General features: G+C 42.3%; 2 protein-coding genes across 2 annotated transcripts in view; both read left to right on the forward strand.

Moving 5' to 3' along the window:
* The first annotated feature begins 1,274 nt into the window (after positions 1-1,274).
* On the forward strand, positions 1,275-44,878 carry hdac4 (histone deacetylase 4). The gene is made up of 24 exons (XM_072442008.1): positions 1,275-1,573; positions 12,775-12,925; positions 16,332-16,455; positions 17,597-17,715; positions 25,091-25,225; positions 25,466-25,575; positions 26,576-26,707; positions 26,791-26,977; positions 28,059-28,279; positions 31,606-31,797; positions 33,106-33,301; positions 34,558-34,691; positions 37,367-37,469; positions 37,621-37,667; positions 37,741-37,848; positions 38,621-38,676; positions 38,918-39,005; positions 39,680-39,799; positions 40,399-40,496; positions 40,894-41,012; positions 41,090-41,223; positions 41,328-41,412; positions 41,699-41,843; positions 41,929-44,878. Exons 1-24 carry the CDS (start codon positions 1,322-1,324, stop codon positions 41,966-41,968), a joined length of 3,096 nt encoding a protein of 1,031 aa, XP_072298109.1. The 5' UTR covers positions 1,275-1,321; the 3' UTR covers positions 41,969-44,878.
* A 4,273-nt stretch (positions 44,879-49,151) lies between these two features.
* LOC140357031 (ribose-phosphate pyrophosphokinase 2) overlaps positions 49,152-52,500 on the forward strand; it is a 13,680-nt gene continuing 10,331 nt past the window's right edge. The window contains exons 1-2 of the mRNA XM_072442005.1: positions 49,152-49,456; positions 52,369-52,500. The exon at positions 52,369-52,500 is cut by the window's right edge and continues 52 nt beyond it. Coding sequence (XP_072298106.1) covers positions 49,335-49,456; positions 52,369-52,500 — 254 coding nt within the window. The 5' untranslated portion in view covers positions 49,152-49,334. The remainder of the gene's footprint in view (positions 49,457-52,368) is intronic.

Genomic DNA, 52,500 nt, shown 5'->3' on the forward strand with positions numbered 1-52,500 from the left:
GCTCTGGCAAAGGTATTATTAATGGTATTATGCTTTGAATAGAGATTTATGAAAAAGGATTGAATTGCAGTTTATATTTGCAATTTGCAAATTTGGATTCTGTTTATGGCCAAAATGTTAACCACATCCAGGAGCTTTAACATTGGAGGAAAGACTGATTGATGAACTGCTAAACCAAGAATACATTTCAGAACATTGTTATGGTGGTAAAGTATAGCCATGGCAGATTTTGTTACTTGTTCAAATGAATATGTTGTTTCTGTATAGTTTTAATATCAAATTTTTGACACTATTCACAATCCTAGTAGGCATACTTCATTGTTTTTTGCCCCTATAGCTGTCAAACATTGTAGCGTCAAATTAGCATCTTGCACCTTTATCTTTGTGGATATGCATTAGTGGAGGGACAAAGAGATGAACGGACTCTCTTTTGACAGATAAACAATAAACTGTATTTGTTTTGAATGGGTTCTAGTTTTTGATGGAGTGTGGACTGGTGGTATTGCAGTGCAGATGTCCACTGACTCATCTCAAGGACCTGTTGCCTTCCTTGTTGTTGTGTTTCCCTGAGCTATTGACGGCATGAGCTCTGGGGGCGTGTTTGTTCATCCTGTGCACAGAGAGGAAGTAGATTATTTTATAATGACAAGATTGGCATTCAACATTGTGTAGGCACAAACCTGCTTTATTACTGAAGCGGTGTTTGCCTCTTTATTAACAGAGTTCTAAGCAAGTATCTGTGGCTCATGCCGTGCCCTTGGTAAGCTTGTAGGTAAATAATCAGCCAGTCCTCTCCTATTTATTCAGATTTAATGCGTGATTGGGCGGTTTCCTGTTCAGTCAGCAGGCTCAGGCTGCCCTGCACCGGGTCAAAGCCATCATTGTCAGTGTCGCTGTGTATTCAGCTGCTTTATGAAAGTTCAGAGTCAGATTATACAGATGATACAAGATTCATATAGAATGACTATCTATCACTTAATATTAAAATCATTTTGATCAGGATTTGTACATGATGCATTAGTGCTTGAATAGTGCCAGTAATGTTTGTATTTGGCCGCCCACGTCTCTTCATACACTCCATACGCTCCATACTCCCTGAACAGGGAGTGGTATTGAATTACATTTTCAAGAGATTTCATTTAATCTCATTCACCTGAGTCATTTGTAATACCCAACCTGAAAGATGGCTGTAATCCTTGAAGGATTACAGGAAAATAAAACTATTGTTTCAGGAAACGTTCAAACCAAATGTTTGTGTTGTGTGTTTGCAGTGGACATAAACTCTGCTTTGCCGCTGCGCCTGCCCCCAGCTGCCATCCCCATGGACCTGCGTGTGGACCACTCGCCACAGCAAGTGTCCACTCTGTCGCCACCAGGGCCCCAGGGCTCCATGCTGGGGCACCAGGGCGCCCCTGTGTTAGGGCCCTCGCTCAGAGAGCAGCAGCTGCAGCAGGAGCTGCTGACCCTGAAGCAGAAGCAGCAGATCCAGAGGCAGATCCTCATTTTAGAGTTCCAGAGGCAACATGAACAGCTGTCCCGCCAACACGAGGCCCAACTGCAGGAGCACATCAAGGTACTGTTCTCAGAGGGAGGGGGTGGAAGGACTGAGCTCAGAGGGAGCTGGGGCAGTACTAACCTCAGAGGGATTGGGGCAGTACTGACCTCAGAGGGAGGTGGGGCACTCAAAGAGAGGAGGCAATAATCTTAATTTGGTCAGCCAAAGGATGCTTCATTAACAGAGTTAAGCCAGCAACGGAGAGACACTGCATTTCCACCCAAGTTTTTATAAGAAAAGCAAATAACAAATGCAAGTTTGGTTCTGTTTCCATCAAAGCGTTTGAGAGCATATCTGGGTGTTGGTTGCCCTGGTTACGGCAGCCGCCGGTCTGTTCTGGTTCAAAATGCGATATATGGCGTTTCCACCTGTCGTTACTTATTCAATATTTCAAAATGCAAATTAAAAATAAGGGGGTGGAAGCGCAGGTAAGTGATTTCTTGTTACATTGGAGAAGAAAGAGCAGGAGGTACGTTAGCTTCATTCACTAGACCTGCAGAGGAGAGTCATGCTGTAGTTTTAGAGTGTGAAGTGCTGTAATGGTGCTCCATGTTGCATAAATAAAGCCATAAACTCCAGCCTGTGTCCAGTCACACTGACCTGGAAACACAAAGCGAATGTGTATCAGCCAGGCCCATTACAAAAGTCCTCCCCTGGGCCTCAAATGTTAGGAAACTTTAATGAATTATTCTACAGTTTTAAGCAGTTTCACTGTGATTTTATATAATCCTAAATATGATTTGTCTAAAAGTAGATAGTGGATTCTTGTTTGTTGCATTTCTTCTTCCATCTGTCTTTCACTCTTCCGCTCTCCCTTTATAGTTAATTTCCTCTTCCTATAGTTCCTCTTTTATTACTGAACTGAACACATTTCCTTCCGTTTTGTCATCTGTGTGTTTATGTTGCGTTTGTGTCATTGTTTTTGTGCAGCGTCATTGTTTTTTTTGCAGCCCGGGCTGTAGGACAACTCAAGTCTGTGACGCAGTGAAGAGTCAGGGAGGCCCAACCTTAATCAGCCCTGACTACACTCGCCATTAAAGTGCACATCTAGAGTGTCAGCAAACATGGGCAATTCCTTAGATTGCACAATAGGTGAACACATATTTACCTCCTGAAAAATCTTATAAAAGAAGACACGATTTAAACCCATGCAGCAGGAGTTCAGTTGCTGAAAACTATAGCCCCATTTCAGTACAATTACATTCCACAAAACATATATTGCCACAATTACAGATTTGTGGATTTGTGCAACATTGAAACACTGCTGCTGGACTTCCGGGATGATCGGTAGATGCGTATTGCGGACATGTCTGTCTGGCTGCAGTAATACCCATGGAAATAATCCATAATTAAAGCCGCGGTAGCGGCGATGATGACCGCCTTCCCGCGCGACCGTGTTTTGATTGCTGCATTCTCTTAAGACTTTATTCTTTAGACTTTATTCTTTAAGACTTTACACCGTATCCCCTCCTCCCTGTACCTCCGTCACCTAGCAACAGAGACCCGCCGCTAATGCTGATGCTAATGCTAAGACCACCGAGCGAGAGAAAATGTTACATCAAAATAAAAGAAGAAGAGGAAGTGAAGGCATTAATTGCGCCCCTGCTGGCCAATTGTGAAAAATACACAATATCTGCAATGCTCATTTTTTCATGGCGTCTTGAGGAGAATATAGCCCATGAGTTTCAAACAAATCAGACAATGTTGAGTTTTTCACACAATGGGTAGGGGGCGCTATAGAGTAAATTTGTTACATGGGTATTAATTATTTCCAATCAGTCCATAAAAACGTATTAGTGAGTGAAATATGAGCTCCGTAGATCAATTCCATTAGGCGTGACTTGTCCTTGAAAAAACTGGAAATTAAGCCTCCATTTTATTCAAGTTCGGGCCGAGCCGATCGCGTCTATGTCCCCATGTGTGACTTTCATCAATGTTCAGGGGGTCAAAAATGCCCGAGTTGTGGCAAAATTACCATGAATAATAATAATAATAATAAGAGGAAGAAACTAGGCAATAACAAAGACTCGTCAAATTCCATGGTCGTCGCATTCTATTCCATGAAACGGCTCGAGCCAATAATCTTTATCTTGAGGTCAGAAAGAAACCGGACAATTATTTCGGGAAAATGTTTAAGAAAAACAAGACTAAAAAAGCCACTGAGAACCAGGCTAGTAATGCTATATCCAAGCTCGTTAGCTCCCCACCGGTGCGAGCCCCTGCGCTTCCAGGCGTTACCGCATCTGCACCAACCACCGCACCCAGGCCCTGGCTCAAGCTCCGCCGCTGTTCCGGCTATACCACCCGAATCGCTCCAGCTCCAGTTCCAGATCAGATTAATCTGACAAGATTACAAAGACAGTGGACTCAAAGATAGACGCGTGATTTAAAATTTAAGAATGTCGAGCTGGACACCCGAGACAGCGGCAGAGGAGGAGGTCTCTGACCTGAATGACTCATAGTGTCTCTGCTTTGCAAACCAAGGTGGCTGAATTGACAAACCAGGTCTATGTTTTGTCTGGACAAACTGGAAGACCTGGAAAACCGAGGGTGCAGATGTAATATGCGGATTGTCGTCATTCCAGAGGACACTTACGGTAAAAATGGTAGATAGTCACATTTATATAGCGCTTTTCTACCTTCGGGTTAAGTTGCTAGGCTGCTATCGCAACGCCCAAGATAAATATTTTGTAAAAAGGTATATGGAGACCTGGATACCCAAGTATCTCAAACTTCTAGCAAAAGCTGGGAAAATTAAGATTGACCATGTGCATTGCTCTCTGGCTCAAAAACCGGCTCTGAACTAGCGTCTAAGACCAATTATACTGAAGTCCTACAACTTCAGTGATAAAGAGCGTGTCATGGCGGCATCCAGAGGTCTCGCCGCGGGCCATCCTGTATCAACCGAGGCCCAGGTCTCTTTCGTCAACAACTACTTAACGCCAGTGGTCAAGAAACTTAAAGATTTTCATTCGGTGAAATTCTGCCCAAGAGAGAAGGATGTGGAATATGCTCTGCTTTATCCTGCAATGCTGAGGATGAACGGGAATGGAAAAATAAAAAGATTGAATACAGCATTTGGCAATTGCGGATTTGGTCCCACATTCTCTTCCTTATAGTTTTCTTTATTTCAATAAAAGAGACTTGGACTTTACTGGAAACATGTATTTGCCCAATACGGGCCAGTGTGTTCCAATTTTAGTTTGTAAAAAGCCCATCTGACAAAGGTATAGTAACTGTACCAGAGGGCGTTTTTTCCTATAAAATGGTTTTCCCTCCACCCTCTAATCTTTTTTTGGATCAGTCTGTGAGGTCTTAGCTTTTTTTTTTTTTTTTTTCATTTTGTTTGTTCTGTTGTGTTTCGGTTGTTGTAGTTCCTATGTTTGTGAGTTTTGCTTGACCTGTGTAATAAAAGCAGATTTACATGAATAATTTCAACATGGTTAATACAATAGCATCTAAAAATTACGAATAGCATCTTTTGATTTTAGTGGGATATTGTGATCAAAGATAATGACAATTATGAGGAAATGTATATTATATACCTACAAGAAACCCATTTAAATGACTTTAGAACATCAACTAACATCAACTACACTTTACTATTCCTCATACAAGGGCAAACATAAGAGGTGTGGAGCAGAATAGTCTTTGAACAGAGGTTTGAACACAAAGATAAAGATGGCTGATTTGCGCTAGTCAAAGGAAGTATTGATGGAAGTGTGTTTAATTTGAGTGTGTAAGTGTATATGCTCCTCCAGGAAGTGACCTCACTTTCTATACTGAAGTTGTGGATCTGATTGCAAATCACTCTGAGGGAAACCTTGTCTGTGGACTGGAACTTGCATGTTCAGACATTGGATGTCTAAAACCCACAAAGTACTGGTAAATCTCTAAATAATACATTTAGTCAATTAATACATAATGTAGGGTTGATCTATATCTGGTCCAAAGTTACAGAAGCAAACACAGGTACAATAGACCTAAGTGATCATGCTCCTATTTACACCACTGTATATCGGGAACAGAAACAAAAACATAAACTCTTTGGAGATTTAATGCTAGTTTACACAATGACCCATAATTTGTAAAAATGATGATAAAGGACATTGAGATCTATGTAGAGAAAAACGACAAAATGAGAAGTTTCTCCACCTAGTCTCTGGGATGCAGCAAAGTGAGATAGGCAGGCACCAGAATATCAGGTAAAAGAGAAACACAAGCAAAAGATGAACAAAATGAACTATACACAAAACCATGTTCTAAATTTAAGATAGATGATGTAATAATAAAAAAAACATGGAGGCTCTTTACGATGGCCCAACATCAAGAATCAAAATGAACGGTCACTTGACAGATTCACTGACTTTGGAAAGGGGTTTGAGGCAGGGTTGTGCTTGGTCCCCCGTGTTGTTGGCTTTGTACTTGGAACCATTGGCCCAATATATTAGACAATCGGATACAATTTTTGGTGTCTCAATTTATAGGACAGAGCATAAAATTGCTTGCTATGCAGATGATGTCTTACTGTATTTAACCAAACCGAAAATTGTGATGCATTTCCTCCATGTTATGGGTCCAATGTCTTGATACAATTTTTTAAAAATTTTCTCTTATTGGCGACCCTCTCTGGCCTTTATTTACTCATTTAAATTGCAAATGAAATATCTTAAATATTTAGGTGTGGTTCTCCATAAAGAACTGTCTAAGGATTTAGTCTATATTTTGCCCAGGTTTCTTCCCCCTGGGTGTTTGCAGAGTGGAATAAAACAATCTCAAAGATTTGTATGACAAAGCAAGAAACCTCGAATATGATTTAAAACTCTATAATTATCAAAAGAAATCGGAGGTTTGGGTTTACCTTGTCTGAAAAATGACTCTTTCTGCTCAAATCAGAGCATTGGTGTGACCCAGAATATGAATACAGTATACGATTTTTCGGGCAATTTGAGAACTCAAGCGGAAGTGCGCATGCACACTCACTGTGTGCGGAAGCAGAGAAATGCCTCGCGGCTACATGTGCGTTTGTTTATTAGCGTGTAGGGTAACATACTAGTACAAGTACTGTAAGGTTATGAATGTCCACCCACTTGTGGAGAAGGGGGGGCATTCAAGGTTGATATTGATGAAAGAATTGTTCAAGAATTCAAACACGACACACTTCATAAGTGTGGGTAAGTTTGAATCATATTTTTAAGAGTATAATGGGGCACCAGCCGGATAATCAGCAATTTTAAAAACTATAATCAGATATCTAGATTATTTAATTAATTAGAAATGAATTTGCTCGTTGATCTAAAGGTTTGAGAACGTAACCCTGACATTGACCCCTTTTCTGGAAATGAAAGAACACTTTACTGAATGTGGGTTATGACGATTTAATGACCAAATAATTAAACAAATAAATATGAATTAGGAATATGCAAATGAGTCGAAAACAGATGGAAAACACTAGACATGATGGTTCTAGATCTATCTAGGTGTGTGCTAGTTAATTCTAAGATGGAACCAGAAGCTATGATCCTGAGGAGACGGGCCTGCGTGGGGTCCAAGGGCCTGTGTGGTGTCCAGGGGCCTGCGTGGGGTCCAAGGGCCTGCGTGGGGTCCAAGGGCCTGCGTGGGGTCCAAGAGCCTGCGTGGGGTCCAAGCCTGCGTGGGGTCCAAGGGCCTGTGTGTCGTTTGTGTCGCCTCCAGGCTTCACTCAGGGGTCACGCTGCAGCTCAGTCCACGCTGGCCAGAGAAGGCCTCCTCTGGAGCTCGGCTCTGACGTTGGCTGGCCAAAGAAGGACTGGATCAGGTTCTGCGATCTGCGTTCTCCTTGGCTCTGAGGCGTTCCCAAATGAAAAGGCCGTCGTGCTGCTCCACCGATGTGGCTGGTCTAAAAGGCTGTGGACTTGAAAAGTTGCAAAAGGTTCTTGCTTGATTTTGCGTGATGCAGCATCAATCACGTTTTTAAAAACGGGCACAGGTTTCTTAGTTCCGAGAGGGAACATTAGCTTCTCTTGGAAAAGTCGTTGTCCCGTAGCGTAGCATCGCTCACGCTAACTAGGCCCGAGGCCTGCTCCCAAGGCCCGGTGTCATGGACCTTTAAGGGAGAGACGAGCTTCGAAGGAAACTCGGATGGAACTCTCTCTGGAGCTCGGATGGAACTGATCTGGAATTAACTCTAACACACACCTAGATAGATCTAGAACCATCATGTCTCGTGTTTTCCATCTGTTTTCGACTCATTTGCATATTCCTAATTCATATTTATTTGTTCAATTATTTGGTCATTAAATCGTCATAACCCACATTCGGTAAAGTGTTCTTTCATTTCCAGAAAAGGGGTCAATGTCAGGGTTACGTTCTCAAACCTTTAGATCAACGAGCAAATTCATTTCTAATTAATTAATTAATCTAGATATCTGATTATAGAGTTGTTAAAATTGCCGATTATCCGGCTGGTGCCCCATTATACTCTTAAAAATATGATTCAAACTTACCCACACTTATGAAGTGTGTCATGTTTAAATTCTTGAACAATTCTTTAATCAATATCAACCTTGAATGCCCCCCCTCTTTCAAAAGTGGGTGGACATTCATAACCTTACAGTACTTGTACTAGTATGTTACCCTACATAAGTGGTGCAGCCCGTGTGGGACGATTCAAACTAAAATTGTAATTCCTAAAAATCTAAAAGTGAATCACCAAAACTAGACCCTAACTCCGCGTCTAGTGTGTGATGCTTGGTGACCACCAGCTCCTAAACACGAAGCTTGATCCCTGTTATGTGTGCGATACATGTGTTTAATAAGACCTTTGTAGACTATAGTTATTGCCGAACACTTATGGAAATTTACTGATCTGCAGTTAACTAACAGTCTGTGCACAGCCGCAGAACCCCCAGAGTGACTTTATCTGTTGTAAATTCAGTCTTGTCAACTGAAAGCAGAAAAACACGTAGAGAGTAGATGCTATTACCGCGAGTCTCCGGGATACACACCTCTACACAGTACATTATTAGTAGAACATTGCTGCGATGCTCCAGAATATTAGAAAATATGTACAACTTAAACAACAGCCTGCACTACTGTGAGGCCCAATCTGCTGATGACTGCTGCACAGAAGTGAGCTCACGCCGCTCAGCGACCCTAATAGGCCCTCGGCTGTGAAGCTTCACACTTAAGGCTTAACCGGAAGTCGATCTAAGTCACTTCCTAAAACACGTCTCGTACCTGCACAGGCAGCAGGCATGTTTGGAGTGGATCACAAAAGCTACCAAAGTTATTCATCACAAACTCATTTGGCCTCAATGAGGTTGAATGAACAATTTATTGTTGTTTTGAATAGATTCACATTATAAAGGCTAAATGGTTTAAAGGCGCAATGGACGATTTTTCGGCGATTTGAGAACGCAGGCGGAAGTGCACATGCGCACTCCCCCGTGCGGACCGATACAACACACACGTGCGTTTGTTTATTAGCGCAACGGAGCACATCGCATCGCTCGTCTCCCGTAGATTTCTGTCCACTTCTGCGTCAGCTCGAACTGTCTTTCTCCGTCTTCATTTTGCCCCGTACACTGAGGGAACTATATTATGATAGATCCATGCGCTTAGGCACGCGGAAACGTGGGGACGAACCGTACGCGGCTGCAGGTGAGCGATAGGTGCGTTTTATGATTGATACGAGGCAGAACAAATGATTTATCCACGCCACGAGGAAATATGATAAAAAAATTGCTGAAAAAAATCGTCCATACCACCTTTAATCAAACGTTTTCAAACTTTTAGCAATCAATCGCTAAATAAATTAATAATCTGAAGGCGGTGAGTTTGGATATTAAATCTGTCATTTATCATTTATATGTTTATCACATAATCATTTACTTTAGATATTGACCCATCTTCCAACAAACAAATAGAAGAGTCAACAATAATATAACTACGTTTTAAAACGCCTCTGACCAACCCGTGTTCAAAGCTTTTAAACTAGTTGCTTTTTTAGTGTATCTTTAACAAAAAGTACCTCTTACACTATTCCAAACGAGCCCTGGCACCTCTTCAAAATTGTCACTAATTCTATTTGTTTAGAAGAAATGATGTACCTGCAGACACTAATCTATATTTTTGTCGCTTAAGCACAACAAATTCGGACTTGTTGTCGATTTTCTTTTTGGTGGCGTAGTTCCAAAAAAATCTACCACCAATTAGTTTTATTTTGCCCAAATTTAGACATTTTTGTGCGCACATTTTTCAAGACAACCTCGGAATATCTTGTGTGGTTTATGATCTATTACCAAATGTAATAGCTAGGCTATGAACAAATACCTTTCCCACATGTTTAACTATTTTGAGATAGGATACGATTCTTATAAAATCCCTTTAACCCCAAGGTAAAATATTCCATTGAGTTAGTATATGCCACCTCTGTGCCACTGTCTTTTGGGTCCTGGGTATCTTCATTGACAAACCTTTCCTTTTTCAAGAAAACATCTGTCAAAAGAGAGGGATGTAGGGGACCCAAAAAGACCTTTGAAAGACAGTACCTTTTCACAGCTCAACACACTGTTGCAGAAATCAAAGCATAGTGTTGAGTGTAAAGGAACAACCCCCCACGGAGAGGACAGTGTCTTCACCGGAGCCCTTCCCCCTGAATCTGATAAGAGACATTCCTCAAGTTTCTTAATGACTATATTTCACATCTAAACCAACTTGCTGACTGTGTGATCTAAACTTGTGACTAAATCATGTTTTAGTTTAGTTTGCCACAAGAACTGGTTTGAAGTGTGTTCATGTCGTACTCAATGTACTTTCTCCATTACCTGCTATTGATGTGTGTTCGTTGACAATGTTGTGTATTGTATTATGGTCACATGTCATTTTTGCTGGTTTGAGTTAAATTTGCCCAAACTGAGAATAAGTTTGACCAAGAGTTAAACTTAAACTATATCATGATAGATCCATGCACTTAGACACAGGGAAACGTGCTGCTCTCCTGGGGACGAGCCAGAACGAGGCTGCAGGTGAGCAGTAGGTGCGTTTTATGATTGATACGTGGCAGGACTAATCGACAGTCCACGCCACAAGGAAATGAGACTCAGATTTGGTGCCAAAAAATCGTCCATTCCACCTTTAAATAAATCAGAGATTTCAAAAGGAATAATATATAATTTATATAAATGTATTGATGATTCAGGCAGCCTCTCTACTAATTACATTAAAATTAAATGGGAAAATCAGGGTAATTTTACTTTGACTGAAAAATATATGTACATCCCAGTGGAGAACCACAAGGTCACATGTTTGGAGGGAATTCTGCTGGAAAAGTGTGACATGATTTTTCAGAGGGAATTGCTGAGTTGCATAGGTTTTGGGACTGTTCTGTTGCCCAGAAATAATGGACTGAATTCAACAAAGAACTACAGACTGTATATGACGTTGCATTCCCATTCGATTTTAGAACTATGTATTTGGGCCTTAAAATGTCTGCCATAGACATAGTCAGTGGATATCTTTGGAACATACCGTTGGCAGCGGGGAAAAAGGCCATCACAAAGAAATGGATGACACAAACCTCACCTACAATCAAGGACTGGTCTGACATTGTAGTGGACATACGGAAAATGTTTAATGTGTCAAGATTTAATTTCTGTCCTTTTGGGTTATTTTGTTTATTTATTTGTTCATTTATTAATTTGTCTACAGCTCTCTGGTCTTGTTTTATGTTCTTTTTGTTATGTGTTATACTTTAAAACATTTTTCAAAAAGAAAAGAAAAAATACTGCTATGAACTGGTTTAACCTGAATCTAAGTTAGTTCACAAGGTAAAATAGCCAAATTTTTGTTCAAATTCTATAACATTTTGTTTGTAACTTTACATAAAAACAATTTGACATATCATTTGAAAACCATTTTATATGACAATTGACATACCTAATGTGTCTGCTGCTAGAAATAAATTAGCATGTTGAAAAGCTACTTTATATACTGGTTTGGGCAGTATTAACTAGTGGAAGCTACACTTAAGTGAGTGAACGTGCACCGTGTAACGCTTCTGGTGAAGGGTTTGCCACCTTTTCTCCATGTAGTTATTATTGCTTTGCCTGGAATGTTCCACAATATGGCATTAAACCTCTCTCACTATGAAGATAAGCAGGTGACACCACCAGACTATGTTAATGGTCATATCTGTGGAAAGGTGACCTGCTCACAGTAAGAATGCATGTTTGTCAACAATAAAAACATCAGCAAATAAATAAAAGCAAGATTGATTAGTTTAATGCTACTGTGGAACATTCCTGGAAAAGCAAAAACATTTCCATATTTTAAAATATTTTTTAAAAATCCTGCATTTGCATTGGATAATACTGGTACAATTTTATTTCGACTACTAAAGGCTACAAATCTGATCATAATTACAATATTTGTCAGATGACACGCAATCTCGAATCTTAGATATAGTAAAATATTAGTATTTAATATAAACCAAAAAATAAACAACATTTGCTCTTGATGTTGAATGGCTTTGGAGCATCTATTTTTTAAATTACAGACAGTTAGTCATAAACTCGTCAGATATTATTGTGAAGTGGTAGGGCAGCACTTGAGTTCTTGGCACGTCAAAGATGTCATTATGCAGAGACTCATTCAGACAGCTGCCCTCTTTATTGTATATTACGGAAACATTAAGGAGTAATTGCCTCCCTGGGTTCAACTGGAGAGAAAAGTGGATGGAACGTTTCAGTGTGGCGGCATGTTGTGCAGTGGCAGCGTTTAATTGACACTCTTATCCGTGGTGGGGGACACAGAGTTCTTGGCCTGGCTCAAGGACGCTCTAATGTGCTTACAGGGTCGCGTTTTGGCTTCAGACGACAGTTATTTTTGACCTCTGGGTGGCAGGACAAAGCCGGCCACACCGCGATTGCATAGTCAGGAGCACAAAACTGACATGTAAGCCATTCAGCCCGCGCTCCTGTGTGTCTTTTTCAGAGTAATGAGCAAGTTAGCAGATTGGATTATGTGCTTTGCTACAACAGTTAAATTCTTTATGTTTATTCAAAGCGTGTTGCCCAAGGTTTTCAATGAATTAAAGGTTTATTTTATGCCATCTAACAGCTGTCAGATTAATTATTTCAGATGCCGACTGGGTTTGAGGAGGAGCCAGAAGAGCGCTTTAAACGAAAATAAGCGATCTGAGGCTGATGTGCTTTTCCCTTTGCTGTGTGTTTCCCCAGCAACAACAAGAACTGCTTGCACTGAAGCATCAACAGGAACTGCTGGAGCACCAGAGGAAGATGGAGAACCACCGACTAGAGCAAGAGCTGGAGAAGCAGCAAAGAGAGCAAAAGCTACAGCTGCTCAAGAACAAGGAGAGAGGGCAAGAGAGTGAGTCAATCCCATTCAAAAATATTTGACTGTTTAATGGCTCTAACCTCAATGTTGCCGGTTCAATCCCTTCTCCTGCATACAGTAGCTGTGTCCTTAGGCAAGACACTTAACCTCCCTCCCAGTGTTTGCTGCGTACAGTGATGTATGATTATGTTTGTGACTTGGAGAATGGTCCCTTGTTGTAAAAGTGCTTCATTTGCCCAATTGCCTATTGTAGAATAGGTCATTTTTAAGATTGTATTATTTACCTTTTTTTAAAGAAGACACGTTATGCTTTTTTAAGCTATGAAGAATATAACCTAACCTACCAAGATCATTATGTTATGTTTTGTTTACAATATTGATCGAAAACAGCTTAACAATAGGTCCTTTGATGTTAGTATAAAACTACGTAAGCGGCAAATTAAAATGTTTGTGTTTTTAAAGAACAAATTTTCAGAGAAGGAATCAAACTCACAACACTGTGGCCGGCTGCACATGTGCTATCCACTCGGTCACTGAGCAGCACCTTTTTTGTGTCTGTAGTGTCAAAAGAAGCTTTTTTTAACCCATGCATATATGACCCTTACATTTTGCCTATTCAAAAGTAGGTACAGCACAATGGGCAGAGAGACAGGACTGCTGGACAATACAGAATTACTCAATCAATTTCTAATTTATAAAAGCTAATGATGAGTTATAACATGGTCAAAAAGTAGATTTGTGTGCCTATGCTACATTATATATCTACAGTGACTATAGTTATAACATTTTACCAGTGAGTGTTGAATGCCGGTACGTACACACCACAGACGCCTAAACGCGCCTGACGCAGAATTTGAGCGCGTGTACATTTGAAAGGTTTACGCAGTGGACGCGCGTTCTCGACGCCCCGGCCACTGTACACAGGCGCGCGTATGTTGCGCTCGAGCTGTCTACGCACATGCGCAGTAGAGGTGTTGGCGCATGAGCAGTGGAGTTGTTGTCGGTGTGGCCTTTCATTGTGTAAAATGGCGGATATCGAGAGCGTTGTTTTCACGTTTTTGGTTTTCAAAACCCTCACACGGAGGCGCCGGGCTTATTTCTGTTTCTGTATTCCACCGTGAATACATCATACAGCTCCTTTCTCCCACAAACAGACACAATCAGTCTTTCGTCTGCCATTGTTGACGAGCAAGGAAAAAGTGGCGCTTCTTGGGGAATTCCACGGGGAATACCGGAAATGCGAGGGGAAATACGTACCTACGTACGTCACTGGAGCGTCAGCTCTGATTGGCTGCTGCGGCGGCTGCTACGCTTCAGCTGCAGAGACCTCAACATATCTGAACGCGTCGCGTAAGCCGCTTTCGTCGCCTCGGCCGGCTCATACACGCGCTCAAAGCGTCGAGAGCGTAAAAAAACGCACCAATCGCGCCACAAAAACGAAGAAACCGCGCCGCGGATAACGCACTACGTGCTCGACGCGCGTTTACCATAGACTTAGAATGTAAACTGGACGCTTCGGCCGCGGCGGTGTGGAAGCCCCTTTAATGCAAATATATTGTACAGAGCCTATGGTGCTGTATTTATGGTGAGTTAACCTGTCGAGGTCTAAGCATAACTGGTTAGAGTGCTGGTGAGATGAGCTTGTGTGTCCCTGCTGGGAGTATGGGTTGCTTTCCATTTTCCTTGGAGAGGCTGAGTATTTTTTGCAGTAAAGGAGCTGTATTAGCCGGTGGCCTTGGCGGAGACTCAGCCCAGTTTTCCTGCTGCCTGCTGGGTGTCTCTCAACAGTTCATTGAAAGAGAGTGGACGGGTCCTTGAGAGCCGTGTACACACTTTATGGAAAGTGGTTAAAGGTTGAGGCTGTGTCCGTGCCAGCTTAGTGCACACCGTGTTTACTCACACTAGTCTGTACAAGGGAAAAGTCTAACGCTGTCACCACTCATTCATTTAGCTCTAATGACAGGTCTGTGCGCAAATGTCTGCTTCATATCACTGAACAGGTCACCTGAATTTTGAAGAACAAAAAAAGTTTGTCAACATTTATTTCCTTGGGGAAAAAGTAATAACCTCCTTTTCTTAGTTTAATTATTGACTTTAAGATAAGATAAGATATTCCTTTATTGTCCCACATGGGGAAATTTCATTGGTGCAACGCAGGTAGATACAGAGGTAGATACAGAAGAACAGATCACTTATAGGAAGTCTGAAAAACACTTTCAGTAGAAGATCTCCTATAAATAAATAAAAACTCCCATAGACAAATAAATACATAAATACCATTGCATGTGATCCCGACAGTAATTGCACATGAATATGTGTCACGACAGCACATAGATTGCACATGAATTTCACAGTAATTGCACATGAATTGCACATGAATTCCAACAGCAATTGCACATATGACAGAATTGCACATCAGTATTAGGTTAGGTCAGTATTGCGCCGGGATAACGTGACGATCTCCGGGTAAGACGACTGTTCTCCGCAGTTTCATGAGTTCCTCCTTTGTAGAAACGCGGTACGGCGCCGGCCGGGGGGCGGGGCCGGAGCCGGGGGCGGGGCCGGAGCCGGGGGACTCAGAGTCAAGACACATCGCAACGACACGACGAAAACACTCAATCCAGCCGAATAAAGTCAAAACAAGTTAATTTAAAGCGATTCCAGTGCGTGTCCCGATCGTTCGTGAAGTTCCTCTTTCATATAAACGTGTATATAAACGTGTACCGACGACACGCCGTACTTTAGCGCGGCCGGAGGGCGCGGGGGGGGCTGGTGGGCTCGCTCGGAGCTAGCTCACGTCACAACAACACAACGAACGCAACGAAAAACGCTCAAATCCAGCCGAAAAAAGTCAAAAACAGTTGAATTAAAAAACTATTCCAGCGCGTGTCCCTATCGTACAGTAAAATAGAAAAAATATACTAACTATATTTACAAAATATAGGAGATAAAGCACAATAAGTGTGAGAAAGACGAGAGAGCGTTTACACCGGGCTGCCAGCTGTACCAGCGCCTTATGACGTAAATACCTATAAAATATTTTTTTAAAAGGTAAAACATATATTTAAAAAACAAAAGCGAGAGAGAGGCTTTTGTGTATTTGTGTGTTATCAAAAAAACATTAAATGTTTATTTATCATTTCAAAATAACTTTGGAATGATGGATTTGGATTCAAATAAACAACAGAATCATTGCCTTAAGCTAGAAGCAAAGAGCCAATTGTCTGTGACAGCCAGTTAAAATCTCCAGCTCAGATCTGCGTCTCATCATATAAAGTCTGAAGTTCATCTGCGCGCCTTGTTCTGACGTTGATACCTGGAGCTGTTAAAGAAGGTACCCTGTGACTTCACACTGAATCCAATTGGTGTGACCCTCATATAACTCTTATTATGGAGGGACACATGTGGTAATAGATGTCCCCTTACCTTTCTCCATCAGGTGCAGTAGCCAGCACTGAGGTGAAGATGCGTCTCCAGGAGTTTGTCCTCAATAAGAAGAAGGCTCTGGCTCAGCGGAGTCTCAACCAAGGAGGTCTCCCTAACGACGCCCCCTACTGGTACCGGTGAGCGGAGCGGCTGCTGCTTCTGTGCACACTGAGAGCGGCGCAGGGCACTGCAGAACTCAGATTAGTATGGTGCCAGCAGTTAACTCGGCTGCTGGCTTACATTATAATGTCAAGCAGAGAGTTGACATCATCACCTGCTTCACATGGATCGAGAATCAATATGTCTCCTGCAAAGTTTGCACACCAATGCACACTGCTAGACAATTAAAGCCCCATGGCTGCTGTTGTTATGTCCTGATCCTGTGTAACAGAGCTGAACAGCAGCACGCTTGATGCTAACAGCACATCATTAAAAGTTTGGATGGTAATTCTCTTCCCAACTGCAGATAAATAATGTATCGCTGTTTCTTCATCTGTCTGCGGGCTTTACGGATGCTTCACCTGCCACATTGTATGAGGCGCTTATAAAACAAAGATGGAGTCCACACACACACCCATAAATACATAAACACGTGAGGGCAGGATATTGAAACCTGATGATGATGATGATAGGAGTTTGTACTGAAGTCTTGGCCTTGAAATGTTTATTGTAGTATCTCTAAAGCCATTTGCAGGTGTGTGTCTGCCTCTTTCTGTTGTGTGGCATAATAGGCATTCATAATGGGAATAATCATGTAGTTTGTAAAACGTGGTTATGTAAAACACAATTTAACATTCCCGTTTACACATTTTGGTAAAGTATGTGTTTGTGTGAGTCCAGCACCTGCTGTTATAAGTGCTTTAAGGACTAAATAAGCTCACTGCTTGGCTATAGCTCCTAAAGATTACTGATACAAAGAGCTGTTTCTGTCCCTCCCACAGTGAATCTAAATATTCTCTGGTGATGGAACTATCTGCTCAGTCTTGGAGCAGACAAGCGTGTGTACGTGGACTTGTCAGGAACATGCAATTGGGAAAAAGCCAACAGGCTTACAGTAACTTTGCCCACAACAAGCACCTTATTCTGCTGCAGCAAGCAGATGGCAGGACATGTCTGTAGCCTCGCTAAAGGATTTGCATGCTTTAATCATACATCCATGACAACCATGAAGTTAGTTACTGCAGAGATTATGTCTCTGTCACATGTCTGAGTTATCAGGGCTTGGCTTTGTGTGGCCTCTGCTGTTTTGTTCTTTTACACTTGTTTGTGTTTCTGCAGCAAAACTCAGCACAGCTCCCTGGACCAGAGTTCTCCTCCTCAGACCGGCATGTCCACCTACAACCACCCGGTGCTGGGTGTCTACAACCCACGAGATGACTTCCCCCTGAGAAAGACTGGTACATCTCACTCCTCTTTTGTGTTCACCTCTCAAAAAAACTTGCCCCATAACTCTTTTACATGTACTGTATATTCAGTAGGCTTTAGGTTTGGAGTCAGGCATTATTAATTATATCCTTCTCCTACAGAGAAAAGGCAGTCAAGACTTCAACAAATTGGCTAAAATAAGTGACATCACATAAATACCTGTTTAGTACCTGACGTTTTAAGAGTTCCTTATGCGTAAGGGTGGTTTTAAATCCATTGCAGATTGTAGTATTAATACAAACCGTTTCCATACTAACAAGAGTGATTACAGAACATTGTTTACAGGGTGTGGAAGATTGCCTTAACAGGTAATTATTGTTTTCTAAAGCAAAGTATGTCCGACAGGTCTATTATCATATGGAGGAAGCTTGTCAGCTGGGATCATAATACTGTGCAACAATTACTTTTGGGGCTCTCTTTGGATCCCTATAATACTTTACTTTTTTACAGTTTGTATTATATTTCACGGTCAAACAATTCTCAGCTGCAGTATTTACTCTCTTGGTGATAGTAAGTGAGCTTCAGAAACATTTATTGGATTTTGGCATTCTATATATAGCGCTGTATGTAAATATTCTAGAACGCAGGAAAAATGAATTCAAATGATCAAATAAATGATAGAAGATACATGAGTTTAGATGTAAGACACGATTTAAGCTTGGAGTGCAAAGGATTTTTTTAATGCACTATTTAACGCTGCTAAGATTTGTGTTTGGAAAAATTCTTGAGGTTGGGCCTGGAGGGAATATTGGTTTCTCATTAAATGCAGAGCAAAGGAGGTGGCCAAGGTGTGAAGGCACTGCCACAACGAGCAATGGCGCATAAGTCATACATTTAAAAGACTTTATTTAAACACCCAATGGTAAAGTGAAGCGGTTGTCCCTTGGGTAGGTGCTTGATTTCTGCAAGGCTTGGGACTGTGGGTGGCAGCTGGAGCAGTGGGCCCATGCCACCCGCTGATATTTGCTCACAGTGATGACGTGCTTGGCGGGGTTTACTTATGGTAATGACGGCCTGAGAGAGTTTAGAGGCGCTTTTATACCACCGCTTGGCCATAAAATATTGCAGCGGCACCAGGGCTCCCAGCAACAGTCCGGCAACAACAGCAGGCTTTTGTTCCACTCACCTCGCTCCTGTAATATGCATTCAATACATGCACATGTAGCTGAAACAAAGTTGATTTTTGGTATTACAAAAATAATTTTGGATTTAAATGAATTAAAATCAATTTGAAAGGTGTACTATGTAAATGTGCTGGTGGAGGGGCCACCCCCTTTGCAATATATAATTGCTTGGCCAAAAATGTTGTACACTTGACCATGTGACAGGTTAGATCCCTGGAACGTCGACCCTCTCAGTAAGAATGCATGTTTTTATTTTTTAGCAATAAAATCTGTAATAACATCTGTAATTTAATATACTGTATGCGAGAAAGGTAGTTTGATAGTTTGAAACGCTGCACTGGATTTTTACAGAAGAAAGAATTTTGTTCATTTATAAATCTTTGCAGCGTTTCAAATGTATTGCTCACTTGATGAGTTTAACAGTGCTTTTTACAACTTTTGTCATCACGGTAAAGCTAAAAAAAATCAGCTTGTGTAAAATGTTGAGGAAAGGAAAAAACTCGATTTGATGCTACAATGAGAATTAAAAATGCTCTTTTTTAGGTCAAGGTTTAAAACAATAGACTGACATACAAAGAAAATATTAGTACTTTGTGTACCAGTTCTGCTAAAGCTCAAAATCATTCTAAAACTGTTCTAGAAAGGCTTAATTTGGTTCTGTTTATGGTTTTGTTTTGTTTTGTTTTGTTTTGTATTGATACTTCTATCCATAGCAGGGGTGTCAAACTCATTTCGGGCCGCAGGCCGAGTTTCGACGCGCATGCCGAACATAACCTAAAACGTAAAACAATAAAAAATGTAAGAAATAAATAGATTTATATAGCCTAGTAATAGTTCTATGTGGACACTGATGCACAAATCTGCAGCAAGTGAAAGACTGAGTCCATATTCATGCATCAGCAGCAGGAACATGGACTTTTGATATGATATCTGATTTTTAAACTCAATATGGGCTCACAATTTTTTAAGCTGACAAATTATTCATGTAGTGACTCAAATGAGTGCATTGTGTTCACATTAGTGTGGACACAGTCATGTTCATACTTTATTACACATGACCGTTTTTTACCTTTGGCTCCTGATCCAGGTTTGCACTGGTTTGGATGTGCAAACCAGTGTAAGCTCTGTTTTCCTCACAGAGCTGTCATCACAGAAGCTCTAACGTGCACAAAACCAAATCCTTTCCCCCCCCACGTGTTTCACAAAACCCCACGTCTCTTTCCTCGCTAAGACCTCTGCTCAAGTCTGTAAAGTGTGCGATGCACTTCGGCACTTCTCAGCCTTGCACTTGCACCGGCAGTACACACAGCAGCGGCAGAACAGCACGGGGGAGGGATGGACACTGCAAAGGGTTGTGGGACGTGTACCAGCGTGTTCTAGCGATAAAAACGCAATATATCTATTGGAAATTATTACATGTGTCCGGAGATCTGGTCGTCGAGGCCCCTGCCGTCGACTGCCGCCCAGATCACTCTGCACCGGCCCCACCAGGCGCCAGGCGCTCGCTGACCCCAAGCCTGGCTCCAGGATGGGGCCCCGGTGACGCCAATCCGGGCGACATAACTGGTCTTGATCTTTTCTAAATGAGTTTCCTCTGCCGGGTGGCTGGGCGCTTTTTTAGAGACAGGGTGAGGAGCTCAGTCACACCAGGGGAGCTCAGAGTAGAGCCGCTGCTCCTCCACGTCGAGAGGAGCCAGCTGAGGTGGCTCGGGCATCTGTTCCGGAAGCCTCCTGGGCACCTCCCTGGGGAGGTGTTTCGGGCATGTCCCACCGGGAAGAGGCCCCGGGGAAGACCCAGGACACGCTGGAGGGACTATGTCTCTCGGCTGGCCTGGGAACGCCTCGGGGTTCCCCTGGAGGAGTTGGAAGAAGTGTCTGGGGAGAGGAAGTCTGGGAATCCCTGCTTAGACTGCAGCCCCTGCGACCCGGCCCCGGATAAAGCGGAAGAAAATGGATGGATGGATGGATGGAAATTATTACATATAAATTAGAAATGTTCGGCGGGCCAGATTAAAAGCTCTGGGGAGCCAGATTCAGCCCACGGGCCACCAGTTTGACAGCTGTGATCTATAAGATCAATACTACTTATAGAATCAATTAGTATCTGCTTTTTGATACTATTACAACAGCATACTTTCTGCTTTGAGGAGAATAAAAAGCTCTATAATTAGATGCAGAAAGTAAATGGTGATCTCGTTTTCACGAGCTGTTCAAGAGCTGTTTCTATAATATTAGATGTACGAGGGCAAAGGAGTTCTATATGAAAAAAATCAGGTACAGCCCCTGTAATACCATGCTTTGAAACAAGAAATTTAGCCTTTGTAAATTGTGACAATTCAAACGGTTATTTTGTGTTTGATTTTCAAGTTTCAATTCATTAAAAAAAAATTGTAATGCCCAAAATCACAACTGTAGTTGCCTCAAGGGGCGACAGTGAAAAACAGATTAAACAATGTTCTTAGGGACTTGTATCCCGTGTCCTTAGACAAATGTCCCAAGCTCCCCTGTCCTTAAACTATCAAACCTCTTTGGGAAAAAGTACAAAAACCTGGAGGAGTTCCACAGTGAAGAAGAGATTCGACTCCCTCAGACGGACAAGTGTACGCGAGATAGACAGTGGAGCTAAACTCACTCAGGAGGAGAACCAGTTCTTCGAGGTAGAGGAAGAACCGGTTAAAAGAAAAGTTTAATCACTCCACTCGGGCTTAAACCCTGCAGTACATTTTGAGTATTCTTCATTAGCACACGGAAAGGGAGAATTGCGTGTTGAGTGTGTACCAGCAGGAACCAGCTTCATGTTTAGGTCATGACATGCTCTCATTCTATAAACACAGAACAGAGTGAAAGACATCATGGGAAAGGTCAAAACCTCTCCTTGTGTGCTTTTGTTTTTGGATGTGCAGGCTTCACACAGGCTTCACAAGGACTCAGTTGTGTATACGTAGACTGGTACAGTATTGGGAGTCACTTGACGGGCCCACACGGACATGAGCACAAAGTAGCATGTGAACAGTGAACAGAACATGCCATGTGTGCCGATTGTATGTGTTCTTTATGGCACAGAACAAAGGCCTTAATAAGCTTTTGGTTCAAATGAAGGGCACATTGACACATTGACACAGCTTTCAACAGTTATAATGGGCTCATGCTGTATATGAAGAGTTTACTTTTGTTTTGGACAGAATTGACTGCTTACATAGCACACATTGTTCACCCCCTCTATTATACAATGATGAGTAGGGATATAAAGATGAAATGCTTTATCAATTGGTCACAATTTAATTGTAAGAATGAATAAATCCTAGTAAATTAAGTAATAATCATCGTGACAATTTTAGAATCAAAATTAATCATTTCAAGCAAATCTGTGTTTTTTTTTTATCTTACTGTTTATGTCACATTAACTTTGCTTTCCTAACCTCAAGAACATTTAAAAAAGAAAAAAATGCCCCAAAATAAAAATGCTTTCTCATTTAAGGTTACAAATAGTCTTCGTGAGGATCTGTGGGCAGTTTTCTGTCACACTTAAGCACGTGTTCAATAAAACTGAGACTTAAATACTTTTACCCCAACTTACAGTAGTCTTACTTGAGTAGGTAAGGCCATAGTTATTTTATTACTTGGTTTACGGATCCGCCGCACTTAGATTATTGATTTTTACAATGTAAATAGAATAAATTATTATAAAAAATAATTTATAAATTACCGCCGACAAAGCAAAATAGCATTAAATGAAATTAATCAAAAGACAAGAGCGCGTGAAGCAATTTCTCGCCAAACTCCTGCGGAAGTCTGACTCCGAGCTCTGTCCCTGCTCGCGGCCCCGGCGAGAGCGCGCATGCCCGTTTCCCTGCTGCTGTGCGCCTTTATATCGCAAATTATATCGCAATTTTCTTCAGCGCATTTTGCCGTGACAGGGTGTGTGGAGGAGGGTGCACACTTAAGCGTCAGTTCTGTCTGTCTAAAACACGCTAAATCTACTGTTACACGCTCCTGCTGTTCTAATGTATTTTTCCAAATATGAATTAAACTTATCTCAATCTTTTTAGGACACATACAGTCAGAAAGTTGGAGTCAAGCTAACCGTCATCTTCTGCTTTAAAAGTAATTCTGAATACGTTCACTTATCAGTGAATTTTATACCAGTGACCTACATTTCTAGAGACCTTTTGCATAATTCACCATCCATTCCATTGTGTGTAAATCATCTAAAAGACAATGTTTATGTTACAACTAGGAATAGAATGTATCAAATAGCAGATTGTTGTAAATTGGCTTTTTATCTTTAGACTGGTGCGAATCTGGTCTCACAGTTTTTTCATGCTGCCCCAGTCTCCATGCTGTTATTTTTACTGACATCAACAATAAGAAAAGTTCATTTGGTTAAATACTGCCTTGAAGGAACTGCCAGAAAAGTGGCACAAGGAGAGTAAGCAGATGTGCCTGTTGTAATGAGGGCAAGTGAGACACTGTTTGGATGCAGCCCTCCTGTGATGAAAAAAAAAATGAATATTGAAGAGTAAAATGACCGGAGATTTCTGATTGGTGGTGCAAAGTAAACAAAGCTTTTAGAGTTAATAGCTTTTTAAACACTATGTCTTTGTGTGGCTCGGTCAAAAAGAAAGGGAGAGAGACAGAAGGCACTGAAGATGAAATGTAGCATGTGAATAAGAGCTGTCTTTTTACAACAGGGACTTTTTGTGCAAGATTTTTTATGACAAAAATCGATGTCTGCACTTTGAGCCAAACGCTGGTGAGACTGTAGCCCAGGTAACTATCCCAGCCTCCCAGATTGATTTGTTCAAACTGTTTTCTGTTTAACACCAACAAGGAACAGAAGCACAAAGTCTGAAGGTTTGGCAAGGAACAAAACAACACCTCAAGAAAGTCAAAATAAAGACTTGCACCGTATAGACTGAAGTTGGGTTTAGAAGAGTAAACTCCCGAATGTCAAGAAGCTGTATCTGTTAAAGCACACATACAGTGAAGTATCTAAGGACCGTTAAAGTTGACAACATGAACAGTTAGTGATAAGTAGTTTAGGTTCAATCAAAAACTCAATTGCATTACAAATAAAATACATTTTCCTTTAGATTACTCTGTGAAACACAACATGAAAATATTTATGTTTTTTTGTGTTTGTTTTTTCATATTTTTCAAATTTTTAGTTTTTTTTATTTGATTGTCACTTATGGACTCAATTCGGAAATTGACGGATTTAACAGACTTTTTACTAGGTTGGTCTTTTGGGTTTAATGTGTTGTGATGTTGTTTGCGGATGTTCTGTGCTTTCATTTTGTTGTGTCGGTTGCTCTTTGGTCTTGTTCTTTTTTTAATTTACCATTTTGGAAAATAAATTAAATGTGAAAAGCATTAATTCTTACTGTGAGTGCGCTTGTCTCTCCATGGATCTGGCTTGTAACTTGGCCTGGGGGTGTCACACGCTTGTCTCTATGGCGAGATAGATAAATTTGACGCCATACTGTGAAATAATTCAGGCAAAGTGCATCTCCAACGAAACTATCAGGTGGCAAACTCTCCAAAAGAAAAGTTACATAGTGAAGTTTTGATGATTCTTACAAATTTTACAAATTGTAATGATTGTTTTATGCAATTTATTGATTATGTAATGATCCTATTGCATAAGGTTTTCCTCTGGATTTCCCTTTCTCATCTCCATTCAGATACATTTATACATGTCTAGGGGTGGGCAATATTGACAAAAAATTATAACATAATATTTTACGATATTCCGATGATATCATGTCAATCCAACAGAAATGTGTTAAAACATATCTTTAAACATTATCAGACACATTTAAAATGTGCAATTAAACAACACAATTAAACTTCGCAAAAGTGCAGTAATATAATTGTGTATTCATATAAAATTGTAAGTTTGCATTTGTAGCATTTTGTATTATAAACGATAAACTCTATATTCAAATTTTGCATATGTTCAACACAACATTTCCAATATTATCTAAATTTCAATATATTGCCCACCTCTATTCATGTCTAGCCTTTTTAATATTTGACGCTATATATAAAATCAAGTACACAAAAACCCAAAGAAACTTTATTCCAGATGTATAAATGTGATTCCAGCGTTGTTCAGCCGTGTTGATAGTATTTTTGCCTCCTCAGTAGCAGCAGTCGCAGCACTCAGAGTGGAGACAAAGGATGACTCATCACTGTAGTATTTTCTCCGTGTGATCCGCAGCCTCCGAGCCTAACCTGAAACTGCGCTCGCGACTCAAACAGAAGGTAACAGAGCGCAGGAGCAGCCCTTTACTGCGCCGCCGCGACAAAGACAGCCCCATCACCACGGCCAAGAAGCGCTCGCTCGACATGGCAGGTGAGGAGCTTTCCGATTATTATTTTATATATTATATATAATAATAAATATATAAATATATATATTATATATATATATATATATATATATATAATATATATATATATAAAGCAATTAATGCGCTTCATGTACACTTTATATTGATTTATTATTTTATTTTTTTGCTCCCCTTTCAACTATTGAAGTGCTGTTGTGCCAAAATTACCACAATTTTGTTGATTTTATTGATTTATGTTTCAGATTCGGCGTGTAGCAGTGCGCCCGGATCAGGCCCAAGCTCTCCCAATAACAGCTCCAATAACATCCCCAATGAGAACGGCATCACTGTGTCCATGTCCAACAGCGCTGAGGTAAACAGACTCCAGACCAGTCCCATTCAACTTAAAGCCCGTGGGCCATATCAGAGCCCACCTTTTAAATATTGAAAATATAATTTCTCTTGTTTACCTGGTTTTGTCCTGGTTTTGTCCTGGTTTAGTTCTGGTTGGTACTTGTTGAGTCCTAGTTAAATTGTGGTTCACTGAATTAAGATTTAGCAGAGGAAAGCTGGTAAAAGCCTATTGTATGTTATATTTCACAAAAATGGAATAAAGCAGTTGTTATAGTCACATTATTTAAACAAATCTAGTGTTGTGGATATTTTGTGTGTTTGCAAACTGTGTCAAAAGGGTGCAACTATCTCTTCCAGAGAAAAATCTTTCCCTTAATAAAATTAAATTGCCCTGCTCTACTACAGAATTGTACTTGATTGGATTTGAATCAGTATTTGACTTGTATTCCTGACTGGATTCAAGTATACTTATGTAATCGCTTGATTATCTGGTTCTGCAGAGAACGATTTTGCTTGGCTACAGATCTTTTAGTTGAAACAGCTAGAAACAGTTAAGTTTCATATTAAGACATTGATATAAAATTTGTAACCGCTGTATTTACATGTGGAGAATTCCTCTTGTATCCATTACTGCTTTTATTCCTGCCCCAGCTGCTAATAGTTGTAAATGTTGGCATTTTCTTCTGATTCGCACTAAAATATGTAGTTTAATGTGCTCAACACCTCTAAATTTTGCTTTTGACATGCTGCTCTGTAGGCGCTAGCCATTAGCCTCTTATACATGCACAAAGACTGAGAATCTTCAGATGGTGGTCGGCACAGGAGGAGGAGAAGAACCTGGCACACTACTTCTATTTGTGGCAGCCATTAGGGCCACTCGAGCAGCATGTAGGAGGAGAAGAGGAGGAGGCGGCTGGTGGCTGGGACCATTTTTGTCTGGCTTCTTCCGCCTCTTCTTCTTAATGTGCTGTTTTGTATCTTTACACTTGAGACATGAATAATTTAAATGTGTTATTCAGGCGTCGCTGGCCCAGAGGCTTTGCAATGCAGAGCGTGGTTCGATTAGCCAATTGTCCCTCTACACCTCACCATCACTACCCAACATCACCCTCGGCCTGCCAGCTACTGCGACAGCCACGGCTGCCTCCAATGTGAGAAAATAGATCAAGATGTACTTGTACTATGTGCTGTAAGGTTTAGTGTGACTTTTATCTCGATGTCCTTGGTTTTGCAGGTGACATCGACTCAGCAGGAGGTGGGGTTACAGCCGGCCCTCTCTCTCAGCCCTCCCTTCCTCACAGGTGGCCATTTGACCCCCTACCTGGAGCCCGGTGCTGGAACAGGACATGGCGGGCACAGTCCTCTCCTCCAACACATGGTGCTGATGGAGCAGAGCCCAGCACAGAGCCCCCTAGTGACAGGTGCCAACAACACTATTACACTATTGCTAGAGAGGCTGCAGAGATAAAACCACAAAATTTAGCCATGGTCACTCAATTATTTGAATTGAGTTTCTTCTGGTGCTGGGAGATGGCTACTGCTGGTACACTATGTGCCACTTAACACTGACAGACGTCCATTCATTAGCTCAGACTAACAAGCCTCTTTCATATGGGCCTGTGCGCTATGAGACACTGACATGGGTTCATTGTGTTGCTTTTCCCATCAACTCATTCATTGACTACCCCATTGGTGCTATTTTCAGCAAGTAGCGGGGATGAATGGGCCAATGACGCACACACAGACGCACAAAAGTGTGTGTGCGCATAAAACGTACAGTAACGATGAGGGCAAGTGCTCGCCCACACAGGCCAAGAGGCGCATTATGAAGAGTGATGAGAACTCTACAGACACATCCTCATACCAAACAGCAGACATGAGCTTTTTGTATCATTTTTTTTAGTTCTTAATAGTTTTTTTTTATATTTATTTGTCTTGATACCCCAACTGGACCTCACCCTGATCAGCTTGAATCATATAATAGTAAATCTGCAGTCTGGTTGCACAGATGGCAGTTTCTATTTGGTTCACAAATACATCTGCTTACTAATCTTAGGTCCAACACCAGCACAAAACCAGATTAGAAAGCCATGTGTTAATGTGTGGAGACTGCACACAATATTGTACTGTCTCATTCACTGAAAGTCAAAAGTTAACACAAAAATGAACTTCATTAAACAAGTGAGTCAAACTAATCTAAAACAGAAGTGGTAAATGAAAAAGGAGCTTTGGTTATGATGTGACTCTTACAGCCCATATCCAGATGGATCATATTTCTAGTGCCTATGGTGGAGAGGAGTCTCAGATACTGAAAGCTTTGAAGACTTAATTGAATGTACAATAAGAAGCATACAGCTTGTGTTATTGTGAGACAAAGCCTTCTCTGTTCCTGTTTTCTTGAGAAATGAGCACTCTGCGCCTGAAAGGAAAGCCCTCCATAGAGACATGATTATTCACTCATGGTTTTGGGTTTCAGCCTCTCCTTTCTCTCTTTCTCTGCAGGTGTGAGCGGCATGTCTATGTCGCCGGCCGCCTCCATGGCCAAACTGCAGCGGCAGCACCGGCCCCTGGCCAGGACGCAGTCGGCCCCTCTACCCCAGGGCAGTGCCCAGGCCCACGCTCAGGCCCTGGCCCTTCAGCAGCTCGTGGTGCAGCAGCAGCACCAGCAGTTCCTCGAGAAGCACAAGCAGCAGTTTCAACAGCAGCAGCTGCACATCAACAAGGTACCAACAACATACATTATACTGTTACTACTATTAGCACACTTCGTATAACATCTCTGTCCAGGGTGAGGTAAAATGGCTGTTTTTTGCTGTGGCTCAGCGGGTGGCCTGTACAGCAAGTAGTGAGACTCCTCGAAAAGCCTGAATTGACCCACTAGGATTGAATTATAAAAACAAGTAGAAAACAAGGTGGATTTCATATACTCTTAGAGTTGAAGATGTTTTTCTTAACTGTGTCGTTGATGATGTTTGGATGAAAAACACATTTTGACACAAATTTTTTTGAAGTTAAACATAGAGCAGCTTTCATTATTAGAGCTGTTTGTTCTTTGGAGTGGAACAGCAGCTGTAGCAGGAGCACATGTGACATTATATCAGATAAACTAATAGGTCATTAGGCCTAGAAGCCACACAGGGCCAGCACAGGCTGGAGTGGAGCTGTTTGTGTAGGAGGCAAGCGTTAAGAGCCAATGGCCACCAGCATTAAGAGCTTGATTAGTTTTTCATGTGTTTCATGTTTTCTGTGAAGCCGTGGAGGTGGTACGGCTGAGCCTTTACGAGGCAATGTTTGTGACCACAGCTCTGCCCTGAGACGGTTGCCACTGGCAGCAACTGCCACGCTGCCATAGCAACAAGACGGAAGTCAGAACCAAACATGGTCAAAAAGGAAGTGAGCAGCCAGTGCTGTAGATGTATACCTATCGCGGTTGGTGTTCGCTGGAGCAGATTTGGGCAGATGAAAGAAGGGATTTCCTCCTCTCTTTTGCCTCCTCTGCCTCCTCCGCTCTCTCCTCCTCTCTCTCTCGCTCTCCCTCCATATGCTATGTACACCTCAAGTGGCAGTTTTTCACACAAACATCTATAACAGCCACTGACATTCCAAGGACAGTTCCTCCAACCACAATTATTTACTAAACTTGAGTCTTGACAGAAGTTTAGTAAAGTTATTAAATGTTGTCATTTAAAGTGAGTCCCCTCCCAGAGAAGACATCAGATGAGCAGTTTTAGTGCACATGTACTTTGTCCTCACAGCATTAGTCACTGCTGTTTGTGGTGTCACGCGCACTCCTGTAAATGTGACAGGAGCTTTGGCCTGTGGTTTACTACCAGCATCAACATACACCTAGCATTAATAATCACTAAGTGTAAGTAAGTCACTGCTATATTGGTCTTAATCACATTCACATGGCATTGCAATGGAGTACGTTGTTCAGTCATATAATTTTTCCTTGGAAGTTTGCTGTTTGAGGGCAGAATATTGACTGAGGCGAGTTGAGAGTGGAGCAGAGGGATTTTAAAGTGAAGTTTGCTTTAGAAGAGCAGAACAGAGGAGGAGGAGGAGGGAGGGGCTGAGTGAGAGCTGCTGAATGCTCTGACGTCAATGCTGTCCCCTGGCCCCAAGCCAAGGGCCTCTGAGGCTCAGCGCTCTGGGAAACACACACACAGGTCGTACGCACGCACACACCTGTGGCTGCTGCGTTCCCCATGTGACTGTTCTCACACACTCCATCACAGTGGCAAGTCCAGCCTTGAATGCTCTGAATGCATCAAAGTGAATCCAACACAGTCCCACTCACCTCGCCACGGGGAGCCAAGAATGTCTCTGTTCTACCACACATTTTGCCCCAAAGTCCCGTCTGCAGAGCGGCCACTCGCTTTCAATTACAACGGATAGTTTAGAAATGAGTGGACTGCCATTCGGACTCAGTAATCTAAATTAAGCTTGTTAAAAGAAGAATGCTCAATTGAAAAGGCGCGATTTGCCAGAAATGAGATCAAGAGCAAATGTTGCTTGTGTGTCTAATTCCCACTTCTCCAGAGGATTTGTCATATCCTGCTGTTTGGATTGTAAAATAGCAATTACATTTTATGAAGCTAACTTTAATGTAATGCTTACATTGTCATTATTGGTCATTCTTTCTCATCACTGAAGCTGGTCCGCTTTAAAGAGTGTTTAGGATTATTAGGTGAAATCTTCAGTGTGGTCTCTTGCTTTCATATAAAGCATTTCTAACATTGTGGTGCATATACTTTTAAAACATCTACACAGGCTGTACAGAAATAGTCTCCTGTGATCATGATAACAATTATAATAATTTTATTCAGATGCACTGAGGCATCTTTTTCAGGTCTGTAACAAATACATCAACTTTTGAGTATCTGCTGTTATCTGATAAACTGAAAATAACTTAATCTGATAATTATCTACAAGTTACAACTTCAGAAGAGCTTTGTAATCATGGATTTCAAATTCCGGTTTATAGGACTTTTGACCATTCAAGAGCTATAACATTTAGTTTTAAATGTTTTATTACTATGGCAACGGTCCTATTTTCTCATCATTCTAAAACAGTTTAAAGCCCCAAACAAGATATACCGGTAGACTGATACTTTGAACTTGTTACCTGGTCAAGCACATTTTTAAGGATCAGCATCAGTATTGGTGCACCCTTATTGAAAACCCTGTAGTTACTTATATACTGATAACTACAAATGGGAATCACTAGCATGTGGACATAGTTCTCTAACATAATACAATAGCTAATGTATTGATATTCCCTGTGCAAGCTACGTGCATTCAGGGGAGGCAGGGCCTCGCCTGTCAATCTTGGGGGGGGGGAAATATATATTATTATTATAATATTCATATTTTGTCATCTGGTATGTATTATAAACCCACTTTCCGTTTGAATCCAATATCGAACAATATTTTGTCAAATAAGAATGTCAAAATGTTCAGATGCCGTTCAGATACAGGGAGGAGGCTGAAGCTGCTCAGCCTCTGGAGCACACACACACACACACACACACACTCCTCACAAACTGAGCTGGTGCAATGCAAATTATGTGTCACTCTCTCTCTCTCTGTTTATAACAAATAAAACACCCTGACGATGTGCTCAGTGCTTCCATACTCTCGATAATGTATGAAATGTATTTCTGAAGCGTGTTTTAGGCTCACAGATTCATTATAAAACCGAAGTGAAAGTTCACTCAGAGAGGCTGCGCATGCTCCTGAGCCCGGCCGTGTGTGGACAGGTTTCACTATCTTCTTCCTTATTATTGTGTTTGTAGAATCTGGACGATTACATTTCCAAGTTAAAACGTTTCGCAAATCTGGATTTTGAATCAAAGCAAGAGATTATAACTAAAGAATTAAAGAGTTGGACGGGTTGCTTTAGACGGATCTATATATCTAAAAACGATGACATCACTTATTGAACCTATAGCCTAATGGTTAGCGATTCCCGCTTCACCCAAAATTTTATTTTGGTGCCTCACTCGCCTTGAACCTCACCGCACGTCACTGTCCCTGTGCCTTACAGATCATGTCGAAGCCTAGCGAGTCTCCGGTCAGCCGTCAGCACCAGAGCCACCCCGAGGAGACGGAGGAGGAGCTGAGGGAGCACCAGGACCTACCCGTGGGGGTCACTATCAAACAGGAACCACCAGACCACCTGGAACTACAGGAGGAGGCTCTGCAGCAGCACCGAGAACAGGAGCTCATCTTCAGACAGGTACTCCACAACTCTGCACTGTCCCTGTTTTCCCAGGAGAAGGATTAGCATGGTGTGCATGTTTTAAGTTTATTGTGTGAGTACAAACACATTGATTTAAAGACAAACTGCAGTCTTTCAGGAGAAGTCACTCTTGCTTTCCCTTTGTGTGCAAGCATTGAAAGGAACTTATTTGGTAGGGCTGCCCTCTCTTGGTCACAACTTGTACTTGCAATAAAGACATTTTCTTTATCTATTCTATATGGGTTAGATTGGTCAATGCTGCACTCTATGGCCTTGACTAACAAGTCTCAAAAGAGACTTTGTTTCCGGAGCTAGTTTACACATTAAACTACCACGTTAATTATGTGGCTATGCCACATGTCATTATTAGCCTACATGTCACGTGACTGAAACCCGTGAATTGGGGCAGCAATGGTTCAGTGGTTAAAGGTGCACTATGCACTATGCAGAGGTGTACCCTCTGGTGGAGGGTACACCTCTGTGGATATGCCTTGAACTGATTTTCTCCATGGAGACAAGCAAGTAAGTCAAAGTTACTAGTCAGATCTGTGGAGAGCCAGAGAATGGAATAAATGCAAGAAAGACATGACAAACTCCCTACCAAAAAAGTAACATAATGCTCCATTAAATAATTCCCCTAAAACTTGTCAGTTCTAACTAATGCATACTTTTGTTGTGTTCCTAAGCATTGTGCCTATGTATAAATATGTGTTTGAGTATCTAATTTCTTGTGGGAGGGGATATTGGTACAGATTAGGGTTTCATGAATTGGGAAAAATATCTAATTGTAATTGCAATTTATTAGTTTCAGTTTGAATTTCAGTTCACGGTTCACATTTTAAATTAGTCCAGGAGTACTGACAACTTGTATTTCAGAACATCACAACAGCTGTTTGTATGCAGAAAAAGACAGGATATTTTGCTGTTTGTGGAGGAACTTATGTTACTTAAAAAATTGCAGCCTTTACAATTTGCTTATTAAAAAAACAATTTTGGTTCAGTTGCAATTTTGCAGCTCTAGTATAGATTGGCCGCCATACTTTAATATCAGTCTACCCAGGCAGCTGTTGTATTACTTTACCATATCTGAGTATATATCTGAGGAGCAAACAAAGTAGAAAAAAGTTCAGTTGTAGTCATCTGGACTCAGTTTTGTAAAAAAGGAAACATTTTGACTCTCATCCAAGAGTCATTGTCAATCTGCGAATTTAGACCGGGAACTCAGATATTTAACTTAAACTTAACTTAGTGTCTTTTGAAACACTATACAAGACTTAAGCCTTATTTGTGTTGTTATGTGAGCAGCAGGCCCTGCTTTTGGAGCAGCAGCGTATTCACCAGCTGAGGAACTACCAGGCATCCATGGAAGCAGCAGGTCTATCCATGTCCTTCCCCGGTCACAGGCCCCTCTCACGGGCCCAGTCCTCTCCGGCCTCAGCCTCTTCCTTCCCCATCAGTGTCCCAGCTCCAGACCCACCCATCAAACCACGCTTCACAACAGGTAATTTAGCCCAAAACATATCTGCCTGTTCTCCATAGTGGTTTATCCCACTCTGGTCTTCTCAGACACCTGATAGTTTGAACAAAGAGGAAAATATTGAAAAGAAACCGTCCTTGAGAAAGCGTTCCTCCCACCAGTTTGGGTGTTGATAGCTGTTATCACTGCTTGTGTACCAGTCCTGTGTAGACTTGTTTCCATGCCTGTACTGCAGTTTGGCCCACTTGACTCCCACACACTTCCAAAACTGCATATTACATTAGGAGATTTAAACATTTTAGAGCGGTACAGACAGACAATACCACTGTGTACTGTTTTATAATCCACTGAGAGGGGGAAGAGAGTGTAGTAAACATTTGGAGGGAACATTTTCCTTGTAGGTACATAATTTTGTTCTCATACAGTAGGTAATTAAAAGACTTAATTAAATCTAGAAATTTTGGGGGCTTAAGCAAGCTGTATCATTGTGTCATTCCAAGCTGAATAGTAATGATTTTAGAAACTCTTAGAATCCAACATTTTAGTGCATGTTTCCAGTTTTTCTGTCGCTGTGATCATCTGTTAGTGCTACAATGACATCATATACAGTTACGTCTTAACGACAGTTTAACGATACCAAATATATATGAATTGTGATGAAATTTAAAACATTTTGGAGTTCCAAATCAGGCAATCACAGCTCTGTCTGAAGCTTTTTAGACACTAACTGATTTACTTGAAACAACAACAGGTGAGCTGATTTTTCTGCAGTTAAACAAGTCCTTTTCAGATTAACTAAACAAGCTAATTAGCATTTACCAGCAGTTTTTCAGTTAGCCACACTCACCATTTTGTTGAAAATCAAACACCCTAACGGGACCATGAACGCTTGTATTGATCACAGAAAATCACTGAAAATGTATTTTTTAAACCCATTTTTAATTTTGTCACAATTTAAAAGAGTGTGCTTTTTGTCACAAACGGGTAAGGGTGGAACTGTCCTCTGCAAAGTACCAATCATTTCAGTGCAAGGTAATCAATGTAGATGTTAGTTTTCTACTTCACTATGATAAATATAAAGGAACTGATGGGGTCTGACCACTTTCTTAAATTAAGTTAATTGTACTGTTTTGGTGGCATTTTATTTACTGTTGACCTGCATTCAGAAGATTTCATGTGGATCTTTTTGAAGCAGACACCATACTTGTAGAATCAAGAATCTGCTCCACCAAACCATTTCCTGCACTGTATTGAGTGGAGTATGTTATTGTCTCCTTCAGGCCTGGTGTACGACTCCCTGATGCAGAAACACCAGTGCATGTGCGGTAACACCAACAGTCATCCGGAACACGCAGGACGTATCCAGAGTATATGGTCCCGTCTGCAGGAGACGGGGCTCAGAGCGCAGTGTGAGGTACGGACCTGAGATAAGATAAGATAATCCTTTATTGTCCACACATGGGGAAATTTCGATTTTACAACGCAGTAGATACAGGGGGAAAGGACAGATTACTTATAGGAAGTTTGAAAAAAAACACTCTTAATAGAAGAACTCTTATCAAATCAAATCAAATCAATTTATTTTTGTAAGGCCCAAAATCACAACAACAGTTGCCTCTGAGGGCCACAGGGAGAAATGAATCAACAATGTCTGTGGTGGCGATGAAGTCAGACAATGTCTGTGGTGGCGAGGGACGATGTCCCAGGGTCCTCTGTCCTTAGACTCTCCTTCTCGGCCAGGAAAAACTACAAAAAAAAAAACCTCTTTGGGAAAAAAACGTAGAAACCTGGAGGAGTTCCAGTGAAGGAGAGATCCGACTCTCACAGACGGACAGACGGACACGAGGAGACTGGAGCTGGACCCACTCTTCAGGCAGAAGAGGGACCGTCTGAGTCGAGCTGGACCCACTCTTCAGGCAGATGAGGGACCGTCTGAGTCGAGCTGGACCCACTCTTCAGGCAGAAGAGGGACCGTCGGAGGCGAGCTGGACCCACTCTTCAGGCAGATGAGGGACCGTCGGAGGCGAGCTGGACCCACTCTTCAGGCAGATGAGGGACCGACTGAGGCGAACTGGAGCCACTCTTCAGGCAGATGAGGGACCGTCCACACAGGGCAGGGACCACTTCACCAGGGGAGGGGCATCTGGGTCCACAGGTCCTCAGGAGTGAGAGAAAGAAAAGAAGGCGGTGAACAGTTTGCAAGTGGAATCAAAAAATAAATATTGTTTGATAGCATAAGTAGTCAGAAGAAGAAGAGGATAGTGCTCAAGCTGTCATACTTCCCCCAGCATAGTTACTCCTAGGGCAGCGTAGCTAAAGCTGTGGGTTTATCTTTCTGTTCCTAACTACTCTGACCATAAGCGATTTCGAAGAGGAACGTTTTAAGCCTGGACTTAAATGAAGAGACTGTGTCAGCATATTTAACATGGGTCGGGAGCTGATTCCATAACACAGGAGCTTGGTAGCTAAACGCTCTACCTCCTACAGTACTTTTAGAGACTCTTGGCACCACCAGAAGGCCGGCATTCTGAGAGTGAAGAGCTCTGTTTGGATGATATGGTTCTATAGCATCTTTGAGGTAGGATGGGGCCATGTCATTTATGGCTTTGTAGGTCAAGAGTAGAATTTTGAATTTGATTCTAAACTCGACAGGAGCCAGTGAAGAGACTTCAGCACTGGCGTAATGTGCTCTCTTCTTTTTGTTCCTGTTAGTAATCTTGCTGCTGCATTTTGAACCAGTTGAAAGCTTTTTATGGAGCTTTTAGGACACGCTGCAAGCAGGGAGTTACAGTAGTCTAATCTAGTCGTTACAAATGCATGGATAAGTTTTTCAGCATCACTTTTAGGCAGGATTCTTCTGATTTTGGCGATGTTGCGCAAATGGAAATAGGCTGTTTTACAAGCTTGATTTATATGAGCTTTAAATGAGAGCTCCTGGTCAAATAAGACTCCAAGGTTTCTTACAGTAGAACTGGAGGCTACACTGACATTGTCCAGTGTGACTATCTGCTCAGATAGAGCGTCTCGTAGATGCTTAGGGCCAAGCACAATGACCTCGGTTTTTTCAGGGTTAAGAAGCAGGTAGTTTAGTGTCATCCAGGTTTTTATCTCCTTCACACAAGCACTAAGTCTGTCTACTTGATCGCTCTGATCAGGTTTCATTGATAAATACAGCTGAGTGTCATCTGCATAGCAGTGGAAGTTAATGCCATGCTTTCTGATAATGTTGCCTAATGGTAGCATATAAAGAGTAAACAGAATTGGACCGAGTACCGAACCCTGTGGCACACCGTAAATTACTTTAGAGCTTGGTGAGGAGCTCTGGTTTACATTAACAAATTGGAACCTATCAGATAGATAGGATTTAAACCAGCTGAGGGCTGTTCCTCCAACACCTACATCACATTCTAACCTCTGCAGTAGAATGTTGTGGTCGATGGTGTCAAACGCTGCGCTGAGGTCCAACAGAACCAGGATTGAGACCAGTCCATCGTCAGCGGCTAATAACAAATCATTTGTGACTTTAACTAGTGCAGTTTCAGTGCTGTGGTGGGCTCTGAACCCTGACTGGAAAACTTCAAATAAGTTATTGTCCTGCAAGTGGCGACAAAGCTGTTTTACTACAACTTTTTCAAGGATTTTAGAGACGAAGGGAAGATTTGAAATAGGTCTGTAGTTTACCAATAGGTCGGGATCTAGATTAGGCTTTTTCAGAAGAGGTTTAATGACTGCATGTTTGAAGGACTGTGGAACATAGCCACTTTGGAGTGAAGTATTTATTATATTAAGAATAGGGTCTATAATTAGGGGAAGAATGTCTTTGAGGAGTCTGCTTGGAATGGGGTCTAGGACAAAACAAAAAAACTCTTATTAACAAAACTCCTCTCATATCTTAATAGGGAGTTGGACCATTTCTCCTTGTTCTAGTGAAGATGAGAAGTCTGTGAGATGTCAGTGTGTGTATATGGTTTAAAGTTCAGATATGGATTAATTTAGATTAAGGTTAGGAAAGTAGTAATTATGATTAACGTTAGGATCCGTCTCCAGGATATGAATGTAAGTCATTGTAACGCATTGTGTTTGGTGCAGTGTATCCGCGGGAGGAAGGCCACTCTAGAGGAGTTGCAGACAGTGCACTCTGAAGCCCACGTCCTGCTCTACGGCACCAACCCTCTCCGACAGAAACTTGATTGTGAGGTCACACACAGAAATTACACTGAGTTTTACTCTATTATTGTTATTAACTTTTATTTATGTTGCCCTCCCCACATAATAAAGCACATTACACACATAATGAAAAAGCAACTACCGGTAACAGCACCAAATTCCTCTTATTACCCCAGGTTCAATCACTCCGATGTTTGTACGACTACCATGTGGAGGAGTCGGGGTAAGTAAACACTATTTTTATAAATCTGGCTGTTAAAGAGAAATTACATTTAAATTTGTGTTTTGGTTTTTAGGTGGACAGTGACACTATTTGGAACGAGGTCCATTCGTCCAGTGCAGCTCGCCTGGCTGTGGGCTCAGTGGTGGAGCTGGTCTTCAAAGTGGCCACTGGAGAACTAAAAGTATTCCATTTAAAACAATACTTCTAAACAAATGAATCATGAATATGAATAGGACTCTAACTGTAAGAAATTGAATCGTGTTTTATTGCTGGAGAAAAAAGTGCTCTTATTAAGAATATGTATGACCACTTCATGCCACTATGAAATTAACCATGAAACTGGATAATCCCAGTAAAACCTTAAATCAAACATGAACTACAATGATTTACTTAAAGGGGTCATATTATGCTAAATCAATTTTAATGATGTTTAACCTTGTTACAGTTTCCTCTGTGGAGAGAGTTGCATGTTTGAGTAATACTGTGTGTGCAACTGAAGCTTGAGTGTTCAGTGTTTTCACCTACCCCCTATCCCACCCACATCCCTGTACTTAGTTGCAATTATTTGAAAAATTAAGCCTCAGAGTAATAGATGTAAGGCTTTGAAATGTTGTGTAGCCACTTTTCAAAAATAAAAACTTGTAAACGAGAATCTGCTGCCTGTTACAGTGAAACGCCTCTATAGTTTTGAACTGGAAGTCAATGGACCTGTTTCTATTACTAAGCTTTTTTAGATAAATTTTGCTATTACAATGAACAATATGTAAAAATGTGATCTACTTATATTATATAGTTCAATACTATGTAACTGAAAAAAATCATAACATAACCCTTTAAGAAAAACGTGTTAGTATTCGGCATTTATTAAACTTACCCTCAGTAAATCCTACAGATACTATCTACTCTCCTTCTTGCTCTGACCCGGTACTAACTTGCCTGTTTGTCTTGTGCAGAATGGTTTTGCTGTGGTCCGCCCACCTGGTCACCACGCTGAGGAAAGCACTCCCATGTAAGGCCACAGCCACCACCACCCTTTGAGGAGACACTTCATCTATGCACACACGCACAGCCACACAGCCACACACACACACACACACACACACACACACACACACACCACACTGGGATTGTGACAAGTCTTTATCCCGCCAGCTGCCTCCAGGCTGTGTTGTTTATTTTTCATATCTCCAATACAGTAGAAAAACACCACCATGTGCAGGATTGTGATGTGTTTTCTTTTTCACCACTAGGGGCTTCTGCTACTTCAACTCAGTGGCCATAGCAGCCAAACTTTTGCAGCAAAGACTCAACGTCAACAGGATACTCATCGTTGACTGGGTCAGTACATTACACAGGCTAAGAATCAAAAGGTGTAAGTTTCGCTAGAACTCAGTTATAAGAGCTGTATCCATTATCAAAATGTAAAAATATATATTCACAATGTACTTTTTTATGTTTTTAATGTCTCTTATTAAATACTTTCTCATTCCACACCCTGGATTGCAGTAGAATCTAAATATCTTTTTGAAAAGATGGTGAAAGAATTTACTTTTAGTTTTTAAAAAGGGAGTGTCTACAGAGCCGCGGCGCGCGGACGAAACTGCCATGTTATTTTGTGCTGCGGCTCCTGAAACTGCTGCGCTATTTGACCACGCCGTTTTAGACCGCGCCGGGTTAAGGTTAGGGTTAGGGTCAGGGTCAGGGTCAGGGTTAGGGTTAGGGTCAGGGTCAGGGTTAGGGTTAAGGTTAGGGTTAAGGTTAGGGTCAGGGTTAGGGTTAGGGTTAGGGTTAGGGTTAGGGTTAGGGTTAAGGTTAGGGTTAGGGTTAGGGTTATGGTTAGGGTTAAGGTTAGGGTTAGCCATGTGGTTATGGCAGTGAAACTGCTGGGCCATTTGACCGCGCCGCAGCTCTGCAGCCACGGCCTTTTAAAAAATCAGTAGTTATCTCTGTTTGCCATTGTTGTCTGTGAAAATTTTGATTTTGGGCAAAAACAAATGTTTTTCTTGGTTCAGGATGTTCATCATGGCAACGGCACCCAGCAGGCGTTTTATGATGACCCCAATGTGCTTTATTTATCTATCCATCGCTATGACGACGGCAACTTCTTTCCCGGCAGTGGCGCTCCTGATGAGGTGAGATAATGCTGTGATTACACCTGATCACTTCTTCTCGGAAGCATTCATTTTCAGATCACAGTCCAGGCACCTCCTCAGGGTTGCACGAAAAAACTGTTGTCTATTCTGGTATGAATTGTAGCGTATATAAACATATATGTTGAGTATTCCCAAAGATATGAAAAAACAGGCACTCTGTTGATTTCCAAAATATAAGTAAAAAGCCTTTACAACATGGCTTTAAGCTTAAATACACACCAATGCGTGTCAGCCCTTCGTGGCCTTCCTCAGGGTGCAAACAGCCCAACAGGTGTGTAGGCCTCTTTTTATAGGGAGGGACCTGTGGTTTCACCACTTAAGTTTAAAAATATGAGAAATTATTATTTTAAACAGAATATTTAAAATATGTTCTGAATAGTAATTCATGTAAGTGAACTTACTTGACAATAATACAATCTTAAAAATTACAAAAATACAATGTAATGCAGTCTCTCAAATGGGTGTCCTCTACAGGTAGGCATCCTCTTACACAGCTAAACAAGTTTGTGTTCATCAGGACCTGCTCAGGGTTTGTGAGCTCTCTGACTTAATGCTTTTGCTCTTGTCGCCCTCTACAGGTGGGCAGTGGTCCTGGCGTTGGATTTAATGTAAATGTTGCTTTCACTGGAGGACTGGATCCACCCATGGGAGACGTAGAGTATCTGGCAGCCTTCAGGTATTACTTACAAACTAATGTATCGTCATTGAAACAAAGACATTTACGTGTTAAAAATAAGTGGATTTAAGGCCATCTTCAATTTACCAGTTGGAGTTTTGTTTCTCATTTTAGATTTCTCCAATGTTTACAAGCAGATGCTATTATTAGGGACATGCTTTAATTTTTGTCTGATATAGCTAATAACTCCTTATACACTTAATATATGGCGGTACAATTGTATAATAAACCAATATGGATTTGTTTTGTTTAACCCTTACAAAACCAAAGACTGTTGTCAGCTGCTGAGGTTACACCTTTATTTGTAATAAACATAGCTCATGTCTTGACCCATACATACGTATATACTTGGGACTGTTTCTTGAAGCTAACCCTTTGTGTTTCTCGGTGTCTATAGAACAGTGGTGATGCCTATAGCCAACGAGTTTGCCCCGGACATTGTGCTGGTGTCATCTGGTTTTGACGCAGTGGAAGGACACCCCCCTCCTCTGGGTGGATACACTCTCACGTCCAAATGTGAGGGGAACATTGAGTGTCGGCACAGGAGAAGGATCTGAGCAGACATGTTGGTGATGCTCTTGTTTCCTGTGCAGGTTTTGGTTATCTGACGCGGCAGCTGATGAGTGTGGCTGGGGGCCGTGTGGTGCTGGCTCTGGAGGGGGGTCACGACCTCACTGCCATCTGCGACGCCTCTGAAGCTTGTGTGGCTGCTCTGCTCGGACAAGAGGTACAACACTGGTTTAGTTACACTGACCTCCTGTGGACACACGCGGCATTGAACTCTGTAGCACATTTCACTGTTGAAATTAATATTATGTGCTGTCATTGCAGTTGGACCCTCTGCCAAAGGTTGTGTTGGAACAGAGGCCGAACGCCAACGCTGTTCGCTCTATGGAGAAAGTTGTGGAGACACACAGTGAGTTCAGTATTAATAATCACTTATGATGAATTGAATATGTGAAATCACAAAAATCACAAAATCAAATGCCTACAATTTACAACATAATTCCTCTTCGGGATTCTGTTTGTATACCTAATATTTTTTTACACTGCATCAAAATGTGAGGAATGCCAGTGTTCACTTTCAATCTGTAAAATGACACCTACAAACCTGATTTGTAATGTAAAGTAAATATTTTTGATGAATTCATATTTTCAATAGAAATATATTCTGATTCCAATGCAACCTTTGCTTGTTGCAGGTAAGTACTGGCGCTCTGTGCATCGCTACTCCCCCCGGCTGGGGCTTTCGCTGCTGGAGGCCAAGCGTGGAGACTCTGAGGAGGCTGAGGCTGTGAGTGCCATGGCCTCTTTGTCTGTGGCCAACTCCAACACGATGGATCACAGGTAACAAGACTTCTAGTCTTCACTAGATGTGTAGCAGGGGCTAAGTCCAGCCCTGTCAGATATTATCTGTGCCTTTGTCCTGCAGGCCCGAGGAGGAGCCCATGGAGGAGGAGGAACCACTGTAACAGAGGAACCACAAGGGTGTCACACTGTAACCTTTGACTTCTTTGCAGAATGTCTCTTTGAGCTGCAAACAGTCGAATGATCCCTTCTTTTTGTCCCACCAACTCACATGTCAGTCACCTTGATTGGCGAACCCTGGGTTACTCCAAAACCAGGGAGAGGGGAGGTGGGCTCAGCCTCAGAGTAGGGAGCCAATCAGGAGACAGAGGACTGAACTGGAGAAAACATATTACACATAAAGGCGTTGCTTGGCAGCATTGGCTTTGTAGAGACACTCATTTTCTGTTGGTGTTGGCAGCCCGACTTTAGACGGGCGCTGATCATGTGACGTCTGGAGCCAGCAAGTGAGATGAGTGAGGTGTTCACACAGAAACATACGGTGCTTTATACGCTGCCACAAGGACAGCCTCTTTTCTCTCTCTTTCTTCACAATAAGGGCCTCACAGCAGACTCAGAGCATATTTTACCTGATTCGTTCACTGTGGACTTTGGTCGGCCAAAGCTGAAGTAGGCCTTTACAAAGACGACCATGTGGTGAGACTGTCACCTCATTGGACCAGTCTGTCATTGCAGAAGGTTGTTGATGAATGCGAGGAGTGCCTTGGCGAGGGTCCGCTGGATTTCAGGATTGTTCAGGAAAAGATTGCCTTAAGTTAAAAGATTTCTCCGGGAATCTTTAGCAAGGAAAGGAGACAGTAAGTTTCCAGTCTTAGAAGGACAAAAATTAAGCAAACAATCTTTGAGCATGTTTACTTGGAATGTGACAAAGACGTTTGTGTCTTTCACAGCCTCTCTTGAAGAGTTACTTTACTTTTGGATGGATCTATTTTTCTGTAAAAAAGAAAAGAAAAAAAATACAGCGCTTTGTAAAGGTAGTTGCCAGCTTCAGTAGATAAACAAAAGGTGCAAACGTGGAAAACTTCAAAACGGAAATTAGACTGAAAGCAGCCTTTTATGTAGCCACCCTTTAACTGAAATCACTGCTTTGTAAAACACATAAGCATGCATTTGATCAGAGAGTGAGCCGAATTCATGAATGTCATCCAAAAGAGACAAGCAAGAAAAGCCAAAGCATGAGTTTGCATTTCCAATAGTACTCCTGTTGCTGGCAGGGTGATGGACTTTTCTTATTGGCCCTTTAATTAATGACTCCAATAACCAGTTCAATGTTTACCAGTCAATTCTTCACGGATCAAGTGAACATTTCTTTACAGCCTCCATGCTTTGCCGGTTGGCAACTACCTTGGTTACTAGTGTGAGCTAAACATTAGTCGTGTATATTGAATTGAATATATTTTGAAAAGGTGGTCTATACTGCCTGTTTGTAACTACATTGTATGATTTCCACATCACTTTGCCATGTTCCGATATCAATTGTGTTCGGTAAGCGTGTTCACTTTTTATTTTTATTGTACAAGATTATTTTTCTAAATGTTTTTTCATCCATAGATCAGTTCTGTGTTTTTATCCGTTTTCTGGATAGTAATAGGGCTGCCATTCATATACTTAGTCATGTTAAGACTTTCTTTCTTGTATTTATCGAAAAACAAAACACTTTGTTTCTACGGCTCTCAGCCTTTTCTGTATTTATAACATGTACTGTTTATAGGAGATTTGTATATGGAAAATTTATAAATGTACTCTAACTAATGACAGCTATGATATTGTGAGCGGAACAATAGTATGGTGTACGATTTTACTTCATGACAAAAGCTGCATATTTAACTCGTCATCAACTGCGCTGTTTCCGGTGCCCCCAATGGGACGTTCATGGCGCTGAAATTGACTTTTTCACTAAAGGATTGATCACTTTGTTGCCTAATTGATCATTGACTCTTGTGCATGAGTGATATGCACTCACCTTTAGACTGTGACCACATCAAGCATTCGACTAAAGTGAGGTTTGACGGCCATTTTCATGTAGCTGACTAAGTTTGTCTCCTTAGAGCAAAGGAAGGACATCCAGGATGGCTGCAGGAAACATTGGCCAATCATAAAGCCTCTAGCATGTGTTGCACTATCATAACACCACATTCTTTTCTCGCCAAATTTGGTTTTCACCAGATGCCATGAATTCCATTAACATTTGCCATGTTGATTGATGACTATCATGTTACTTTTACATTTTTATATCTTAAACAGTTGAGTTGTACTTTTACATGTCTAACAGAACATTCCACTAGTTAGTTTATAATTTGGCTATTTTTAAAAATACAAATTTAAGGTTTCACATTTTTATAGATTAATATTCCAATGTTTCTTTTTTTTTTTTGCTGTCTGCTCGCGCCAACTTAAACTCTTTGCATGGTTTGTGAGTCAGCATGCCTGCTTGTCTATGTAACAAATGTATTTGCACAACAGAAGAACACTGGAGGACTTAGAGAACCTCCCCATGGGCAACTCACCGCGGCACCCGGCGCTTTTCGTACCTTTCTGGTGCGCAAACAATTCAAAAAGACTTTGTCCAAATGACTCAACTGAGAAAAGTTTGATATTGTTCTTAATAAATATTGTTTCCAATAAGTGATTTTAATGATTCAGCACTTAATACATGTATGGACTGTGTTGAAGAGAAACGTGCTCTGCCAAAACTCTGCTCTTTTCATCTTTAAAAGACTCCCAAAGAATGTTCACTTTCAAAGATTCTTAAACAGGCACTATTTACGGCAAGTTAAAGGTTGGATGTTGTAAAGTTTGCAAAGGGCATAGTTTGATTGTCATACAACCTTGGCCAGTTCTATCTATAACCACTGTGGCTCATGAGCAATTCTTGGTTTACATGTAAATGAAAAAAGTTATTTTTTGTCCGTTGTTTGTCTCTATTGATTAAAAATGTTCTCTTTCTTTGGGACTTACGGTTTGGACATTTCATCTCTGATATCATCTATAAAATATATTTCTGAAAATACACTGACCTCTGCTGGTGTGAGTCTGCATTGTTTTCTGCACAGTGAAGCTAGAGGGTATTTAGGTCAAATTCATATGGGAAATACTCTTAATAGCTGTGACGTTCTATAAGCCTTTTCTGTTTGTCCACAGTATCATTTTGACGCTTAAAAATCTTTAACAAAATCCTGAGGAAGCTCTTCTTTTGTGAGCAATTTGTTAACAGAGCATAGTGTAAACAATCAATTGTGCTCAAGAAAAATCTATCCAAACCAATCCATACTGTTCCATAGTTGTCCATCCTTGAGTTAGTTATTTGCCTCAGCTGACTTCCCTGTTGAGTGGAAAATCTAATTAGTAAAGCCAGTATCTTTGTCCTCCTGGATTCAACTGAAGTTTAAGATCAGATGACCCTATTTACCCTCCACAGCAAACTCAGAGAGAGACGAGATGTGGTGCTTAAAACAAAATAAATGTTAATTATAAGAAGGCACAGCTTGCAGTTGCACCAAGGCATAAATAATAATAATGAAGGCGTCCCGAGATATAGGTTATGAATGTAAAATGATTTAAATAAAATACAAGACCTGACAAATAAATGTTGCATAATGTAACATATTGCATAGCGGAGCCTATGCAATATAAGCTTGGTAGATAAGGTCTGCTAAAATTAAGCAAGGTAGAAATGTCTGTTTGCTTTTTTCTAGCCTCTAATTGTATTGTAACTTCACAAAAAATAATAATAAAGTATTTGTTCTGTAAAATCGAAATGTCAGAATTTGGCATCATAATCTCTGCAGTACATAAACAAATAGGCCTAATGTAAAATACATATTGTCTATCAAACCATATTTTCTTTTTTTTTTGCCAAAACCTTTTCACATTTTGTAATATTTTGTGTTTAATCCGAATTTCTGATTAAAATCACATTATGGTATACTTCACCTTTGCCTCTATTCCGGAATTTAGAATGTCAATTTTACAGACTTGTAAAAGCTCTAGGACCTAGAATCTTGGTCTAGATAACGAAACATACGTTTGAACGCCTCTTATGATGACAACAAGAACAAGGCCGTTTACGTCGCCCCGATCGGCGTCACCGGGGCCCCATCCTGGAGCCAGGCCTGGGATGAGTGCTCGATGGCGAGCGCCTGGTGGCCGGGTCTTACCCCACAGGGCCCGGCCGGGCACAGCCCGAAAGAGCGAAGTGGGGCCGCCCTCCCGTGGGCCCACCACCCGCAGGAGGATCCATAAGGGGGCGGTGCAGAGAGATCTGGGCGGCAGTCGACGGCAGGGGCCTCGGTGACCAGATCTCCAGACACAGAGACTAACTCTGGGGACATGGAATGTCACCTCGCTGGGGGGGAAAGAGCCTGAGCTTGTGCGGGAGGTTGAGCGATACCGACTAGATATAGTCGGCCTCACCTCCACGCACAGTTTGGGCTCTGGAACCCATCTCCTCGAGAGGGGCTGGACGCTCCACTTCTCTGGTGTTGCCCGCAGGGAGAGGCGGCGGGCTGGTGTGGGCTTGCTTATAGCCCCTCAGCTCAGCCGCCACGTGTTGGAGTTCACCCCGGTGAACGAGAGGGTCGCGTCCCTCCGCCTTCGGGTGGGGGGCAGGTCTCTCACAGCAGTGCAGAGTACCCGGCCTTCTTGGAGTCCTTGGGAGGAGTACTGGACAGTGCACCGACCGGGGACTCCGTTGTTCTACTGGGGGACTTCAACGCCCACGTGGGCAATGACAGTGACACCTGGGGAGGGGTGATCGGGAAGAACGGCTTCCCCAATCTGAACCCGAGCGGTGTTCAGTTATTGGACTTCTGTGCTAGCCACGGATTGTCCATAACGAACACCATGTTCAAGCACAAGGGTGTCCATCAGTGCACATGGCACCAGGACACCCTAGGCCGGAGGTCAATGATCGACTTTGTTGTCGTGTCATCTGACCTCCGGCCGCGTGTCTTGGACACTCGGGTGAAGAGAGGGGCAGAGTTGTCAACCGATCACCACCTGGTGGTGAGTTGGATCCGCTGGCGGAGGAGGAAGCCGGACAGACTTGGCAGACCCAAGCGCATTGTGAGGGTCTGTTGGGAACGCCTTGTGGAGCCCTCTGTCAGTAGGGTTTTCAACTCGCACCTCGCTGTGGTCGCAAGGTCTCCGGTGCCTGTCGTGGCGGCAACCCCCGAACCCGGTGGTGGACACCGGAAGTAAGGGATGCCGTCAGACTGAAGAAGAAGGCCTATCAGGCCACTCTGGCTTGTGGGTCATTGACATGAAATTGAGGTCATCGACAGGTATCGGCAGGCCAAGCGAGCCGCGGCTCGTGCTGTCGCAGAGGCAAAAACCCGGGCCTGGGAGGAGTTCGGGGAGGCCATGGAGGAGGACTATCGGTCGGCACCAAAGAAATTCTGGCAAACCGTCCGGCGCCTCAGGAGGGGGAAGCAGTGTCTCACCAACACCGTTTACGGTGCGGGTGGAGGCCTGCTGACCTCGACTGGGGATGTCGTCGGACGGTGGAAGGAATACTTTGAGGATCTCCTTAATCCCTCAGTCACGTCTTCCGAAGAGGAAGTAGAGACCGGGGACTCGGAGGCTGGCTCATCCATCACCCAAGCTGAAGTCACTTAGGTTGTTCGCAAACTCCTCGGTGGCAGGGCTCCGGGGGTGGATGAGATCCGCCCTGAGTACCTAAAGTATCTGGATGTTGTAGGACTGTCTTGGTTGACACGTCTCTGCAACATCGCGTGGCGGTCGGGGACCGTGCCTCTGGACTGGCAGACCGGGGTGGTGGTCCCTCTGTTTAAGAAGGGGGACCGGAGGGTGTGTTCCAACTACAGAGGGATCACACTCCTCAGCTTCCCGGGTAAGGTCTATTCCAAGGTACTGGAGAGGAGAATCCGACTGATAGTCGAACCTCGGATTCAGGAGGAGCAGAGTGGTTTTGGTCCCGGTCGTGGAACACTGGACCAGCTCTATACCCTCCATCGGGTGCTCGAGGGTTCATGGGAGTTTGCCCAACCAGTCCACATGTGCTTTGTGGATCTGGAGAAGGCTTTTGACCGTGTCCCTCGGGGTGTCCTTTGGGGGGTGCTCCGGGAGTACGGGGTCCGGGGCCCTTTGCTCAGGGCTGTCCGGTCCCTGTATGACCGGAGCAGGAGCTGTGTTCGCATTGCCGGCAGTAAGTCAGACCTGTTCCCAGTGCATGTTGGACTCCGCCAGGGCTGCCCTTTGTCACCGGTTCTGTTCATAATTTTTATGGACAGAATTTCTAGGCGCAGTCAGGGGTTGGAGGGGGTCCGGTTTGGGGACCACAGGATTCCATCTCTGCTGTTTGCAGACGATGTTGTCCTGATGGCTCCATCAAACCCGGACCTGCAACATGCACTGGGACGGTTTGCAGCCGAGTGTGAAGCGGCTGAGATGAGAATCAGCACCTCCAAATCCGAGGCCATGGTTCTCGACCGGAAAAAGGTGGCTTGCCCTCTCCAGGTGGGTGGGGTGTCCTTGCCCCAAGTGGAGGAGTTCAAGTATCTCGGGGTCTTGTTCACGAGTGAGGGAAGGATGGAGCGTGAGATCGACAGGCGGATCGGTGCAGCAGCTGCAGTGATGCAGTCGCTGCATCGGACCGTTGTGGTAAAGGGGGAGCTGAGCCGAAAGACAAAGCTCTCGATTTACCGGTCGGTCTACGTTCCTACCCTCACCTATGGTCATGAGCTTTGGGTAGTGACCGAAAGAACAAGATCGCGGATACAAGCGGTCAAAATGAGTTTCCTCCGCCGTGTGGCTGGGCACTCCCTTAGAGATAAGGTGAGGAGCTCGGCCACACGGGGGGAGCTCGGAGTAGAGCCGCTGCTCCTCCACGTCGAGAGGAGCCAGCTGAGGTGGCTCGGGCATCTGTTCCGGATGCCTCCTGGGCGCCTCCCTCGGGAGGTGTTTCAGGCATGTCCCACCGGGAAGAGGCCCCGGGGAAGACCCAGGACACGCTGGAGAGACTATGTCTCCCGGCTGGCCTGGGAACGCCTCGGGATCCCCCCGGAGGAGTTAGAGGAAGTGTCTGGGCGGAGGAAGGCTGGGAGTCCCTGCTCAGACTGCTGCCCCTGCGACCCGGCCCCGGATAAAGCGGCAGAAAATGGATGGATGGATTTTTTTGAACGCAAAGAAAAGCCTTTTTTTTTTTTTTTTTTTTTCTCATTAGCATTATTCATAAAAGTTCAGGTTTTGTAAACAATCTGAACGTGCTTGTTTGGAGGAGCACGCTGTCCATCATCCAAAAGGGGGCGGGCTCTCGGTTCTTACCACGCACGCACACGACGCACATTTCCTCTCTGCCGTCGGACTCAGCGCTGCACAGTGCAATGCCAGAGCTGCAACTTTAACGCGCACATTCATCACTTTTCCTTCCCTTCAGTGGTGACACGCCAACCCCACCTTTATTCATTCCCTTTCATTCTTCGGATTAATCGCTGCGCCTGACTCAGAAACATGCCGAACATTGTGCTTTTTAGTGGCAGCTCTCACCACGACCTGTCCCAGAAAGTGGCCGATCGGCTCGGGTTGGACCTCGGCAAAGTCATCACCAAGAAATTCAGCAATCAGGAAACGTGGCAAGTTCACATTTTTACACGCGCTTTCAAATATGCTCTTGGCGTTTTTGGTGGGCGTGTGTATTAATTCCGTGACATCGGCGTGCCTTTAGTTTACCATGTGCGTAAAGTTAGCTCCCGTGCTAACAATAGTTGGGTGAGCGGGATGAGCTGCTACTGCTCCCACGTGACAAGTTAGCCACATGTAAACACAGCAGGCTATCGAGCTAATGTCAGTTAAATTTACTAACATAATGTAACCTTTTGTTGAGCCCTTTTTCTGATCTAGTTGAAGGGATGAGACGGGGACTAACGGCGATTATGTAACCTTTTAGTAGCCTGCCATGCTAGGCGCTTTCAGTGTCATGGAGGAGCTTTTTTACAGACACAAGAGACAAGTTATGCCAGAACAAGTTCCATTGTCTTCTTAAACTAAGAGGGGTGTTTTAGTGTTGATGGCGAGGATCATTGTAACTGTGTGTCAAAAGAGAAAACGAAATCTGCAATACTGCCCTGTCTACAAGCTGCGTGTCGCTGATAAAAACTAATTCACTTAAATGTCCATTATACTGTACACGGCCTATGTGGCGTTTTGCGCAACAAACCAACCATCTCTGACTAAAAGTGAAGGTTGTTTTGACTAAACAAAATTTGATTATCGTGCGTATTGTTTATAGTTTAGGAATACATTTAAAGACACTTATACTAGACTAAAGCGGCAGAAACCAGGACTAATATCATAACACATAATATCTGAATAGCATTATCAGGATCCTGCAAGAAGGTATCGATGTGTTATTAATATCTCCCATCCCTCTTTCTGACCCACTTAAATCCATGTTACAATTCCTTACTGGAAGTGGCAGCCTACACAAGTGGCTGACTACAGTATAATATACATGCACTATGCCCCTGTTAAATCACATGCACTGAATTTGTGGTCATTTGGCCTTGTAGGCAAGCTGCCCATTAGTAGTAATGAGTGGCTGCACACTAGTGGCTGAATGGCTGCAGCTTCTTCAAATGCAGTGAAAAGAAAAGGTCATGCCCCAGTCTTGCCTGGGCTTTGACAAAGTTCCCTTAGGTCACATAGCTTTTGTGTGAACGTAAGTGTCCGCTGACCTATTGACTTCATGCTATCCTGTTTTGTTTTTTTTACTCAGAAGATGTACCCGATCGTTCCTGCATTTTGTCCGAAGTGCTATAACAATAGATTTTAATGGGGCTTCTTGAGCACCTCCTATTGGTGTTGTAACTTGAAGCCAGCCCTGTCACCACATTAAAGTGAGCTTGTGCTTGACTGGGCATTGCTTTAACATCACAGCATGATTGAGTCCCACGACGGGTCAATCAAGGGGCCTCTGACCACTTGTTCCAAAATGTACCAGTCAAAAGCCAATTCCATTTCTACGCAACACTTCGTTCTGCTTAATTCCTGTGTCCCCTTTCCTTGCCATCTTACCCACTTATTGGACATGTGTCTCAAGGGAACATGGTTGTTTGGGTCACACAAAAAAACAAAACAAAGATTATTTTCTTGTCCCACAGATCACCATGTTTTCCCACAAGAAGACCAGTGCAGGTGCAGACTAGTGTGGTTATGATACAAAAATGTTTATCTTGATACTTCGATACTAAGGAATATGTTTGATACGCAATACCAAATTCAATTCCACAATGATAATTTTAAAAAAAATCTTAGAAAACAATGCAATTTTAACACTATATATAATTCTACTGTCTTTGTTTCCATGTGGTCTCATACTAATTCTGATAAAGTTCAAGATAATTCTAAAGCTGTTCAGGTGAGGTCTAATTAGTCAGATTATTATAGTTTTATACTCGTTATGTCAAGTTTCAGTACTTGTTTTAGTATAGATTAGTATCTGATTTTCAATACTTTTGACAACCCCTGTGCGGACAAAGAAATAGACACAGAAAAGGCATGAGGAGGAGCACCAAGGCGTTAGTAGTAATATTCAGAGCCTGGACATTTGTTCACATTTCATTTAAGGCCAAATGGAGCGCGGTCGAGAAGGGGAAGTCTTTTCCTCTCTTTAACATGTTTCTGTGATGCCCGGTTATTTAATGTTCACACCAGATAAAAAGCCAGAAATGTTTGCTTGTGTTTTGGGGGACATTCATTATATGCAATAAAAATATTCTTTCTTACATGTGGTGGTACAGTTTAAAGCCTTTTTGGTTATAATTAAACATGTATGCTAGAAACCCCACACAACAGGCTTCTTATCTGGGATGTCGGCACACTTTCCCGTCTATAATTGTTTTAATATACATTGTGATTTGTAAAGTGTTGCTTCTCTCCCTGAACCACTAAATGCAGTAGATGATCACATGGCCAAGAGGAGGAATGTTTCACCCTTGTACTCCCAGTGCCGTTACACTATTGCAACAACACATCATCAGAAGGGCAAAACTAACATATTAAAACAGAACTATGGACCCCTGTTGCACTCACTTGGAAAATGTCCATAAATCATCAGATGTGTCCAATTGAAAAAATGACTTTATGGTAATGACACATGCTGCTTACAACTTGAATTTACATTTGTAAGATTGCACAATTCAGACAAGAGTTGTAGCATAATTTGCAATGTTATGAGTGACACATCTAAAAGGAAAGTAAAAGCACCACAACAAATGCTCATCTCATCAAAAATGTTGTTTTGAAGATATGCATTTGAATATTGAGTATATTGTTTATAATTGTCTGATTTATTAAACCTGAACTAGTACGTTAAAAGACATGTGATAATATGTGTTATTATCATTATCGGGATACTCCCAAAAAAAATTACATATTCATTTTTGTCACTATTGCCCACCCCCATGCCATGTATTAACTAAAGTTTTGCTCATGCAGAAAAATATTATACATACAATCTGCTGAAGCCTTGTCTTGTCTTGAACAGTGTGGAGATTGGGGAGAGTGTCCGTGGTGAGGATGTTTACATCGTGCAGAGTGGCTGTGGTGAGATCAACGATAACCTGATGGAGCTGCTGATCATGATCAATGCCTGCAAGATCGCCTCGTCGTCCCGGGT

Source organism: Eucyclogobius newberryi, unplaced genomic scaffold (assembly GCF_026437365.1).
Source record: "Eucyclogobius newberryi isolate DKJ021-1_F unplaced genomic scaffold, fEucNew1.0.hap1 SCAF_122, whole genome shotgun sequence".
NCBI classification, from domain to species: Eukaryota; Metazoa; Chordata; class Actinopteri; order Gobiiformes; family Gobiidae; genus Eucyclogobius; species Eucyclogobius newberryi.

What these genes read in the sequence shown, in the direction of transcription:
- hdac4 (XM_072442008.1), top strand. Translation starts at nt 1,322, where the DNA reads ATGGACCTGCGTGTGGACCACTCGCCACAGCAAGTGTCCACTCTGTCG. An exon ending in CAAGGAGAGAGGGCAAGAGA is followed by an intron (nt 12,926 to 16,331) that starts GTGAGTCAATCC and finishes TTTCTCCATCAG; the next exon opens with GTGCAGTAGCCAGCACTGAG. An exon ending in TCTCCGACAGAAACTTGATT is followed by an intron (nt 37,470 to 37,620) that starts GTGAGGTCACAC and finishes TTATTACCCCAG; the next exon opens with GTTCAATCACTCCGATGTTT.